The following is a 66,818-nucleotide window of genomic DNA, read 5'->3' as shown; positions in this document are numbered from 1 at the left end:
AACAGATACTTTACAGTGACAGAAGCGGTTATCCTATTCTAAGATTACATTTTTTTTTGTAAAAATATGCGCTTAGTGCAGATTTAATTCAATGCGTGTATTTGTTCCTCCTTCATTTGGGAAAATTCAACATTATAAGCGCTAACACGGTAAACATGCCATTAATTATTAGGGAAGCCATGTTACCACTAGCCAGATTGATAGTTGATGTTGATAGTAGTTTTAACCAAATTGACTGGCCAAACAATCCTTTGCACGGTCGGAATTTAAAGTTAATGATGATGTGAGTTTTTAGCGACCTTGAAAGGCTTTATAGCCCTCGCACGGTCGGTTGATGGTGGGAGTTTTAAGGACCCTGAATGACTTTAAAGTCTTTGCACGGTTGGTCATTATAGGGACTTTGTAACGACTTTGACTGACTTTGCGGCCCTCGACCGGTCTGTCGGACTCTGCGATAATAGGGTTTTAAATTATCTTCACTGGCCATTAACGATGAAACGGTCTTTAAAGGGGGCAGCTGTCGTTAGGGATGATGATGATAAAAGTGTCAACTGGCTTTATCGCCATATGATACAAGAAACATATAATGTTATTGTTTTAAAAAGTTTTTTTTTTTTTAATTTTATTTTATGCTATATAGTAAATCTGTTCATATAATATGGGTATTTCGAAATTAAAAATGTTAAAAGAACTAATAAAGATAGTCAATAGTGTCGCAGTAATAAGTTATCGCTTTCCGAAGCTGAGTTTGTTTACTGAACGAAGTCAGACTGGCTGACATGTCAAAGCTATATAAGTTTACAGATATAAAGGTTGAGGATGAACACGGATGTGGCCACTTTCATTTTTGACAAAAAACATCTGAAAAGTGATTTTTTTGGGCATATTTGATAGATTTTTGTCGAGCCTTCGACTTTAGTCGAAAAGGCGAGAATAAGCGATCCTACATTCCGTCGTCGTCGGTGTCGTCGTCGGCGGCGTCCACAAATATTCACTCTGTGGTTAAAGTTTTTGAAATTTTAATAACTTTCTTAAACTATACTGGATTTCTACCAAACTTGGACCGAAGCTTGTTTATGATCATAAAATAGTATCCAGATGTAAATTTTGTAAAAATAAAATTCCATTTTTTCCATATTTTACTTATAAATGGACTTAGTTTTTTTCTGCGGGGAAACATTACATTCACTCTGTGGTTAATTAAAGTTTTTAAAGTTTTAATAACATTCTTAAACTATCCTTGGTTTGTACCAAACTTGGACAGAAGCTTATTTATGATCATAAAAAAGTATCCAGAAGTAAATTTTGTAAAAAGATAACCCCATTTTTTTCTGTATTTTACTTTTAAATGGACTTAGATTTTCTTCCAGTTAACATTACATACAGTCTGCAGTTAAAGTTTTCAAAACATTTATTAGATTCATTAACTATCCTAAATTTTTACCAAACTTGGACAGAAGCTTCTTACAATCATAAGATAGTATCAAGAGGAATATTTTTATTGATTTTTTTCCTCATTTTTGTTGAGCATGCGATTTACAGAAAAAGTAGTCGAGACACTGGGTTCCGCGGAACCCTTACAAATTTTTCATATTTAAGCTTGAATTGGAGCGTTTTTAATGACTAAATCAGTTAAAATCTTTCACTTAAACCTATTGAATCAACTGAAATAGACACTTATGTGTTTAAAAAGTGTCCAAAATATTTCGTCAGACGAACCTGAAATTTGAGGCCAAAATCGGCCCTTACCGGACCTACTCCTTTGTTTGATGTGTACCGATTAATATTTTAATCTAATAAACATGGTTTCAGTAGCTTGTAGTAGCTGCGAGTACTTGAGGTCCAATTATTACTGTATTTCTATTATTATTTTGTGTGCTAAGTGTTGTGTTGTTACACAACTGTACCACCATTAAAGGAGGAAAGAGGAGGAATGTGGAGCGCAAAAAAAAACATGTTTATCCCTATCACGAGTGCCGAAAACCAGTGGTTGTCGATGGTTGCTATCTGTCATATTTGTGATTGTTTAAAGATTTATTTTAAATCAGGCCGAAGGACTTCATTTTTTTTAATCGTATACATCTTTATAGCTAGTATTCCTTAAGGTTTTTGCTTGAAATTGAAGATCATTCTTTGACTAGCAATTGTCCACATCTTGTTCCATTCTAGTCATGTATGTAAAACAAGTCTAGATCGGTTTTTTTTATCAGGTCGAAATGTATTTAAGACAGTGTATATATTAAGATATTAAGGAAGGAGTTAGATCATCTAATCTCGAATATATATAACTGAAATAACCAGTCAAATGTTTATTGTCGTTATAAACGGCGCTTTACCATAAGCACCTTTTAAAACTGTTTTAGTAAGCATATTATATAGAGAATCATCAATTTAAGGGCATCTTGAATAAGACTATTTTAATTAATTTTTGAATGAGCTGTTGTTTATGATTGAGAATATAAAAGGTTTTTGCAAAATTTATAAATGAACAACTAACGGTAATTAAAGTCATAAGAAACCTCAAATTAAAAAAAATAATGCATATGTTTTTTCTAACTCAATGGATAGTTTTCATTATAAAACTTATGTACATATACCTTTTCATGACCCTCGTAAATCGGTTAGTTTTGTTTGTTTTATTAAACTGTTTTTATTTTCGAAAATAATATTTGTACAAGGTGTTGTTAATAACTGTAATGGACATTAAATATATATGCCATGCCTTCTCACACGACGTCGTACTTTTTATTTTCTCTTCCTGTGCAATATGATATTAAACTCATTATGCAGAGCAATTTTTATGACTACTTGCATAATTGTTAAATCGTATTAAACATGTTAAATTCTGTATCAGATTTATATTATTATTAAAGTTACATATATCTTGAATATTGAAAACGGATTCAAATTATTTACTGGCTTTCATATTGATTTAAACATATTTGGTTTGTCGTTTTTTTTGGGTTTTTTTCCATTGTAGATGTGAGAAAAAAGCAGGTCTGTTTCTCTTAAAATTGTCACATGGTGTCTTATGTCGTCTGAATACATAATGTATGTTATTGATCCGTAATAATTATCTTTTCAAAATGTTTATTTGGCACGCCATACTCGATAGAAGTGCGGACGTGAAAGAAAGCACTCTTCAAGTAAACGTCAACGAAGATTTCATTTTATCTTTAAAAAAAATACAAAATATAGATCTAAATAAAGAAATATAAAAAAATATATATACATATTCATAAGGAGATACGGGTAAATAACTCAAGTATTTCAAGATCTTTCTCTTATAATATCTATTAGGTTCTATATTTCTTATAATAACACAAATTATTTGCCGACTTTATATTCTGTGACTTTTTGTCAAGACTGTGGTTACAGTAGTCCAAATAATTATGACGTCTTGAAAGGCTATTATAATTTTTTTCTTTGACGCCTTACTTCGACGAAGTAAGGCGTCAAAGAAAAAAATTATAAGACGAAGTAAGGCGTCAAAGAAAAAAATTATAATAGCCTTTCAAAGTAAGGCGTCAAAGAAAAAAATTATAATAGCCTTTCAAGACGTCATAATTATTTGGACTATGGTTACAGATGCTTACTAAATGCTACTTGTCATCTTATCTATCATAGATTCTTTTTATGTTTTACATTATTTCTTAAGAGATAAAACTGCGTTTTAGAGAAGTTTGGTATACGAGGAGGGCAAGGGGTTTAACTGTTATGCTGTTATGGGGCAATTTAATTCTTTGTTATCTGTCATTTTGAAAATATATTTGCTGTTAGCTGTTATTGTCTTATTCTTTGTTAGCTGTTATTGGGCTTTTAGTTTTTTTTGTTATCTGTTATTGTGATAATGTATTTGCTGTTAACTGTTATTAAAAATTGAAATGTTAGCCTTTTTGTTTTTGACTGTCAATATTCGGTATAAATTGAAGATCATTGGACATTGGGGTCTACCACTTCTAATATGTTTGTCTCGTATTCAGAGAAGGATTCCATTAACATATACCCATCTCAGAAGTGAGGTCCAGGACAATTCAAGTATATCTTATGATTATCCTTTGTAATAAATTCCTTTTTTTAATGAATGTGTATTTAGAATTATCTTAATTTTTTGTATGAGAATAATGTTCCTTGTTTCCCGTACGAGCATATTAAATTAAAACAATTCTTAATATGACAAATAAGAAAACATATGGCCAGGAATATCTGACAAGGATCTCAATTAAGGACTAGTTCCTAACAACCACTTAATCTTTTATATAACATGGTACATAGACTCAGCTCTGTGATTCTTTTCAAAGCAGAACCAAATGCATTGTACAATGAAAGTTCCAACCATGTACTTGGGTCCGAAGCTGCACATAACTCATTACAAACAAAGATTTTTTTCGTTTCAAGCAATTGTTTCCCTACTAAACTATGTATTCTACTTACTAGTACACTTGGTACAATCAAAAACCTCAGCTGATAAAAAATTGTTCAAATAAGGCCTTTAAAAATAGTGGAATAAATTGCTTTTGGAGTGTCAAAATTCATTCGAAGTACTTGATAAATTGCATGCTTATAATTGGTGCTTTTGATTTTTCTACCCTATATACCACTTTGCCTCACAGTCTTATTAAGAAAAGTTCACACACCTCATTAAATGGTCATTTAGAAAAAGGTCAGAATATTCAAACTCTTTTAGGTCATTTTTTTTATTAGCAACAAAGGGAGCTTCAGTCAATATATATAAACAATACACCAACGTTTCATGCATGAGCAATGCTGAAAGCATTTTTGAGTTATTTTTGAAAACTACAAAATACCACCTTTTTCTAATGAATAAAATCCCTTAACCCAATAACATAAAATCTAAAATTAATAAAAATCGAAAGGGAGTTTACAACAATAGATATAAACATTTTAGCAAAGTTTCATGAGAACTGCTGAAAACATTTTTTGTGTTAATGTCTGAAAACTGGAAAATCCCCCCTTTTACGCGCGTTGGCGTATAAAATTATAATCCTGGTACTTTTGATAACTATTTAATTACTATAACCCGTTAACTCGGAAACGTAAAATCTAAAATTTATAAAAATTGAAAGTGACCTCCTGTTAATAGATACAAGCAATTCACCAAAATTCCTTGCTTTGTGAAAGCATTTTTGAGATATTATCAAAAGAAGTAGAAAGCTTAGGATCCTATTTTAAACAGGCATTAGAACTGAGGACAGGGGACTCTTGATTTTTTTATAAAATATATTTATATATCATATAGATAGATTGTTTTGCTTTTTTGCTTTCTTTGTTTTCATGGTTTTGTTTGTTAAATGTATTTTGTGTATGTTTATATTATTTGTCACAAACTTATTGTTCAAAGTTTACATGACAATAAATATTTGAATTATAATTGAATTGAATTATTATAAAGGATTATATCCGTAATAAGAAATACTGATTTGTCAAAGACCGAATTATTTTAATATTTCATTTACTGTTATCTGTTTTTGTCCATTTTAATTCCTTGTTATCTGTTATGAGCCAAATCAATTTACTGTTTTGCTGTTATTGGGACCCCCCTTGCCCCCCCCTCGTATACGTTAAATAGTTTTCAAACAACTATTTTACCACTTACGTCACTGAGAAAAAAATACTCAGCTGAAAAAAATTCTCAGCTGAGAATATTCTCAACGTTGAGAATATTTTTTTATGGCGGATAAAAAAGTTCTCATTCTTAGCTGAGTAAAATAATTTTACTCAGCAAAAAAAAGTTTTATGGCGCCGGGGCCCGGTCTCAATTTTTTAATTAATTTTTCATCTAACATTGGACGGAAGATGTTGCCCTTTCATATAATATATTTAAGTTACGATTATTTGAAAACGCTTATTAAACAGCTAAAGGAATGCAAAGAGTAATGATAGGTCTCAAATCTGATTGAATACAATTATCTTCCTAATTTTATTGATTCTATTACGGTTGTATCAAATATGAAAAAAATCACCAGCACCAGCACCGTATCAGGACCAACTAGCACAATGATAGGACCCGACATCACCGTATCAGGACCAACTAGCACAATGACAGGACCCACCAGCACAGAATCAAGAATGTCTAAACTGATAAAATGCACAGGTTTTTCACAAAACAATTTTGTCGTGTGGATCTGGGTATATAGCTAAGGAGCATTTTGTTTTATTTTTTTCAGATCTAGATTGTCTAAAAATGAGCACTTTTGTCATACGCTTACTGAAACAGTCATATGTTTAATTGTTTGCCTATGACCCACAAGAAACTAACTTAAAAACTGTTTCCTTCCATTTTTTATGCGAAAAAACGTTTCAATGATCACCAGCACCACTCAAGACCGATTCACCAGCACATAACGTTCTCTCGCGGGACTATCTTACCCACTGTGATATTGGTAAAAACTTTTTGTTTTCATTTGAGTTACACATATTACATCATTACAGTTATCGTTCCTTTATATGCTCATTTCTAAAATTTCGAAATATTCAAATCTAAAGTATGACAAATAATAAACATAAAATGAAAGCAAACTAATAAAGATTTCTTTAAAAAAAAAGTTTAAATGCAAGATATATTTTTTCCAAATACCAATACGTACATTATTTCCATTGATATACAAGATTTCTATTTAGATAGATATAGATTGTACCCTAACCTAATGAAGTTTACTGAAGGTGAGGGTGCCGGCCTTTCCAAGGTATTGGTAGGCAGTATTGTTCTCCCCGACGGACTATGGTAATTCATAGCCATACCGGAGTAGAACCAGTACTGCCTTAGCCTATCACTATATTAATAGTGCATTTTCTGTTGGGTTTGAAATAGCCCAGAAGAATTTATTTTGGAAAGGTAAAATGCTCTTTCTCTCTCTTTCGTCTTTCTTTCTTTTTTTCTGTCTGTCTTTCAGATTATTTCTGTCTCTTTTTTTTTCTTTTTCTTTCTTTCTTTCTTTCTCTTTCTTTCTCTTTCTTTCTCTTTCTTTCTATCTCTTTTCTTTTTGTTTCTCTGTTTCTCTGTCTCTCTGTATCTCCCTCACTCTCGCCCTCTCTCCCTCTCTCTATCTCTCATAGCTCTCATAGCTCTCATAGCTCAACTCTCTCTCTCTCTCTCTCTCTCTCTCTCTCTCTCCCTACCTCTGTTTCTCACTCGCTCTCGCGAAAAAGTGCGAGTGAGAGAAAGAGACAACCAGGGAGAGGAAGAGGAGAGAAAGAAAGTGAGCACCAGGGAGAGAAAGAGAGAATCAGGGAGAGAAAGAGAGAATCAGGGAGAGAAAGAGAGAATCAGGGAGAAGGAGCCAGGGAGGAGCCAGGGAGAAAGAGAGCACCAGGGAGAAGGAGAGAACCAGGGAGAGGAAGAGAACCAGGGAGAAGGAGAGAACTAGGCAGAGGAAGAGAAAGAGAGAACGAGGGAGAGAGCAAGAGAAGAAAGTGAGAAAAGAGTGAGAGAAGAGACAACGTGTGAAAGTGAGGCGGTGAGAGAGCGAGAGAGTGTGAGTGAGTGCGCGAGAGTGAGTGTAGTGCTCGAGAGTGAACGAGTGGTCGCGTGAGAGTAAGTGTGCGGGACTGAGGGAGAGAGAGAGAACGTGTGCGGCAGAGTGAGAGACAGGGAAGTGAAAGAGAGAGGGAGAGTGAGAAACAGTGAAGTGAAAGAGAGAGGGAGAGTGAGAAACAGTGAAGTAGAGTGAGAAACAGTGAAGTAGAGTGAGAAACAGTGAAGGAGAGGGAGAAAGAAAGAGAGTGCGTGAGTGAAAGTACAGTTAGAGGTGAGCTGGGAGAGAGCAAAAATGTGAGAGTGACAAAAAAACCGGAACTAGCAAAAACCTTTTATATTCTCAATCATAAACAACAGCTCATTCAAAAATTAATACAAATACAAATTTTCTTATCCTTCGCTACGTTGGTTTACATCATATTTGGATGACAGATATTAGTTGGTATCTATCTCAAATACACTTTCAGACGTACCAAAACAAAAAAACGGGTGTACCTCAAAAAACCAGTGGTTTTTAATTTTTATAAATGACCTTCCTTTGTCTAATCCGTATCATAACACCGATGTATTTGCCGATGATAGCACCACATCAGTCAAGTTGCAATCAGTCAAAAACTTAATACGGGTTACAAGATATTTTTCGCTTGTGTCATGACAATGAAATGGCCGTAAATGTATCTAAAACGAAAGCTATATGTATTGGCTCTAAACAGAAGCTTTCAGTTACATCTTTGTATAACATTGACACCTAACATCCACGTATTCCAACATCAATCCGAATTCCGATAGCAGAAGACTCCGTATGCATACTATAAATATTTTATTGTACAATGTAATTATATTACAAAATATTGATCACATGATGCTAGTATTACTAGACTTGCAATTGCTTTACATCAATCCGACATTAATTTAATGTTTCGGCGGTTTTCGGATTGATGTAAAGCAATTACAAGTCTAGTTATACTAGCATCCTGTGATCAATATTTTGTAATATAATTACAATAAAATACTTATAGTATGTATACGGAGTAATCTGCTATCGGAATTCGGATTGATGTTGGAATACATGGATGTTAGGTGTCACTTTTATACAAATCTTGCTATAAATGGACAACAAATGAAAGAAAGTACAATGTGAAAAGGTTCTAGGTATTTTATTGATGCATCTCTATCTTGGTCTTTTCATATTGATTATATATATTAAAAAAAGTTAACTCTTACTCTTAGCTTTTCTAAAAAGGTTAAAGAAATATTTAAATCACAAAGCTAGACAAATGTTCTATAACGCTTATGTTTTACCTGACTTAGATTATTGTTGTTCAATATGGGTAAACTGTAATAACTTTCTATTAGATAGTTTACTAAAACTGCAAAAGAGGGCAGCAAGAATAATTTTAGACGAACCTGATAACACCAAACCTTCAAGCGAATTATTTCACGAATGTAACATTGTGCCAATTACACAAAGAATACATGATCATAAATCATAACTGATTTATAAGGCAAAACATGACTTAGCTCCAGAATATATGTCCAGTCTTATTTTATCAGCTTAAGTCTGCAAACCAAAAATACAATACAAGATTTACGCCCTCAGATAATTTTATATTTCCAAAATCAGAAACAGAGTTGTATAAATCTAGTTTCTCGTACAAAGGACCAAAAGTATGCAATGCTTCCTAATTAAATTAAAAAATCAAATACAGTATTAGAATTTAAACATAACTACAAATCAATGTACTTTTAACATTACCATGATATGTGTACTGTAATGCCATATAATAATTGTTTATTGTATTTAAATTGTACTATATTTTGTTAATGCAATTATTATTGTATTAAGGGAGCCTTATTGAAAAGTGGTGTAATTCAAATGTTACTCTCTTTAAATAAAGATATTGTTATTATTATTATTATTATCGTTATTATTATTATTATTATTATTATTATTATTATTATTATTATTATTATTATTATTATTATTATTATTATTATTATTATTATAATAATTATTATTATTATTGTTATTATTTTTATTATTATTATTATTATTATTATTATTATTATTATTATTATTATTATTATTATTATTATTATTATTATTATTATTATTATTATTATTATTATTATCAGAGAGTGAGAGCAGACCACTGTGTCTAAACCACACCGGCAAAATTTGTTCGGACTCGATGGTATCTAACATCCGGCACAATGACGGAACATTAATAAACAGAAGAAAGCTAGGTTTCTCCTTATTTTCTTATTTTTTTTTATGATATCGAAGAATATAAATACACATACAACTATTTTCTATTGTGATATGCAATATTTTCTACAGCCGTTCTATATTAATGGAAAAATAAGTAAAAATGCACGTCAAAATGACGAATTGAGTGAACCTTGCCTCGAAATTGTTTAATTTCTCTTTAAATTGTTCACATTGTACGGAAAGAAAGGTACGGGAAGATAGATATTGACACGGAGATTGCAAATTTAGTTATTATGAGCATCTCAATAATTGTAACTCTGTGTATGGAACGAAAGAAATGGGTCATGTCAAAATTGAACTGGCCGGTTTCGTCAATGTATACAACCCGGTTTCGTCGTAGATTTCAAAATGCATAACCCGGTTTGGTCAAATAAAAAAAATCATAATCGCATTACATTATAATTGATTATTTAACTTCAGCGTTCAAAATGAGTTTTGTGGGTCGTTCGAAAACAAGTTCGTTCACCGGACAGCGGCTTATTATTTATATGAGTCTCAGATTCAAATAAATAATAGGCAAATTCCTACTCTTATAGAACACAAATATTTTAATTTTACTTTGCATTCCGAACTTTTTTAACAGCATATTGAGATTAAAGCTCTCTAAATATGCGTTTTCTATATGAGTTATGGGAAAATATGTTGAACATGTTTAAACTTGAAATTAAAGTTTACGGTCTTAAAAATCGAAACACACAATTGATATGTGATTTTCTCGCACAAAAGAATGGACACCTTTATAAGTAATCTAATCATTCCATGTATGTAATCTTTTCTACCATCGTTAAAAATAAATCTTCTTAAGGATAAACGTTGATAATAAGACAAATGTATATGCATGCATAATCGACATAGAAAATGAATGTAGGATTACAACTACCATGCATTAAAATAAAATTTATTTATCACTAATTGTAACTATACTGCTATGTACAAATTAGTATAATAGTCTCAGGTCATCGATAACATTCAATAATAATTATTTTGTTAACATTATTAAAAAAACCGAGTCTGTACTGTCGCCATTGTGTTATGATGATCGTACACTGACGTTGGTCAATATATTTTGACAATATATACGGACAGACGGATTCAGCTTATTTCAAAGTTGGCGTATTTCGAACAACCTTTACATACCGCCGAGCGTAGCGAGTCGAACAATATTTTGATTATTTTTTGCTTTACAAAATCGTTAAATACAGGAATCAATATAGTTTTGGCAACCGAAGGTGGGGTCGGGGCGTGCAACCTATACGTCATCTAGATTCGCCACTTATCTTATAAAGTGTATACCGAATTAAAATATTGTAAGAAATGAGAAAACTGGGACACCCGGGAAATCGGATTATGTGAGTTGGATTATGTTTATTATAATAAATGCCGAATATCAAGTTCTTTTTATCGATTTCTATACATTTTTCTCAAATATATATAAAAGTTATATAGGAAAATGATAAGGCAGACAAATATACAAATAAATCGACTTGGCCGATATCCTAATAAAACTTATTGACCTTTAATTACGATTTTTTTTTTCATTTCTTTGCGTTTTTACACGCCCGTCCCAATTTTGACAGGACGTTTTATTGTATACACCCGTCTGTCCGTCCGTCCTTCCATCCGTCCGTTCCTCCATCTATCAGTCATTCGGTCCGTCCGTCTAGCTATCCGTCTATCTTTATGTCCAGCGTAAACATGTCGCACCGTAACTTGAGCTTATCTAGTTTTCATGAAACTTAACAAAGTTATTTCTTGAAATGGTCAAACGATTTGTAAACCTTTTAGTGAAAATCAAATTAAATCTTTTTGAGTTACAGAACTTTGTAAGTAAAACAGGAGTGTGTTTTTTGTTAACATGTCGCGCCATATCTCAAAATGATTTATCATTATTGCATCAAACTTTACACACTTCTTAGTAATATAAATCTTAACTTCTGCATACTTTATGGTGATGTTTTAAATTTTGTTTTTTAAGCGTTAATTAGGTTTTCTTTGTAAAAAAAAAAGGGGGTCACATACTGCGATGTATCTCAAAACCTATATAAAAAAAATATCATAATGTTAATGTTAAAAAAATAATTAGATATCAGTGTTTGCTATTGAGTATTTATATTCCATTTAAAATTAGTTTGAAGATCAGTGAAATAACGGATACGACTTTCATTAGGAAAATGTGTAGTACTATAATTACCTATGTAAATAAATGTAAACACGCCAAGTTTACTTTATAATACATATATATTTAATTTCTTTCGAAAGACAATGTTCAGATCCGTGTTAACGTTGATTTTCATTAATTGTTGGTTTTATAAAAATATAAAAAACCGGGTGATATATATAGACGAAACCGGGTGTTGTGTAGTAAACAACAATGACGAAACCGGTGTATTTTTATTTGACATGACCTATTTCTTTCGTTCCATACACATAAATACAAGTATTGAGATGCTCATAATGACTAGTTTTGCAATCTCTGTGTCAGTATCTATCTTCCCGTACCTTTCTTTCCGTACAATGTGAACAATTTAAAGAGAAATTAAACAATTTCGAGGCAAGGTTCACTCAATTCGTCATTTTGACATGCATTTTGACTTATTTCTCCGTTAATATAGAACGGTTGTAGAAAATATTGCATATCACAATAGAAAATAGTTGTTTATGTATATATATTCTTCGATATCATTAAAAAAATAAGAAAATAAGGAGAAACCTATCTTTCTTCTGTCTATTCATGTTCCGTCAATGTGCCGGATGTTAGATACCATCGAGTCCGATCAAATTCTGCCGGTGTGGTTTAGACACAGTGACTTGGGAGAGAGAGCAACAATGTGAAAGCGACAGCTAGGAGGGAGTTTGAGAACTGAGCTATGAGTCAGAAAGAGTGAGAACTGAGCTAGGAGAGAGAGAGAGAGAGAGAGAGAGAGAGAGAGAGAGAGAGAGAGAGAGAGAGAGAGAGAGAGAGAGAGAGTTGAGCTATGAGAGCTATGAGAGATAGAGAGAGAGTGAGAGGTAAGCTAGGAGAGTGTGTGAGAGAGAATAATAGCTGTTAGAGAGAGAAGTGAAAGTATGAATGAGAAAGTGAGACATGGAGAAGGTGAGTGAAGGAGAGTAAGAAAGAAAGAAGAGAGAAAAATGCAATCGATAGCGAAAGCTGCCTTCGAAAAGAGATTTAGAGATCAGAACGCGAGACAACATCGAGAGGGGGGATTGAGCAAAGGGTCAGAGTGATAATGTGAGAGATGAAAGGAGAGAGGGAGAGACAAGATGGAATAAGCAAGTGAGAGAGAGATAGGGGGAGTGTGTGGATTAAAAATGAATAATCAAAGGTGTCCCATGAAGAACTGAAAAAAAACAAGCAAACTTTGCATGATATTCAATTCCAGCACGATTGAATAAACACTAGAAAAAAAACCACGCGAGCGCGGGTTCAAGAATACTCAAAATTTTATGGTGATACACAGCTCAGGTTCGTGTTTCTCATACTATTTTTATGAACTGATGCAATATGTTGATAGTTTTAATCAGTTTGTCAGTTCTTCCTCCACTGGAGTTTGAATGTCCAACTAGTATCTTCTGTCTCGGTGTTACACAGGTGCTCTTAGAACGGAGGAAGAGAAAGAGAAGACAACATAGAACACTAATGATAAATGCATTTCTCAGTGGAGCTAGTTTATAGTATTTCTTTTTTCGAAAGGTGCGAGTTTCTGTGGGGTACGGGTGCTTCAAGAACGGAGGAAATAAATAAGAGATGACAATAAAGAACTCTCTGATGATTTAAAAAAATTCTTCATTGGTTTGAGTACTAGTTTAGAATAGTTTTTTTCGGAGAAATGCGTTCTGTCTCTGTGTGAAACCGGTGCTCCGAGAAAGGAGTAATTTACTAAGAGAGACGAAAACAATCTTTTGATTAAAGAGGGTTGTAATGGGGGGTATCTTTATGACGACTAACAGTGAACGTTCTTGTCACGAAAATAAAATCGACTAATTTTGACGAATCACGTTGATTTTTTTCCAAACTCTCTGATGATTTAAAAATCATAATAGGGATAGGCTGATGAATCACGGTAAAAGTTTTATAAGTTGACGCAAACGGTAGCCGAAAATTACCGTTGGACGCGAGACGGTAAAGGCCTGTATATTAGAAAATTTGATTATTTGATGATGTTAAATTTAGATTATACTAGTTTAACTCCGCCTTTTTATATTGTTTTCAGGCACCAATAATAATTGCAATGATTGTGCAAACATTAATACAAACAAAGCAATCAATCAAACTAAACCTCTACCTTACTAGCATTAGGATAACAGCTGTAAACATACATACACTATTTCTATTGTATCAATTAACTGACAAAAGGAAAACAAAGTTCTTTATCATTAAAACTTTTAAATCAATAGCAACATTACTTGAAATAAAAAAAATGTTAAAAATGTAAAAATGAGACTTAGTAAATGATTAGGAGATAAAAAAATAATAAATGTAAACATCGTTTATAACATTAACAGGAATATGGAGTATCTATGTTGACAACCTATCAATGTTGAAGAAGGGAATGGTCCTAATGATCGATTATGTATCGATTCCGATCCACTGTCTTGAAATAAAGGTATTCTTCAGGGCATAGGATAGACTTTCTTTTACTGAAAATTAATTTAAATAACGTAGTCGTGATGTTATTGTCATTGATGCATGGGCACCTCCACTGGATAACGAAAACAACTGTTATATCTTGATAGTTGCTATGATTGAATCACATGTAAGAGCAAAGTAGGAGCTGGTATGTCAAGTTGCCATATTTTATAACATTTTTTTAAAAATATTTTACACTTCTGTATATGAAGTGGTGCACTTCTACACGATATAAGAATGCAGCTTTACATATCAGTCGGATTTTTCTGAATTTTCAACAAACAAAAAGTTGCAAGAACCTGACATGAAGGCACTGAATCATATAATCTCTGTGGACATGCTTATACATTCACTTACATACTAAATATCATTTACTGACAATTAAAGATCCAACCATACACATTAACATATCAACTATGGAAAGTTTTAAAGTACTAGTAATATTAAGACCATGACTGGGGTATAGAAAGTCCCTGCTAGGGTTGCGGGGCAAAATAACGTCTAACGGAATCATATCTGCAAAAGCTTATACAGATGCATACCAAATTTCTTTTGACTTACCATTAGTGGTCCCCCTTAACCTGACAGAATAACAAACTTGACCAACTATTGAAGCCAATAGAAATAGCCAACCTGTCTCACCTCCACTACATCATGGTGGTCAAATAAGCCATCATAGTTACAACCCATCAGTGTCAAGGTGACCAAATATGAAACCATTTTGCTCAGTAGTATTTGAGAAAAAATTGATGAAAATGTTCAATATAGAATAAGGAGATGTGATATGATGGCAACCATTGAAACGTGAAAACCAATGGTCTATTCTGTATAATAAATGAGAAACGAGAAGCACTTACAAACCACATCAATAAACGACAACTATTGAACATCAGGTTATTACTTATGTGACCAATCTTTTAACCATATGCATAAAGAGATCGTGATTAGTTCATTCATTATATTGAAACTTTTAAATATCAGCAAACAGGAAGCAGGTGTCTGAAATATCTCATACTTTAATTATTCACTTACAATTTGATAACTAAAAGGGAAGAGATTTTATTCAGCAGTTTCTTGCAAAAGTCTGAATTGACGAACTAAGGGATAAGGTAATTGCAATATATAGCCCCACTATTAAGGTCAGATGAACCATGTCCAGACAGACACTTACACCTTACAATCAATCTATGCATTTGAATTATTGCTTATAGTATCAAATAAATACACTAAGCCATGAAAATTTAACATTGACCAATGAACCATGCTAAGGTCAAGGTCAGATGATACCGACCAGACAGACATATACACCTTACAATCATGCAGTGCCCCAAATATAGATGACCTATTGCTCATAGTTTAAGAAATAAAGACCAAAACACAAAATTTAACACTCGGCAATGAATCGTGAAAATGAGGTCAAGGTCAAATAGAACCAAATAGACTGAAATATACATTGTAAAATATTTTCATACACCTAATATTGTTGAACTGTTGCATATAGTATTTCAATGAAAATGGTGTCAAGGTCAAATAACACCTGTCAGTTGTGCATATACATCTGACAAATATTCCATACAACATGTATAGTAGACATATAGCTTATTTATGAAAGATTGAATGCATTCAACAAAGTTTGTTCACAGTATGGTCTTTGGCAACAACAACAAAAAGAAAATGGAAATTTTGCAAGTTCTTTTAAGGTAGGGATATATATATATATATATAAAAATCAGGGTAAATTATATATGGCATTCCAAATACCGTTTCGATCCCTAACATCACTGAAGAGACATTTATTGTCGAAATCCGGATCTGGTGTACAAACAAAAATTAAACCTTATGTTTGTGATATAACATCTTAGCCACTAGTTAATTGTTTTCTGTTAAGTATTAAAGTTATATTAAGATCCATTTTGTTACATTTTGTGATCAATTTTATTTGGCAATCGCCAATGGCAGTCAGCAGGATTAAAGAACATCAGTTGTTCGACCTGTTATAGTCAAATGCATTTTGTTTAAATATACTTGCCAAATAAAATTGATCACAAGATGTAACAAAATGGATCTTAATATAAATGAAATACTAAACCGAATATTTTTTTACTTGTGGCCACGATATTATGCCGTACATAACGTAGTTTTCAATTTAGACTCGTTTATATATATATATATATAATTTTTTTCTGTGACTGTATATTACATTAATATGTAGGATCCTTTACTATAGATAATTTAGCTGATCTGTAACAATAACATCTTCATGCCTTATATATCATGTACTGCAGTACGCCGCTAGATTAAAACTGACGTGGAAAGGTAACACACGGCCAGCAAAAGCTCTTATAATGAGAGCCCAGGTGGTCGTGTGGTCTAGCGGGACGGCTGCAGTGCAGGCGATTTGGTGTCACGATATCACAGTAGCATGGGTTCGAATCCCGGCGAGGGAAGAACCAAAAATTTGCGAAAGCAAATTTACAAATCTAACATTGTTGGGTTGATGTTTAGACGAGTTGTATATATATATAAGTCTATAAAAAAGACCAACCAGCAAATTTACTATGTACCAGATCGTCTAAAATAGGCGATACTATGCAGATAAGGAAAAAATTATATCAGTCTAAAGATTTGCACAACGGTACTGATATAAGATGTAATAATACGAAAATGTTGTTAATAAATCGTGTTGACAAATATTTCGGCTCAACAAATGGCCTTCTTCAAGTGTCACAAGTTTTAACTATATCTTATAACAGTACCGTTGTGCAAATCTTTAGACTGATATATATATATATATATTACCACCCCCCCTTTTTTTTTGCTTTCTTACAAATTAAGCCTACTGTTTGTGTCATGTATGCGCATATGTATGTAATTAGTATTTCCCATAGATCTGATACACATTAGTTGAATGGTTCAATATATTTCTATTTGGTGTATCCATGGCAATAACCTGCTTGTTTTTACTAATAATATGTCACAAAGATGTCACATATTTTCCTAATATTTGTCCAAACATCGAATTTCAATCCCCTGGAGGTTACCTTTCCTGAAAATGTTTACGTATATCTATCACGAATTTAAATGAAATGCGTCAAAAACCGTATGAAAAAGTGTTTGTAAGCATTCTACCGTACGGTGACATATACATTGTAGTTGTTAATTTCTGTGTCATTTGGTCTCCTATGGAGAATCTCTTTGGCAATTATACCACATCTTCTTATTTTCATACTACAATAATTTCTGGATATACGGAAAATACTCTCTGTCAAACAATAATAGCCTATTAAACAGGTCAAATATAATATGGTTGGATGTTCTTTTAAAAACTAACTTTGAAGGCCAAATTAGTCATCAGCTGTCAAATAATGAATTTTAATGCAGAATTACTTTCATATTTGAAAAATCCTGAGATCATCCCGGGTTTTTATTGGGTTTTTCGTTGCTAACTTTTTAGTGCTCTATGTTGTGTTTTGTAGACTGCTGTTCGTGTCTTCTCGTCGGCTTTCGTTTTTTTCCCGCTATGGCTGTGTCGGTTTGTTTTCGACCTTTGAGTTGGATTGTTCCTTTGGTATCTGTTGTATCTCTTTTAAAATTTTACACCTCCTTGCAAAATGACGGACGCTTACTGTACATGTAGGAATGTGTGTATTGTTAAAAAAAAAATAGTTAGATAGATAGTTTATTCTCATAAAACCATGCAAGTACAAAGGTTACAGAGAAGTTAAAAAATAATATACATAAAGATAAGAAATGCATTAGAAATGCATAGAATTCAAAATTTCGGATGAGATAACAAATAAAAGAATATATATATAGACTTATATAGTCAAATGTAAAAGTTAAAATTGTATAAAGAAATACCTTCTATAAGTATAAATATGCCAATCCTAGTGACAATATAGTTTTGCAGATGCTATGTTATAAGAGTTAATCAGAGCTGCACACATTTTTAGAGAATCGTGTATGGCCGAGTAGAGATCGAAGGGTGGTCGATTGTGGTCGCGTAGAGATCGGGTATTGGTCAATTTAGTCTGCGATGGAAAAAATATAGAAGTCGCAGTAATTATGAAGCGATCGGGCATTGGTCGAGTTAATCTGTGCCACATATCGAACAGGTTGGCGTTGATCGGTAAATGATCGGATAAAAGTGAGCAAAGATCTCAAGGATCGAGTACTGATCGGTAAACTATTTGTATTCCGACCAAACTCGGTCTCTACACAACCCTTTACCGATCAATTCGACCGCTATTCGACAAAATCTCGATCTTTTCTCGAGTGACTGGCTTCTCGACCCTTACGCGAATGTTTTTTTACGTGTCAAAAAATCTCGGGTATAAAGTCAGACCGAAGACGACCAAGGTTGACCACCCGAACATTCTTGTCGATTGAGTAAGACCAGTCTCCCGATCGCTTAATTTGTCTTGATCGGGATTGATCGAGTTGGTCTGATCAGCAGTGTGAACTTAGATTCCCGATTCACCCGATTTCGCTATTCCGTTTGAATTTCGAGCTATGTCATACTATATGGCCTGTAGTTGTTTACCTCCTTGTCATGTTCTTTGAAGGACAATTTTCTTTTTAAGAAAATATTTTTATAATATATAACGTTAAAAAACAGTTTGACACAGAATTATTAAGTTGAGGAAAGTGTGGAGTTTAACAGTTTATTGACAACCATACCACATTTTTTTTATATTTGAAAAGGAGATTTTCCGTAATGCTAATTTTTTTAACATTTCAAATAATGTGCCAAATTTATGGTAATTGAAAATGCGTATAGCTGTTTACATGAACACAACAAAAACGACCGAGAGTTTCTGTTTCTTGATCGAATTATTGTCTAATGACCAGTTATCTCATACTTTTGATTTTTTGTTTTTATGGTTTAAATCTTCATTGTCACCATTACATATATTTCAAGCTTATGCTTAAAATAGAATAAATGTCAACAAATTTATACTAAAGACTAAAGTACTATATTAAATTAGTTATGTTAATTATTGTAGTTGTTATCAAACGAGAGAACAATTTACTTATTCCGAATAAACAAAGTTAAAAGATAATATCAAAGTAAAAGTTAGTTATTCGCCGGTTGTCATGTTCATCGTGAATGAAAAAAAAAAGTTAAATATTATTCAATATATAATTTCAAGACCTTCGAAGGAATACACTACTAAAACAAGTGCCGTGCTACACTTTAGATGTAGCATATGTTTTTCTCCTAATTTGTCCTGAAATTCGTTTGTTCAATCCAGCTCTCATTTTGTGGTGATTATCTATATATCGTTGATTCGTGACCTACGACTAACTAAATGATCATCACAAAACTTATTTCAAATAAACCCCTCTTTATTTGCGTTTTTTTTCTTTCTGTATTGAACATTTTGTACAGGTTTCTTTTAGATCCACCGAGCACGGTCATGATTTCTTGTGATATGAGGTTAACTCATGTCACAGTTAGGTACAGCCAACTATATTAGAGTATACTACAGCTTGGAAATATATTGGGAGGCATTAGGCATTTGAGTTGGCTTTCTGCTGGGAACAGTATGTCAATATATATGTTCCTGCTTTCTGTAACTGCTAGCAAGTCAGGAAACCGACATTTCATTGGTTGTCTAATGTGATACCTTCCCGTATTTTGTTATTTTTATAGCTTGAGATAGTAAGGCATATAATTAACATTATTATGATGAAATAACATTAAACAGCAACTATTTTTTTTTTCTTGTTCAAATTGTAAAAACCTCGACAGCTTCAAGGGGGGGGGGGGGGGGGGGGGGCTGCACCCCCTGACCCACTGCCTCGTATAATCAGAAGGCAAGCTACGCCACTGGATATACATGATTTTATTTAAAATGAACAATTATAACGCATTTTGCATAATTCATCAAAGTGTAACCATAACCGCTCATATGTTTCGAAGGTGAAGTTACAATGGAAATATATTTTAATGAACAATGTCTTCATTTGAATGATACAATGGGTATATATAAAAAAATCTTTGACGAAATCTATTCAAATAGGCGACATTATTCCATCATAGGTACGATACACTGATTGCAGATTCTTTTTTTTACTATTAATAATGATGATACTTATAATGGATTCTTTTCAGTCACAATGCTAATGCAATTTAAGTAATGAGAATATGGCATAAAAAGGAATTTTGGTCCTCTGACTCTTCAACTTCGTACTTTATTTGGCCTTTTTAACTTTTTTTGGATTCGAGCGTCACTGATGAGTCTTTTGTAGACGAAACGCGCGTCTGGCGTATATACTTAATTTAGTCCTGGTATCTATGATAAGTTTATTGTATACATGCATTAATAAATTCGGACAAAATAAAGTAAATAAATCATTGGTAATTGATGATAGGTCAAAGATTATTCATTAGAATGAAGCAACATGGATGAAATGTGCATCTTAGTTTAAGATATATATATATATATATATATATATGGCTACTTTTGCGTTTTATGCTGACCATGAATGCTTATTCATTGTTAAGCTGGTACAAAATACCTTGACAAAAAAAAAATTGACTCGATTAATTTTCATAAAAGTTGGACATAATATTAACTTTGAAACTTTGACAAAAATATAAAAATTAAAAAAAAAAACTTGAACCTCACACTTTATTGGGAAAACTTCATTGTATATATATATAGCAGTTGATCATTGGTATTTCCTCAACAACAATAGAACAGTGTTAAAACGTTCGGTTGCTTTTTACAGAGTTATCTCCCTGTAGTGTTATGTACCATCTGAATAGTCGATATTTGAATGCTTGTAAGATCTAAATTAATCCCAGTTTGTTAGCTGTTATGCACTCTCAGCACATTAAAGTTCCATTCCTGAAACAACATAAAAACGTCAAGTATTTCATTCATACCGTTTTTAATTCAGTCCTTTCAGTCGCCTATACATGGCCCTCAAGGCATTGAATAAATTTCCAATATCCGTACCAAGTATAAATACCAAACTGAAAATTAGAATAACAGTACCGGATATACCAATCACACGCGAACTTAATCGTTTGTCTTCCGCACTGGTGAGCGTCCGTTTGTAATGTGAAGTTGATTTTTTGTCTACTTTAATATCACTGACAATTTTATCAATGGATTGTTGCATTTCTTCAGTTGATATGTTGGAACTGATTGTTTTATTTCGAGAATTACACAAGGAACAATCACACGATTTTGCAAAATCTGTAAAACAGTTAGAAAATAGAATATACAATCATGACAGGATTATAATGATGGGTACCGTATAACATAAACTCAAGGAATTAAATAAAATAAAAAAAAAAAATAAAAAAAAATTTCAACTTCTTTCACAGGAATGAAAAATGACATCCACTCTTACCTTTTCAAACGAATTTAAGATGTTTGCCTCTCAATTCATGGTCAAATATTCGGAATGTTCTCGTTTTATCCAGACAAGTAGTTCCAATAAATATTTCGCCTAATCCCTTTTTTTCTTTTTATAATTTTATAACATATAGTTTCAAGGCCATTTTTTTAAATATTAAAACATCTTTTTTTTTAATTTTTTTTAACAGTTTTTAAGAGAGAAAAAGGAGCTCGTGTTGAATACATGAAAAGTATAGAAAGAATCATTTCCAGCCAAATTTCAAAACGATTCTATCTTAAAACCAAGGACCCGCGACCTATAATTTGTTTCCGCTTTTCAAGTATCGTTATTTATAAACTCTAAATTTATAATCGTCTTTTAAAAAGCTTTTTATTTTAAAATAGAGGAGCAAACATCATTAAAATAGCCTCGTAGTATTACAAACTTGTCAATACAATAGTTGGTGTACAAATTATGTTAGAGTAAGTACCGGGCGTTGATACTTCACCTTTTGTTGAAGGTAAAAGTGATGTTTTTTCTGTGTTGACAAGAAATTAATCTGTTCCAGTCATGTTAAAATATATATGACTGTGTTTGTAAATAAGTGTTTTTGTATTACTAAATTTTTCATTGTTATAATTATAGATTATCATTGATCATCTCAGCGAGATTAATTTTCTCGCATGAGCTTGTACGGCGAAATTGAGAAAAGCAATCGAGTTGAGATGACCCATGATAATCTATTTATCTCTATTTAAGATCATGTAATCTATAAAGAGTGTCGTCAAATCCATGTTAATTTTATTGACAACGCCACGTGTCCCCTTAGTTTCTAGCGATAATTTTTCATGTTACTCGACTCCGATAAGAAAGGAAATTATCATTCAGCAAGATCAAGGAAATTTGGTAAATTAGCGATAATATGCAATAACGATATAAAACTAGAAATAAAAAATCACTCACGTTAAATAAAAAAAAATATATGATTGTTTACAAACCTGTTGATACATCTGTCGTTAATACGTCAATATTTGTAGAAGGGAAACCTGATGTTGCGTCTGTAAATTGCAATGTTGTTGTTTCTTCGACTAAAATTATTAATCAAATGTATGAGTACCATATAACATGTTCGAAACAATAAAATTCCTTTCATACATTATAATTTGATTTAAAAAATAAAAAAAATGATTCACGGAAATGGTGTTATGATGTTTATCACCAAAGAAAAGAGGTAAAAAGATCAATGAATTTCATTCCGATGATTTTCCATTTTCTGAATTTAAAAAAGAAACAAAAAGCATTTTGGGATTTACCTTCATCAAGAAACGCCAACTAAAATATATAAAAGCCAAAGATTTATAAGACTGAACCCATAAACAGTTTAATGAGCAAAAATTGAAAAACAACCAAATATATCTAATGACTTTTTTGTCTGAGGGTAATGGAACATAATTTTAATCACAATTTCTGAATTTACCAACGGAGGACTTCAGAAAAGTTTGTGATTAATCTTGACAGTACCAAAACAATGACTAATGGGCTGATGATACACTCGGGGACTAATAAATCATGACAGTACCAAAACAATGACTGATGATACACTCGGGGACTAATAAATCATGACAGTACCAAAACAATGACTGATGATACACACGGGGACTAATAAATCATGACAGTACCAAAACAATGACTGATGATACATTCGGTGACTAATAAATCATGACAGTACCAAAACAATGACTGATGATACACACGGGGACTAATAAATCATGACAGTACCAAAACAATGACTGATGATACATTCGGTGACTAATAAATCATGATAGTACCAAAACAATGACTGATGATACACACGGGGACTAATAAATCATGACAGTACCAAAACAATGACTGATGATACACACGGGGACTAATAAATCATGACAGTACCAAAACAATGACTGATGATACACACGGGGACTAATAAATCATGACAGTACCAAAACAATGACTGATGATACACTCGGGGACTAATAAATCATGACAGTACCAAAACAATGACTGATGATACACTCGGGGACTAACAAATCATGACAGTACCAAAACAATGACTGATGATACACACGGGGACTAATAAATCATGACAGTGCCAAAACAATGACTGATGATACACTCGGGGACTAATAAATCATGACAGTACCAAAACAATGACTGATGATACACTCGGGGACTAATAAATCATGACAGTACCAAAACAATGACTGATGATACACTCGGGGACTAATAAATCATGACAGTACCAAAACAATGACTGATGATACACACGGGGACTAATAAATCATGACAGTACCAAAACAATGACTGATGATACATTCGGTGACTAATAAATCATGATAGTACCAAAACAATGACTGATGATACACACGGGGACTAATAAATCATGACAGTACCAAAACAATGACTGATGATACACACGGGGACTAATAAATCATGACAGTACCAAAACAATGACTGATGATACACACGGGGACTAATAAATCATGACAGTACCAAAACAATGACTGATGATACACTCGGGGACTAATAAATCATGACAGTACCAAAACAATGACTGATGATACACTCGGGGACTAACAAATCATGACAGTACCAAAACAATGACTGATGATACACACGGGGACTAATAAATCATGACAGTGCCAAAACAATGACTGATGATACACACGGGGACTAATAAATCATGACAGTACCAAAACAATGACTGATGATACACTCGGGGACTAATAAATCATGACAGTACCAAAACAATGACTGATGATACACTCGGGGACTAATAAATCATGACAGTACCAAAACAATGACTGATGATACACACGGGGACTAATAAATCATGACAGTACCAAAACAATGACTGATGATACACTCGGGGACTAATAAATCATGACAGTACCAAAACAATGACTGATGATACACTCGGGGACTAATAAATCTTGACAGTACCAAAACAATGACTGATGATACACTCGGGGACTAATAAATCATGACAGGACCAAAACAATGACTGATGATACATTCGGGGACTAATAAATCATGACAGTACCAAAACAATGACTGATGATACACACGGGGACTAATAAATCATGACAGTACCAAAACAATGACTGATGATACACTCGGGGACTAATAAATCATGACAGTACCAAAACAATGACTGATGATACACTCAGTGACTAATAAATCATGACAGTACCAAAACAATGACTAATGGGCTGATGATACACTCGGGGACTAATAAATCTTGACAGTACCAAAACAATGACTGACGATACACTCGGGGACTAATAAATCATGACAGTACCAAAACAATGACTGATGATACACTCTGGGACTAATAAATCATGACAGTACCAAAACAATGACTGATGATACACTCAGTGACTAATAAATCATGACAGTACCAAAACAATGACTAATGGGCTGATGATACACTCGGGGACTAATAAATCTTGACAGTACCAAAACAATGACTGATGATACACTCGGGGACTAATAAATCATGACAGTACCAAAACAATGACTGATGATACATTCGGGGACCAAAAAATCATGACAGTACCAAAACAATGACTGATGATACACTCGGGGACTAATAAATCATGACAGTACCAAAACAATGACTGATGATACACTCGGGGACTAACAAATCATGACAGTACCAAAACAATGACTGATGATACACACGGGGACTAATAAATCATGACAGTGCCAAAACAATGACTGATGATACACACGGGGACTAATAAATCATGACAGTACCAAAACAATGACTGATGATACACTCGGGGACTAATAAATCATGACAGTACCAAAACAATGACTGATGATACACTCGGGGACTAATAAATCATGACAGTACCAAAACAATGACTGATGATACACACGGGGACTAATAAATCATGACAGTACCAAAACAATGACTGATGATACACTCGGGGACTAATAAATCATGACAGTACCAAAACAATGACTGATGATACACTCGGGGACTAATAAATCTTGACAGTACCAAAACAATGACTGATGATACACTCGGGGACTAATAAATCATGACAGGACCAAAACAATGACTGATGATACATTCGGGGACTAATAAATCATGACAGTACCAAAACAATGACTGATGATACACACGGGGACTAATAAATCATGACAGTACCAAAACAATGACTGATGATACACTCGGGGACTAATAAATCATGACAGTACCAAAACAATGACTGATGATACACTCAGTGACTAATAAATCATGACAGTACCAAAACAATGACTAATGGGCTGATGATACACTCGGGGACTAATAAATCTTGACAGTACCAAAACAATGACTGATGATACACTCGGGGACTAATAAATCATGACAGTACCAAAACAATGACTGATGATACACTCTGGGACTAATAAATCATGACAGTACCAAAACAATGACTGATGATACACTCGGGGACTAATAAATCATGACAGTACCAAAACAATGACTGATGATACATTCGGGGACCAATAAATCATGACAGTACCAAAACAATGACTGATGATACACTCGGGGACTAATAAATCATGACAGTACCAAAACAATGACTGATGATACACTCAGTGACTAATAAATCATGACAGTACCAAAACAATGACTAATGGGCTGATGATACACTCGGGGACTAATAAATCTTGACAGTACCAAAACAATGACTGATGATACACTCGGGGACTAATAATTCTTGACAGTACCAAAACAATGACTGATGATACACACGGGGACTAATAAATCATGACAGTACCAAAACAATGACTGATGGTACACTCGGGGACTAATAAATCATGACAGTACCAAAACAATGACTGATGATACACTCGGGGACTAATAAATCTTGACAGTACCAAAACAATGACTGATGATACACTCAGTGACTAATAAATCATGACAGTACCAAAACAATGACTGATGATACACTCAGTGACTAATAAATCATGACAGTACCAAAACAATGACTAATGAGCTGATGATACACCCGGGGACTAATAAATCATGACAGTACCAAAACAATGACTGATGATACACCCGGGGACTAATAAATCATGACAGTACCAAAACAATGACTGATGATACACTCGGGGACTAATAAATCTTGACAGTACCAAAAAAATTACTGATGATACACTCGGGGACTAATAAATCATGACAGTACCAAAACAATGACTGATGATACATTCGGGGACTAATAAATCATGACAGTACCAAAACAATGACTGATGATACACACGGGGACTAATAAATCATGACAGTACCAAAACAATGACTAATGGGCTGATGATACACTCGGGGACTAATAAATCATGACAGTACCAAAACAATGACTGATGATACATTCGGGGACTAATAAATCTTGACAGCACCAAAACAATGACTGATGATACACACGGGGACTAATGAATCATGACAGTACCAAAACAATGACTGATGATACACTCGGGGACTTATAAATCTTGACAGTACCAAAACAATGACTGATGATACACTCGGGGACTAATAAATCTTGACAGTACCAGAACAATGACTGATGATACACACGGGGACTCATAAATCTTGACAGTACCAAATCAATGACTGATGATACACTCGGGGACTAATAAATCATGATAGTACCAAAACAATGACTGATGATACATTCGGGGACTAATAAATCATGACAGTACCAAAACAATGACTGATGATACACTCGGGGGACTAATAAATCAATACAGTACCAAAACAATGACTGATGATACACTCGGGGACTAATAAATCATGACAGTACCAAAACAATGACTGATGATACACTCGGGGACTAATAAATCATGACAGTACCAAAACAATGACTGATGATACACTCAGTGACTAATAAATCATGACAGTACCAAAACAATGACTAATGGGCTGATGATACACTCGCGGACTAATAAATCTTGACAGTACCAAAACAATGACTGATGATACACTCGGGGACTAATAAATCATGACAGTACCAAAACAATGACTGATGATACACTCGGGGACTAATAAATCATGACAGTACCAAAACAATGACTGATGATACACTCAGTGACTAATAAATCATGACAGTACCAAAACAATGACTGATGATACACTCAGTGACTAATAAATCATGACAGTACCAAAACAATGATTGATGATACACTCGGGGACTAATAAATCATGACAGTACCAAAACAATGACTAATGGGCTGATGATACACTCGGGGACTAATAAATCTTGACAGTACCAAAACAATGACTGATGATACACTCTGGGACTAATAAATCATGACAGCACCAAAACAATGACTGATGATACACTCGGGGACTAATAAATCATGACAGTACCAAAACAATGACTGATGATATACACGGGGACTAATAAATCATGACAGTACCAAAACAATGACTGATGATACACTCGGGGACTAATAAATCAACATTGATGGTATCTTTCATTTATAATATTCAAATCGAGTTTACTCAATATATGTTAATTTAATTTCTCTAAGCATAAAAATGTTCCAGAAGGAATTTGAAAAAAAAATTATATTGATAAATGAAATGCAAGGTTATGTTATTCTGCCAATGTACTTTTTGTCTTTGTATTGCTAAGCCTGTTATAACTTATTATATGCAAAAATGTAAGAAAAATTTATCAACAAATACACATCATCAGTTAGGTTCTATACAAAGTTAGATTTTGTCGTCACCTTAAACAAAACATTTGTGTCTACAGTTTATGTTTTTTTATTTTTTTTTTATAAAAATGCACTAGAGGATAAGAAGATATATTCGAGCTTTCAATTAATAGCGAAAAAAGATATATAGAGTTATCGCCAAAATGAAGTAAATGTTTTAAACGTTTTTTTCTAATTAATTAATTTATACTTTTAAAAGTCGTTTAAACTTTTCTTCAAAAAGCATTATAAAATTTGTATACCTGTTGTTATGATTTTTGTTGTCAATGTCTGCATTTCCCCTATAAGGAAAAGATCATTGTGTAATATAATCATATATCTACAGAAAAAAAACAACAACAAAAAACATCCGGAAAATAAACCACAAAAGGAAACCGAGAAAAAAATATTTGTGTAAAAATAACTTGACTTGTCCATATCACTGTTTATGGAAATAATCAAATTGTGTGCTTCCAAATAAAAGCCTATTTTCTAGATTCACAATCTCAAGTGACGGTTTGGATATTCATAATCACGTATCATTTACATTTCTTTTAGATGTGTTATATCTTCAAAGACATTTGATTTGTTTAGCAATTTGTATAGAATATTAGATTCATATCCGAAGTATTGAAATAAAAAATACGTTGATTAAAACCCGAAAGATTAAATTTTCCCCTCTTTCTGCGAGTATTATTTAACATATTTCACATTTGTTGACAACAAAGTTATATTAAGGCATGTAAGCTTCATTAAATGCTCATTCGTGAACAAAGTCCTGACACTTTCGTTTATTGCCTTACGTAGACTTTTAGTTGTTTAATCCTCGTTCTCTTTTCTCTGACAGATTCTTTTTTAAGGAGCTCACACAGCATCGCCTGATTAGTATGAGTAAACCCCGCCTCTTTCTGTTTTACCTGTATCTTGTCAGGAGACATATAAGATAGTGGTTGTTCTTCGTTGCTTTTCTTATCAATTGTAGCTCCCGTCTGTCTGTTTTTTTAATCACCTGAACATTGGGTTGGGTTGTTTTATTTGCTTTTTTTCACGGTTGTCTTGTTGACGGAGCCTATTAAATCTTTTCTTGCGACTGGTTTTGTTCATTGTTAAAGGCATTAGGATAATATATTCAAGCTATCATCCAGGTCTGGTTAATAATCGTATCATTGATAATCGTCTCTAATCGTCTCATTGATAATCGTCTCTAATCGTCTCGTTGATAATCGTCTCTAATCGTCTCATTGATTATCGTCTCATTGATAATAGACTCATTGGCAATCGTTCCATTGATAATCGTCTCATTGATAATCGTCTCATTGATAATAGACTCATTGGCAATCGTTCCATTGATAATTGTCTCATTGAGAATCGTCTATTTGATAATCGTTTCATTGAGAATCGTCCCATTGATGATTGTCTCAGTGATAATCGTCTCATTGAGAATCGTCCCATTGATAATTGTCTCATTGATAATCGTCTCATTGATAATAGTTTCCTTGAGAATCGTCTTATTGATTATCTTCTCATTGAGAATCGTCTATTTGATAATCGTCTCATTGGAAATTGTATAGCAGCTTCTTATTTTATCTGCTTTAATATTTCCAGTGTTAGTGCTGCAAGTTTATTTATATTGAAACTGTTTGGTAGTTTTTATAATGCAAATATAACATAATATATAAAAGTTAAGTTTGATAAATTCGGCGGTTCTCGCAATACACTTGTTACATGCTTATTGCAAATGATGCAATGCAAACGCACCCAAGTAATGGACACTTACCTTCAAAACATATTTTGATGAACAATGTCACACCAACATAATTATCCTCATTTTTTAAACAATAATCTGTATCTTTGCTGTTAAACAACCAACAATCGTCACAGGAACATCCGGGGAGATAAGCAGCCGCCCAGCATTCCACATCATTTGTGTTGACTGAATCGAGACATTTTGTCTTACATGTTGATTGGCTTATTTCAAAACTGGCAAGATAGTCAGGTGACGCTATGGGTGCAGAATTACATCCCTTACCAGCAGGTCTCTGGTCAAACGTACATTGACCTGTGAATGACAAAGTGTATTATATAAGACACAATTTATCTGAGATAAGAGGGGGAACGAAGGGAAATTAAAAATATACATTTTGTCCTGGTTACATCCGAAAATATATAACCTTGCTCATGAATAGATCAGAAATGAATATTCTGCGACATAAAATGTAGGAAGTAACTATGTACTTAGATTGAAATAAGTGCACGTGGTAGAGGGTTAAGATATAAAGTTGATTGACAATAATCCTCCTGTCCCTTCACTTGAGGAATATCAAATGGTCGTCACCTGGTTAATATTTTGAAATGAGGTTTCCACCCGAGAGAGTCAGAACTTCTGTATTGAAATAATTTATTATTGACATGGTCACACTTATAAATCAGCTGTTTGCCAAACTTCGAAATTTTGGAAAATATTAATGATTTTCTATCACAGAAATAGAGTACCGTTGCTGTATTCAGACATAAACCATCTGGAATTTTTGGTCACCAATGCTCCCTTACTATGTAGTTTATTTGGCTTTCTTATCTTTTTTGATTTAAGGCGTCACTGATTAGTGTTTTCAAGGCGTAGCACGCATCATAATTTAAAGCATGGTATTTGTGATGAGTTCAACACATATTTTATCAGTTATTATCCCTGAGGTCGACTTATGGTGTCGACGTATTGAAGCCACTTGTCTTAATTATTTATTGTATAAAAATGAAGTAAGTGCAAGAAAGAAAACATCTCAACAGACACGCTTCATTTACTTGACAAATATTAGCACTTTTAATTGTTCAGAAAACACGCCCAGTTTACACTATTTATAGATACCATGCAATGCATCAATTGTTTAATGAAAGTGAAACATTATGTTTTATTGTTAGACAAATTTATATAGATAGCATTAAGTATTATTGATTATAAAAGCTGCACGCATACAAACAAGAGACTTGAATACTTCATTAATCCGACATTTGAAGTCAATACTTGATTGTTTTTATTACTGCTCTTTATTTCAAAAATAGTTTGAGAACACTTTTAGTTATACGGTCTTTAATTTTCTACGCTGTGTTTTGTTCATTGTGACATGTTTCTTGTGCTATAAGTTTGTCATCTACATTTACGTATACGTTCCTTTTATATCTTCCCCCTTTCGCTTTCAGAACAATATATATAAAAGCGTTGTTCACCTGTAATACTCTACATTCCTTGACGATTCGACGAATTTATAAGGGTTTTAGTATCATTATATATACCGCTTATAGCGTTGTTCACATGTTATATTATTCATTTCTTGTAAGTGTTCCCTTTGTTAACCATATGGAGTAATTAATACAATTATTATGAATATCATACAAATACCTTCTTGTTTGTCTTTTGGTCTTTTGTTTGCCATGACGGTGATTTTGTCATCGACTTATTATTTGGAAAATTTTATTTGTGTCTTTCACAATTTGACATACCTACGTCCATTTCACATACAAACATGTGTTTTTGAGAACAACTATGCTCCAACCAGTCACCATTTGGTGGATTTAGTGCGAAACAAAATGACCCAGATGTTGTTGTAGGGTTTCCTATAGCATAGTTTGTCCATGCTGGTGCTGCATTATCCGTCCACTTTTCATTTCCGGTTGAATCTCGGCGTAAACCTGTCCATATAAAATCGTCTCTGAAAATATTTTCAAAAAATGTTATGTTTTAATAGAGTTTAAAGTTGGAAACAATAAGATATAAACGATTTGGGAGTATTGCAAATGAGAAACAATCAACAAGAAACATAATGATTTAGGTGTAAGCAAATATAGATATAAAGAGAAATTAAACAACCTGAATAATGTATAAAAAATAATTCATCAACACATATGAAAGGCAACAACCTATAAATATCTTTGTTGATATGCCATTGCGTTTTCGATCATTAGATAAATTGCGTTTTGCGTTTCAAACAGTAGCATTCCAATATATGGAATCATATTACTTATTTTACTACATACTTGCATTGCTTAATAGTCTCGCTCTTTATATCAGTTCTATTTTATCGTGTTTTACCTCTTTTTTAAATATTGGATTAAGACAGAAGAAGAAAACAACTTTAATAGTTTATCGACAACATTCACTTATGTGATTACTAAAAGGACCAGAATGTTATCATGAAAGTTTAAAAAGACAAACAATATTTGGATTAACTCCAGAACCTTTTGAAATCGTTTCATAGCGTTTATATTTTATATATGACAAACTGTAGTGTCTAAATTTGTACTATAGCTTGTGTTTCGAATCATGATTTATTTGTGATTACTTTTTTATGTAATCAATTGTTGTATGTTGCCACAGGTATCAAAAATGCATATCCTTATCCAGTCTTGTATAGAAGTGTATTATTATTCCCTTGATGGTTTAAACACTGTTGTGTTGTGTTGCATATTGGTAGTCTCATGTGACTTTTTTAATATCATATAGTAAACGAGTTTACTAGTGGAACAGAAAATGATTAGTTATTGTTAGATAACCGAATCAACAATAAGTAAAACCCATACCGCAAAGGATATAAAACATTGAAAATACCTACAGTGATCCAAGTCCAAGTTCAGCCTTGATCAAATTAACGACAAAATCATTTTCTTGTAAAGTATCTATTTTCAACATTCTCATTTTCGAATCTTCACATATAACTTTCGCTTCTGTCCATGCTCTTTCTACATTGTTAAATATAAAATGTTGTTTTATGCTAGTCCCATGAACTACAAAACATAAATTAACAATAATATATATATATATATAGTCTATAAGAATCTACCAACAAGTAAACTTACTAGGTATTTGCTCATCAAATATAGGGAAGAACAAAAAATTTGCGAAAGCAAATTGACCGATCTAACATTGTCGGGTTGATGTTTAAGACAAGTTGTATATACATAATGTACACAGCCATGTATCACCATCATTGCTGGTGATCCGATGGATAAATCTGTTGTAGAGTTGTCACTGACTCAGATGTACTTATTAATATAATTATTTTCTGTGACTGTATCTTGCATTAATTTGTAGGATCCTTTACTATAGATAATTGAGCTGATCTGTAACAATAACATCTCCATGGCGCTAGATTTTAAACTGACGAGGAAAGGTAACACACGGCCACCGAAAGCTTTATTATTGTGAAGCCCAGGTGGTCGTGTGGTCTAGCGGGACGGCTACAGTGCAGGCGATTTGGTGTCACGATACCTCAGTAGCATGAGTTCCAATCCCGGCGTGGGAAGAACAAAAAATTTGCGTAAGCAAATTTATAGATCTAACATTGTTGGGTTGATGTTTAAGACGAGTTGTATATACATAATGTACACAGCCATGTATCACCATCATCGCTGGTGGTCCGATGGATAAATCTGTTGTAGAGTTGTCACTGACTCAGACGTACATATATATATACCACTCAGACGTACTTATTTATATAATTATTTTCTGTGACTGTATCTTGCATCAATTTGTAGGATCCTTTACTATAGATAATTGAGCTGATCTGTAACAATAACATCTCCATGCCTTATATATATAAGGCATGGAGATATTATTGTTACATATCAGCTCAAAACACACGGCCACTGAAAGCTTTATTTTTTAGAAGCCCAGGTGGTCGTGTGGTCTAGTGGGACGGCTGCAGTGCAGGCGATTTGGTGTCACGATATCTCAGTAGCATGGGTTCGAATCCCGGCGAGGGAAGAACAAAAAATTTGCGAAAGCAAATTTACAGATCTAACATTGTTGATGTTTAAGACGAGTTATATATATATATATATATAAGTGCCTATAAATAGCAGCACATGACATACAAATCTATGGGAGTGTGGATTAATCAGTACAGAGATTAATTCAATTACACAAATAAAATTATAGATTGCCTAACAATGTAATTTTAACACACTATTTAGTATGTAAATATAAGAATGTTTAAAATATTTACAAAATGATGAAAATAAACGCAATATTTCGCTAGACCAACTAGCTTTATCAAGCGTGCATCTATCCAGGTGAAATCGGATGTAGATGATAAGAAACTTTTGCAGCTCAACGTCTGTACATGTGTTGCACTGAACTGCCTTCAAAATAAGAAAATTTTGCAGCTCAATGTATATGACCTCTTGCATTTAGCTGCTTTGAAAATAAGAAAATTTTGCAGCTTAATGTACATGTTTCACTTGGATTTAGCTACTTTAAAAATACATAATTGGTAGTTGAAGTTAGCAACGTCCATTGGCCAATACTACGGGATAAAAAGGACGATGCTTTGTTTTAAATTATTCTTTATCTTTCCTGTATCTTTTTTCGTCTTTTTCGTTAAGACCATCAGGTTCTAAAGTGTGGAGTTGGTGGATCCAAAAGTTTTCTCTTCTCCTTCTCGCCGTGGTGTCCCATTCGGTGTTGACTTCTATAATTTGGAAAGTGACATTATCAAAAGGATGTTTCGTTGAACGAAGATGTCTTGTGAGAGGACAGTTTTTGTTGGTTTTGTACGATGAACGATGGTTATTGAGCCGAATATTAAATTTGTCCATTGTTTCTCCCACATACTGAATGCCACAAGTGTCACATGTTTATATATAAATTGAGTTCTCCGTTTTACAGTTGGAATTAGAGTAGATGGTATAATTTTGTTTAGTAACGGAGCTGATGAAAGAACTGCTTGTATTGGCAGCTTTACAACACAAACAATTCCTTCGACCACATTGTTTGTAGCAACCGGGCGATGGATTAGGCTGCTTGGTTAATACAGATGTCACTAATTTGTCACGGATGTTTTTAGGTCTTCTGAAGGCCATGACTGGTGGTGAAGAAAATACTTTTTTTAGATTTAAATCATTTTCTATAATTTTCCAATGCTTCTGAACAATGGATGACACATTTTTAAAATCAGGATGGTAAGTGAGTACAAGGGGTGTTCTGTTAGCTGCTTTATTCTTATCTTTGTACTCAAGAAGTTCTTGGCGACTAGTTTTGTTTGCTCTTTCGAAAGCGCTATCAATAATGTTGTTATTGTATCCTCGAACAACTAGATGTTTACGAAGTTGTCCAAGTCTAGCATTTTTCGTATTTTCAGTAGAGCATATTCTCTTGATTCGCAATGCCTGGCTGAATGGGATACCACGGGAGCAGTGTTTAGGATGGCAACTTTTAGGAGAAAGGAATTGATGTTTGTCCGTTTGTTTGGTATGAAGGTCCGTTATAATGGTTCCGTTCTTGATGTAACTCGTAGTATCGAGGAAGTTTATTTTCTCCATAGATGATTCATATGTTAATTTTATTGAATGGTGGAAAGAGTTGCAGTGTTCTAGAAATTCATTAAGATGTTCTTGTGAATCTGTCCATTTGAAATCAATATCGTCAATGAATCGGAACCATGATAAGGGCTGATATGGAGCACTAGCCAAGAGGCGTTTTTCAAGTTGGCCCATAAATATGTTGGCATATGACGGGGCCATTTTTGTGCCCATACTAGTACCGTCTATCTGGAGATAGTGTTTTTCATTGAAAGAGAAGTTGTTATTCTCCAGTACTAGTTTCAGAAGTGTAACAAGGCACTCAGTAGGAGGATTTTTTTCACTACGAGTGTTCCATGCCTCTTCACAGGCTGCTATTCCTTCGTCTTGTGGAATGTTGGTATATAAAGAAGACACGTCCATGGATGCAAGTATAGTATTGCTTGGTAAAGGATTGAGGCTTTCCATTTTCTTGAGATAATCAGTTGTATCTTGAATGAATGATGGTAGTTCTTTCACATGAGGTCTTAGATGATGGTCTACAAATTCTGATATCTTTTCAGTTGGATGACTATTCGCTGACACAATTGGTCGACCTGGATTGCCCGTTTTATGTATTTTAGGCAACATATAGAATCGTCCGGCCTTTGCTTCGTTCACAAGAGGTCGGAGATAATCAAAGGTGTCATTGTCTATATGCTTTTTGTCGAACATCTCTTGAAGGATGGTGTTGATCCTTCGAATAGTATTAAGCGTTGGATCTGTGGTTAATTGTTTATAAAAAATGGAGTTAGAAAGTTGTCGATTCCCCTCTGCTATATAATCTGTTTTATCCATGACAACCACAGCGCCCCCTTTGTCGGCAGGTTTTATTACAATATCCTCTTGATCTTTTAACGCTTTCAAAGCTATACTTTCTGACTTGGATAAATTATAATTTCTTGTATTTGTTATACAGGACTTTATATCAGACCTCACGTAGTTAATGAATGACTCCAAGTTATCATTTTTGCTCTTTGGTGGTTTCCATGAACTTTTTTTCTTAAATTTTGGGATGGGCGTGACTTCTTCATTGGTGTCAGTATCTGAATCTGTTAATCCGGCTTCTTCAAGGTTTTTCTTGCCCCTATTGTAGAAAAAATCTTTCAAGCGTAAACGTCTAGCGAATTGGTCTAGGTCTTCGTCTAGCTGAAAGTTATTTACAGTTGATGGGATAGGACAGAAGTTTAAACCTTTACTTAAAAGAGATTCCTCAGCACGTGTAAGTTCTTTAGATGACAAATTTACAACAATGCTTTCAGTTTTTTGTTTCCGTCTTTTAAATTTTCTTTTTCTAGGGATCTTATGGTTTGTTATATTAATATCATTCATATGCTGATTTAAATGGACATTATGAATTTTATCTCTTTGAAATTTATTCCTTTGTTTTTCTTTATGTTTTGATAGTTCAATTTGTTCAATATCTGCGAGGCGACGTTTAATTATTGCTAAATCGTCACGAGAGATGTTACTATTGTTGATGATATCTGATATTTCATTTACAATTTGTTTGTAATTTGTAGTTGTAAAAGAAAGTAACAGTTGAAGAAGCTGGATTGAACAGTTAAACAGAATTTCATTCCAACGGCTCATGAATCTTTTGGATTTATGTCCCGGTGCCTGGGGACTCACTTTGATGTTTAAACCTTTTGGTACAGTTTTACCTTGAATATAATTTTGTAAGTTAGATAAATGATGTTCAATTTGTAGTTTCTTTTTAGTTAAAGATCTTAATTTTTTGAAATGCTGTGAGCTATCCATGTTGTAAAGATAGCGATAGATTTGAATGGATTACACAAACATTTGTGTAATGCGTGCTACTGGAGATAATAATATAAGTGCCTATAAATAGCAGCACATGACATACAAATCTATGGGAGTGTGGATTAATCAGTACAGAGATTAATTCAATTACACAAATAAAATTATAGATTGCCTAACAATGTAATTTTAACACACTATTTAGTATGTAAATGTAGTTTCTTTAACTAAAAAGAAACTAAATGTAAACACAAGACATCTTCGTTCAACGAAACATCCTTTTGATAATGTCACTTTCCAAATTATAGAAGTCAACACCGAATGGGACACCACGGCGAGAAGGAGAAGAGAAAACTTTTGGATCCACCAACTCCACACTTTAGAACCTGATGGTCTTAACGAAAAAGACGAAAAAAGATACAGGAAAGATAAAGAATAATTTAAAACAAAGCATCGTCCTTTTTATCCCGTAATATTGGCCAATGGACGTTGCTAACTTCAACTACCAATTATGTATTTTTAAAGTAGCTAAATCCAAGTGCAACATGTACATTAAGCTGCAAAATTTTCTTATTTTCAAAGCAGCTAAATGCAAGAGGTCATATACATTGAGCTGCAAAATTTTCTTATTTTGAAGGCAGTTCAGTGCAACACAGACGTTGAGCTGCAAAAGTTTCTTATCATCTACATCCGATTTCACCTGGATAGATGCACGCTTGATAAAGCTAGTTGGTCTAGCGAAATATTGCGTTTATTTTCATCATTTTGTAAATATTTTAAACATTCTTATATTTACATACTAAATAGTGTGTTAAAATTACATTGTTAGGCAATCTATAATTTTATTTGTGTAATTGAATTAATCTCTGTACTGATTAATCCACACTCCCATAGATTTGTATGTCATGTGCTGCTATTTATAGGCACTTATATTATTATCTCCAGTAGCACGCATTACACAAATGTTTGTGTAATCCATTCAAATCTATCGCTATCTTTACAACATGGATAGCTCACAGCATTTCAAGAAATTAAGATCTTTAACTAAAAAGAAACTACAAACTGAACATCATTTATCTAACTTACAAAATTATATTCAAAGTAAAACTGTACCAAAAGGTTTAAACATCAAAGTGAGTCCCCAGGCACTGGGACATAAATCCAAAAGATTCATGAGCCGTTGGAATGAAATTCTGTTTAACTGTTCAATCCAGCTTCTTCAACTGTTACTTTCTTTTACAACTACAAATTACAAACAAATTGTAAATGAAATATCAGATATCATCAACAATAGTAACATCTCTCGTGACGATTTAGCAATAATTAAACGTCGCCTCGCAGATATTGAACAAATTGAACTATCAAAACATAAAGAAAAACAAAGGAATAAATTTCAAAGAGATAAAATTCATACTGTCCATTTAAATCAGCATATGAATGATATTAATATAACAAACCATAAGATCCCTAGAAAAAGAAAATTTAAAAGACGGAAACAAAAAACTGAAAGCATTGTTGTAAATTTGTCATCTAAAGAACTTACACGTGCTGAGGAATCTCTTTTAAGTAAAGGTTTAAACTTCTGTCCTATCCCATCAACTGTAAATAACTTTCAGCTAGACGAAGACCTAGACCAATTCGCTAGACGTTTACGCTTGAAAGATTTTTTCTACAATAGGGGCAAGAAAAACCTTGAAGAAGCCGGATTAACAGATTCAGATACTGACACCAATGAAGAAGTCACGCCCATCCCAAAATTTAAGAAAAAAAGTTCATGGAAACCACCAAAGAGCAAAAATGATAACTTGGAGTCATTCATTAACTACGTGAGGTCTGATATAAAGTCCTGTATAACAAATACAAGAAATTATAATTTATCCAAGTCAGAAAGTATAGCTTTGAAAGCGTTAAAAGATCAAGAGGATATTGTAATAAAACCTGCCGACAAAGGGGGCGCTGTGGTTGTCATGGATAAAACAGATTATATAGCAGAGGGGAATCGACAACTTTCTAACTCCATTTTTTATAAACAATTAACCACAGATCCAACGCTTAATACTATTCGAAGGATCAACACCATCCTTCAAGAGATGTTCGACAAAAAGCATATAGACAATGACACCTTTGATTATCTCCGACCTCTTGTGAACGAAGTAAAGGCCGGACGATTCTATATGTTGCCTAAAATACATAAAACGGGCAATCCAGGTCGACCAATTGTGTCAGCGAATAGTCATCCAACTGAAAAGATATCAGAATTTGTAGACCATCATCTAAGACCTCATGTGAAAGAACTACCATCATTCATTCAAGATACAACTGATTATCTCAAGAAAATGGAAAGCCTCAATCCTTTACCAAGCAATACGATACTTGCATCCATGGACGTGTCTTCTTTATATACCAACATTCCACAAGACGAAGGAATAGCAGCCTGTGAAGAGGCATGGAACACTCGTAGTGAAAAAAATCCTCCTACTGAGTGCCTTGTTACACTTCTGAAACTAGTACTGGAGAATAACAACTTCTCTTTCAATGAAAAACACTATCTCCAGATAGACGGTACTAGTATGGGCACAAAAATGGCCCCGTCATATGCCAACATATTTATGGGCCAACTTGAAAAACGCCTCTTGGCTAGTGCTCCATATCAGCCCTTATCATGGTTCCGATTCATTGACGATATTGATTTCAAATGGACAGATTCACAAGAACATCTTAATGAATTTCTAGAACACTGCAACTCTTTCCACCATTCAATAAAATTTACATATGAATCATCTATGGAGAAAATAAACTTCCTCGATACTACGAGTTACATCAAGAACGGAACCATTATAACGGACCTTCATACCAAACAAACGGACAAACATCAATTCCTTTCTCCTAAAAGTTGCCATCCTAAACACTGCTCCCGTGGTATCCCATTCAGCCAGGCATTGCGAATCAAGAGAATATGCTCTACTGAAAATACGAAAAATGCTAGACTTGGACAACTTCGTAAACATCTAGTTGTTCGAGGATACAATAACAACATTATTGATAGCGCTTTCGAAAGAGCAAACAAAACTAGTCGCCAAGAACTTCTTGAGTACAAAGATAAGAATAAAGCAGCTAACAGAACACCCCTTGTACTCACTTACCATCCTGATTTTAAAAATGTGTCATCCATTGTTCAGAAGCATTGGAAAATTATAGAAAATGATTTAAATCTAAAAAAAGTATTTTCTTCACCACCAGTCATGGCCTTCAGAAGACCTAAAAACATCCGTGACAAATTAGTGACATCTATATTAACCAAGCAGCCTAATCCATCGCCCGGTTGCTACAAACAATGTGGTCGAAGGAATTGTTTGTGTTGTAAAGCTGCCAATACAAGCAGTTCTTTCATCAGCTCCGTTACTAAACAAAATTATACCATCTACTCTAATTCCAACTGTAAAACGGAGAACTCAATTTATATATTAACATGTGACACTTGTGGCATTCAGTATGTGGGAGAAACAATGGACAAATTTAATATTCGGCTCAATAACCATCGTTCATCGTACAAAACCAACAAAAACTGTCCTCTCACAAGACATCTTCGTTCAACGAAACATCCTTTTGATAATGTCACTTTCCAAATTATAAAAGTCAACACCGAATGGGACACCACGGCGAGAAGGAGAAGAGAAAAATTTTGGATCCACCAACTCCACACTTTAGAACCTGATGGTCTTAACGAAAAAGACGAAAAAAGATACAGGAAAGATAAAGAATAATTTAAAACAAAGCATCGTCCTTTTTATCCCGTAATATTGGCCAATGGACGTTGCTAACTTCAACTACCAATTATGTATTTTTAAAGTAGCTAAATCCAAGTGCAACATGTACATTAAGCTGCAAAATTTTCTTATTTTCAAAGCAGCTAAATGCAAGAGGTCATATACATTGAGCTGCAAAATTTTCTTATTTTGAAGGCAGTTCAGTGCAACACAGACGTTGAGCTGCAAAAGTTTCTTATCATCTACATCCGATTTCACCTGGATAGATGCACGCTTGATAAAGCTAGTTGGTCTAGCGAAATATTGCGTTTATTTTCATCATTTTGTAAATATTTTAAACATTCTTATATTTACATACTAAATAGTGTGTTAAAATTACATTGTTAGGCAATCTATATATATATATATATATATCATTATAAGGGGAGAAATTACAATAGCAGCAATCAAATCATAGGTCAAAGAAAAGTAGACATCACCATGACAAATGTATATCAATAAAAATCAACACTAAAACTAGGGAAGAATAAGAATTATGCGTCTTTGTTTGTTCTTCTGAATTATACAAGGATGAAATCAATTTCTGCATGTAAAGACACCGTATAAGACACCATATGTTTAATAACATATTGGCATTTTTACGGGACAAATTTACGAGCGATCGGTATGGACACTATTTTGATCCTTTTAAACTTTACATTACCTTTTCTTATTTCAAAGGACATATATTTTCTTAGTGTAAGGTTGTCATTTCTAATTTCAAACTTGATAACTCTGACTTTCAATTTGACATTTAATATTGCAAGATTCACGTTGCTGACCTCACAATTGGAACTGAGAGATGTGAAGTAAGATATGAAAAAAATAAGGTCTTAGATCTTCTAGATACTATAATATTAGTCAGCTGATCTGTAGTTTTAGCGATTGTTTACTATTCCAGATTGTGACGTTGTGGAAAAAAGTAAAATATCATAAATACTTAACTCCGAGGAAAGTCTCTTATCATAAGGTAAAATCAAAAGCTCAAACACACCAAACGAATGGATAACAACTGTCATATTCCTGACTTGGTACAGGCATTTTCTTATGTATAAAATGGTGGATTAAACAAGGTTGAAAGCTAGCTAAACTCCTACTTGTATGACAGTCGCATCAAATTCCATTATATTAACAATGTGTGAACAAAACCAACAGACATAATAGGTAAAAATGGCACATATAGGGGTACATCAGTCAACATTGTGTTATGATCGTAATCACTATAGGTTGCATTTCTGTAAATATTGACAATGCAATTTCCCATAGAAACTCCTTTTACGGCTAAAACTGTACCACTTTTACTAGGAAGTTTTGAAAAAAATCTTATCCTAGATTTGAAAGTTCATATACACTACAATTTTTTTCAAAGGTCAAAATATAGGGTTGTGCGGCATATTATCAACGTTTATATGCCCTTAACTTTTCAGAGTTTAAACTAACACTAATTTTCTTAACTACTCCTACCTCGAATGAAGGGTTACTCCAGATTTCAATGTAAATAATATGCACATGTATATTTACTGGTAACATTCCCATGCAAGTTATGACTCTATGATATGAGAGCATAACTGGGAACCAGTATGTAAACAAAATTAATTTTTTCTATGAATATTCTAAATCTCCTAAAAAGAGGCGTGGTTTGAGAAACAGCTGTATTTACAAAGTGCAACCTATAAATACAAACAAATATGTAACAAAGAAGCACAAAAAGGCATATAGACAGCACAAATAACTTAAAGAAAAAAAAGACAAATTTACAATAGCACAATAACACAATGACGGGATGTAAAAGTACAGAACAACCCCACGTCATATTTATCAAAGAAACACAACAAGGCATATAGACACATCACATTAGCAAAAATGAAAGACAAGAATACAAAAAATATAGAACAATAACACAATGACGGGATGTGTAAGTACATAACTCAAATGAATATCATCTGAAACAGACTTAACAGTGAAAGTAATATTCATAAAGACAAATAAAAGCATAACACGTTCTTAAAATGATAAACAGCGTCAGTACCTAGAATCTATTCATTAAGACCATCGTGTATTGTTAGTGAAGTTGATACAGAATATTTATCAACAAGGTCTTGGTACCTTCCGTTGGACTTTTTGTTTTAGAAAAAAACGACGAGACGTTCTTTGACATACTCCTGGTTAATCTACTTTCTACTCAGACACTGGTGACGTTTTACAAAGTCTGAGTATGAGCTGCAAGCTCTTGAATACCGAATAAGTAAAAGTGTTACGTTACCAAGTAATTTATCCCAAGCTGAATCAATTAAGAACACATTCTTTCTGGTAAATTTAACAAATGTTACTGTTTATTTTGTTCTTTAATAAAAAAAAAAAGGGAGCAATAGTTTACCAATGATTTATACATCCGAACCACTATCCCTGAAATTAAACAGAAACAAATATATTTTCAACAAAAGATTAAACACAACTAATAGCTGTTTACATACTAGATAATAAATACAGATATTGAAATTGTTCGTCAATAAGTGAACATCACTTGTTATCTGTAATTGCGGTATGCTATCACGTAATATATCTAAAGCTTAATACATACAAAACACACCCTTTAAGATATATCAAACCTATGTAACTATTCATACTTTTTATATGAGTTCAGGGAACAAATAAATTCATCATAGATACCAGGATTGAAATTTTATATTTACGCCAGACGCGCATTTTGTCTACAAAACACTCATCAGTGACTCTCGAATAAAAAAATGTTAAAAAGGCCATATAAAGTACGAAGTTAAAGGGCATTGAGGACCATAAATTCCTAAAAGTGTTGCTAAATACTGATAAGGTAATCTATTTCTAAGCCTTAGTATTTCAAAAACTTCAAATCAAAGTTTTGTTAACAGTTGATGTATAATTATGAACATATCAATGATAACTCAAGTCAACACAGAAGTGCTATCTACTGGGCTGGTGATACCCTAGATTTTACAATATATTTGTTCATCAGTACCGCTTTCCTTCAAACTTATGTTACTATTTATTTGGTAAAAAAAACACCTAGAGAACAATAGTTTAGGGATAATAATTATACATCATTATCCAAAACTCCTCAAATTAAACGGAAATAAATATATTTTCAGAAATGAGACTTAACACAACGAAAACATGGAATAGTTGTGTACGTACTGCCTAAGAAATTAAATTCAGTACAATGTATTGAAATTTTTTTTCGTTTAGTCTAAACATATTTATTAATAATGGATTGGGAAACAAGTTAATGCAACTTATATTAATCCTTTTCCACTTTGATTGATATTATTTATTTTAAATGGAGAAATTTAAAGTTATATTTTATTGTTTTATATTACTGTGTAGCTTATACCATTTTAATCAAGAAATAGCATATCCAACTAGATCAATATGAAAATATTAGTAAAATAATTTTTTCAATAATAAAATTTTGAGAACATGTTACAGCGAACATACTTAAATCAAACCCTGTGAGTCAGATATCCTTTCTCCTAGGGCTATATAAGAGAGGTAGAACGTCATTATTAGAAAATTATAAACATGATAAATTTCGAGATTCAATGAAATACGTATTTGTGAAGAAGAGAAGAACACTTTCCTTGGTTTCTTTTTTGCGGACGCCGAACTATACATCATATATAAGTTTTGAAGAAGTTTTACTTTATCGTTTGAAGTGAAATTGAATCTACATTTTAAATTGATACAAAATTTTTTTTTTTCCTTTCATAAATGAATTCTGAAATATATTCATAATAAATGCACTGTATCAAATGCATATAAGAGAACACCTACTTATAAACTGTTACGCGTCGCATACTATGTATAGAGACATGCATAATAAATCTAAATTAAAAAAAAAGACATTCTTAAAGCTTACTTAGACAAATTTTTAACTAACTTCATTTCAACATGTTTAAATTACATGTTCTTAAAAAGAGCTACAGACAAACAAAAATGCTCTGCTTCAAAGATTTTCTTTCATAAATGAAGTCTGAAATATATCCATAATAAATGCACCTTATCAAGTGTATATATGAGAACACCTACTTATAAACTGTTACGCGTCGCATACTGACATGAATAATACATCTAAATTAAAAAAAGGAATTCTTGAAGCTTACGTTGACAAATTTTGAACAAACTTCATTTCAACAAGTTTAAATTACATGTTCTAAAATAGAGCTAAGAATTGTTTGTATTGTAGTAAATTTAAGTCTTTGAAATTTTATTCAAATACGCTATTGACCATCACTAAGAGCCAATAGATACAATAAATTGGTATTTTATAAACTAGTGCCTTCAATAAATAAAAGTCGTCATAGAACAGTCTCATTTTCATACTGGTATTCGAAATGACTCGTTTCATTGCTGTCATAATACCATAACAGAGAGTTTTGTTTCGGAATATTCTAGGTAAATATACAAAAAGCAAATTTTAGACAATATACCCTCCTAAGCCTGGAAGTTGGTTGTCACATATAGTTAACGGCGTTTTTCTCACAATGACGTTCTACCTCCATAAGCCTGGATATGTCGTGGCTGGTCATTCACATTCGTAAGTCGACGGATTTCTAAAATCTGAGCGACGTGAATCCCACAAAATGCTGGCTGTGATATCATGTGCTAGTGATGGTATACATGATCCTGCTCAACATGTGGCACCCGTCATGTTGCTAATATTGGTGCAAACCCGATGATAAGTAATGCGTTACGAGAGTTGGACATATCGGCTGTCATCTGTGTAACGAATATTTTAAACGGTTAATTAACTCGTGATTGCGTGCATACAATTTACGAAAGGATAATTTCAACTCTACAACTTTTAGTCAGCTGTTTTAAAAATTTTCAATGTTATTTATTTAAAACTTTTACCTTGAGCTCTAAACTGTATAATTAAAACAAATATTGAAATTGTTGCTAACAATTTAAAATGTCGGTCAGAGAAAAGTGCTAGCTATAAATTATTGGTTTATGTTCACACATTAACACAAATAATAATCAATATTGATCGTAATAATGCATATAATTGCAAAAAACATTGTTTCATACAATAATTTTAACCCTTTCACAAAAGTGAATACCAGAATCTCAAAATAAATCTTAGGTCATCTTTCATTATACCATTCCGATCTAGAATCTTTATTTTGAAATCTAACATTGTTACATTTAATTTAACTGGCACTGTCAATGGATTAACCGTACATGGATTGCGACACATTATTGGATTCAAACATGTAAATAACCATCACATTTTAAGAACATGGAACTGAATTTAATTTAAATGGAAAAAATTCTCAAAAATGAACGGATTTTAATTCGATTCAAATGATTTTCTTCTGCATACAATCTAAAACATAGAAATTGAAAACCTGATAATCATGTAGCTATTGAAATAATTTATAAGTTTACAACATTGGTAAAGTCCTGTTGACTCGGGTTTTACAATACAATAAACTATAAGTATCTCAGAAATTGTTGTACCTTGGTGGTTTTTTCTATTGTATAAACAATTTGTATGTAAAGATCACGTTTGGCTCCTCGGGAACGCAAAAGTTCTTCAAACAAAATATGTGCACACGATCAACGCTTTTAAAACAAAATACCTTTAAAGCAATAAAAAAAATCAGACAATTATGTATATTCAGGCCTTCTACTTTTTCGTGGAAAGACCTATTGCTTTTCTTCTAATTTTGTTTTTCTTCCGCCTAATTTATTTCCTTCGCTGTTTTGATGTTTGGCAAGATGTCACTTAGATGTTTAGAATATGATATTGTACAGTGTTTACGCCTTTGAAACTAACATTGCGTAACCGACTATGTTAGAGTAATCCTCCGAACACTCTTTTTTTGTAATTTGTGCAACCGTATAAAAAACTGACAACATTTTTCAAAATTGCTCGTTATATCTTCAGGATGTTTCGTTTAATTTTGACCGAAGTCATATAAAGATTCCATATGTGAGTCATTTCCCCTTATTATTTGGTATTAGTGAAATGTATTTGTAACTGGAAATCCATGAGTGATAGAGGCTTAGGGTCTTTTAATTTGAGGTCCTTGGTCCAAAAAATTGAAAAGTAGGTCAAGGTCATGTTCAAAATCTTGATTTTAGCTTGTTATCACTCATTTTCAGAAATCGGATAAGGTATCGACAAAATATTTCACAGAACTGTCAGTATCGACATTTCGTAACACACACATTTTAGTATTATAATTCATTAAAAAATATATAGTAGAGGCCTAGACTCGTTTGCTTTGAGACCCTTGTTCCATGACCTCGAAGTTGTGGGCAAGATCAAAGCTTGAATTGACGTTCTAGATTTTGGCCTTCGCTTTAACTTTTAATGTATGCATAATAAACCTATGGGACTTTGTGCATTAGTTTGCAAGTCATAATATGACCTTGAAGAAATCAACTGGAAATGACCTTTTGGAAACCGGAAGTATCCTTTTTGTACTTATTTATTGTAAAAGAACATAGAACCATATACGTGTATTTTGAAATCAGTGTCAGGTAAACTATCAAATGAGACCGAAATTGACATTTTGCAAACCGGAAGTAACAATTTATCTCCCTTATGTCAAACAAAATATGTGTAGACCATATATTTTTAAATTCAACGTTCAATAAGTTATCATTTGGCACTAAAAATTACATTTCTAACCAAGTTTACATTTCTAACCGAGTTTTATTATTTTTAACATCAAAATATATCGTATCAGGTGGAAACCCTCCAAATAGTTTCTGAACAATTGGTTTTTAATTGTCATTTATAATTTTTAGAACTATAAAAAATGAAAGACTTAAATGATCTTGTCGTGTTTTCATAAGCATCAAATGAAAAACAAAGGCACACCAGACACGCATTATTTTGCTAAATACTAGTTATACAGAACCTCTCATATCAAAGCACTAGGTCAAAACAAAATAAATTACGAATAGTTAGTATACATGGTATATATAAAAGTGCTTCCTGTTAGAGGTTTAAATGCATCGGTGTTTGAATGGCTACAATAGTTCACAAAAAAATGTTCAAAGAAAAATATTTCGTCTTTGGGCGTGTAAAACCTATCTTACAGTTCGTGAGGCATAGGCCCAGAAGTTGTAAACACGAATAAATATATTCCAGGCTTATAATTAGTAATATCAGAATCGAGTTTAGTATATAGTCGACTCGTCAGCAATTTAGACAGTTGGAAAAGCAATGCAAATGTCAATGTGATGACCAAAGTTCAAAAACTAATTACTTAGTCAAAAATGGTTTATACCAGCTCAACTTGCTTACAGCTTTTTATAGACAACAACATAAAAGATCTATTTGTTATAGAAAAAAAGAGGCAAAAATTGATTCTTTTATAATGCATTGTTTAGAAATCACTGTATATTCATTATATTTTTTCTAAAAATGTTGACACTGAAATCGCTAAAATTATATGCTTAATATCATAAAAGATTTTATAAACTAAAAGGTCTTTTAAAGTTTAAAAGAGTTCCACCTTTAAATGACTGGAGTGTTAAAAATTTGGTGAAATCAATCTTCAAAGCATTTATTTGCAAAAGAAAAGATCCATTAGATTCAGTAAATAATTACACTTGTTAATGACATGATGCTTTGACAAACAGATTTCAAAAGTTTTTTTTACATATATACTTAATTGTAACCGTTCTTATTGAACTTGTCAATAAAAGGAAGTTCGGATTTTGAGACATTGTTTGACTATCCAATACAATTAACTTGACTCATTTAGTGGTAAAAGTACACACGATATTTCAAGGTCGAGTAAAACATAATCGGGAAAGGAAAGGGTTATTTTGTGTCACGGAATAGAATTAGTTGCACGTATATTGATGGTGTGATAAGTAAGTAATTTATTAATATATGTAAAATTGATGTAAATAAAAATTAAAAAAAAGTTTCCAACTCAAATCTCCTACAGCGGAATAGAAATAGACAAATCAAGGTTAATAAGGAAACGTTTTTGTTTTTGTTTTGAATGGATGCCTGTTACACTATTCATACTGAATCCATCAAACGTATGATATTCATAGTCAATATTTATCATAGTTTACCAGGATAAAAATTTAATACGCCAGACTCGCGTTTCGTCTACACATGACTCATCAGTGACGCTCAGATCAAAATAGTTATAAAACCAAACAAGAACAAAGTTGAAGAGCAAGTTCGTATATATCAGACATAAGCATACATAAAGAAAAAAATATATTTATTTGTCAAAAAGAATATTTAAGAAATATTTTCTGAAGATTTATAGAAGTCAAACAGACTATGTCACAACTGAAGCTGTCTTTTTTCCCACGTAAAAACTCATTAACAGAATATTGTCTTATTAAATGTCAAACAAATCAGATTTCGTTGATTAACGATGCGGGAAAATATTTCTCAACATATTAGTTACCAGTTTCTTATACAGACATATTTGTCTAGCAGCTAAATATATCAAAGAAGCTCGTTAGGGAAGAACATTATCCTTTCATTCCTATTCCTGATTAGACTACCTTTTTCTGTTGCTCTTAATTACATATTTTCAAAGAGTAACTCTTTGATGCAGATTTAATTTTAAAAAAGATTTTGTTATTCCGTTTAACTACTTTAAAAAAAATTGACTTAATATAACAGCAAAACAATGACTAATGAATTACATGCTCTTGACTTAGGACAAGTGACTTAGGAATGTTTGTTAAATAATAAAGGCAACAGTAGGATACCGCTGTTTGAAAGTCAGAAATCGATTGAAACAAAAACAAATCCGGGTTACAACCTAGTAATGCTAGCCAATCTTCGCACTTTAACGACAATGTTAAATATAACACTAAAATTGTACCATTACATGACAGGAATACTATAAAAATAAATGCACGAACAAGTACACAAATAAACAATATAATAGTACATGCTAAACTCAGAATAAAAACAAACACGTAAATAAACAAGACAACAACAGTGTACCGCTTTATAAAAGTCGATCAGAAAGAGGCCAATATATGACTAAAAAACAAAATCCTAGGGAATCGTGTGTACTGCAAAATGAGCGAGGTTGGATGTTTCAATTATGTAAATAGTAAAATAGTATAACAAACTTAACGAACTCCGGGGAATTTCAAAACGGAAAGTGCCTAATCAAATGACAAAATCAAAAGTTGAAATGGATAACAACTGTCATATTCCTGACTTGATGTAAATTGTGATTAAATCATTATAATGACAACAATGTGTGAACAAAAACACAGACATAAAAGGTAAAAATGTCAATAATAGGGGTATAGCAGTCAACATGGTGTTATAATCTAAATCCCTATACAAAACAAACAAATATGTTAAAAAAACCCCGAAAGACAAGAATACAAAAAAATACTATAGCACAATAACACAATGACAGTATGTAAAAGTACATTGTACCGAGTAACATCAAATGAATATTACCAAACATAGATTAAACAGTAAATGTAATTAGACAAATACCAAAAACACTATTTACAAAACACGTAATTAAGAATACAAACAACATCAGTACCTATAATCTATACTTTAAGACCATCGTGAATTATTTGTGATTTTGATACAGAATATTTTTCAACAAGGTCCTTGTATCTTCCGATTAACTAAATTTTTGTTTTGACATAACCCTGGTTCATTAAACTTCTGTTTAGATAGTAGTGACATTTAACAAAGTCTGAGTAGCATTTGCAATGAGTTGAGATATATATATCCCATATGCAGGTGAAATTGGAATATTGCTACTAAGTTAGGGGGAAATTGATAATTTCAAAATTTAAATCGTCTTATTTGTGTAAAAGATTCTACAACGGAGACGACATTTTATTTCAAATTTGAGATTATAAGTCTAAAAATGAGGCAGAGGAAGCTGTGACTGTTGTTTCTCCAATTTCTAATTGTGAATTAATAAAGGCTACAGTACTGACGTTGCGCACGATGTTGGAACTATCTAGCGTTTCACGACGTTCCTCAAAATAAGGCGGGTTCGACGTTGAAGCGTAACATTGATGAGGTAAATTTACTGTTGTGAATTTCGTAACCGATTTCGATTTGTTTGAGAAAATGCATAGTTTTATAAGTAAACCTCAAAGTGGTCGTATAGATATTGTTTTAAATGAATATTCATTGACAGGAGTTGTCAGTCTTTCCAGGCCATAATTGATAAGTTTCCTCTCGGCAGCAGTTCGTATAACTGAATCCGATACATTAATTTCCAAATTTACACAGATTTATTTTGATATAAATTAGATATTGAATTCCTATTCTACTATCTGATGCATATTTATACATTTGTCTTTTGTTGCATTTCTTCCCGTTTCCGTTTCCTTTCTATATTTTATCATTTCCCGATGCTTTCTTCGTCGCAAAATATTTAGGAAGTCAAATAGTTATCAAAGGTACCAGTATTATAATTTAGTACGCCAGACGCGCGTTTCGTCTACATAAGACTCAACAGTGACGCTCATATCAAAATATTTATAAAGCCAAACAATTACAAAGTTGAAGAGCATTGAGGATCCGAAATTCCAAAAAGTTGTGCCAAATACGGCTAAGGAAATCTATGCCTGGAATAAGAAAATCCTTAGTTTTTCGAAAAATTTAAACTTTTGTTAACAGGAAATTTATAAAAAAAAATGACCAAATTATTGATATTCATGACAACACCGAAGTGTTGACTACTGGGCTGGTGATACCCTCGGGGACCGTCCACCAGCAGTGGCATTGACCCAGTGGTGTAAATAGTTATCAAAGGTACCAGGATTATAATTTAATACGCCAGACGCGCGTTTCGTCTACATAAGACTCATCAGTGACGCTCATATCAAAATATTTATAAAGCCAAACAATTACAAAGTTGAAGAGCATTGAGGATCCAAAATTCCAAAAAGTTGTGCCATTCGGGATCCATTTTTTTATTTTCTCATTTCTATATTTTTGTGGCATATCCTGTGTTTGTTATAATTGACAGAAATGGGTTTTCTCTATTTTATTGTTTTTACCAAATAAATATATACATGTATGAAAAGTAAAATCACAAAAATACTGATTTTTGAGGAAAATCAAATTAAAAGGTCCATAATCACATGGCAATTTCACATAATAAAACGCATCAAAAACGAATGGACAAGAACTGTCATATTCCTGACTTGGTACAGGCATTTTCAAATGTAGAAAATGGTGGATTCAATGTTACTTTTTACGAGTTAAAACTTGCAAAAAGACAATGTTCCTTATATAAAACAAATATGCTATTAAAGACGTAAGATCCCGATATTTTTGTTACATCAATCTCATTTGGTCAACATTTGAATTTAAACTTAAAATATTCCTTTCTCATCATACATTAATTAAAACTTAGAAAGGTGAATGTGTCAAAGCGACAACAACCCGACCATAGAGCAGACAACAGCCGAAGGCCTCCAATGGGTCGTCAATGTAGCGAGAAGCTCCCTCACCCGAAGGCGTCCTTCAGCTAGCCCTTAAAAAATATGTATACTAGTTCAGTGATAATGGCCGTCATACTAAACTCCGATTTAAACACAATTGTATTGTTATTGACATGTATTTTTATTTTCATTCAAACTAAACTAAAAACAAACAATTACGATATAAAATAAAAAAACCAGAGCATGACATCAATTACGTTTTTCGAACGTTGGGACAAAACGGCTATACTTTTTTAAACGATCTAAAACATTGTTTCCTACGAAAATAATATTAAAACCTTTTTTGTTTAAAAAGAAAAACAGAATAACCTTTATCGCCTAGTGTTATTTTATATGATCGAACTATGCATATTTGACAGACAGCTGGTTAAAACCTCAATTTTAAAGAAAATACAGTGTTTTCGGTTGGGACAAGATGTCTTTACTTTCTGAAATCATTGCAATAGAAACTATACGCATGGTTTCCAGCAAAAAAAATATTATGAACCAGGATAAAAGTACAAAATCTTCAAAATATAATAAATATTTTCCTCTCAGCTTTTTCAATTTCACGGTATAAATGCGCAAACCCGAAAATACTTACCTTGCATATGCTTTGATATTTTTCAGACCATTTACAAAAATAACATTTTCCATATTACGATATATATCAGTGATATAGATTTTGCTTTAAAGGGCACAAGCTACGAGATATATAAAAAAATCTAAAGTTTTATTTTTTTTGTTCAATCAATAATGAAAGTGAAATAGTGATATAACAATTCGCAATTTTGCAGTTAAACAAGGTCAATTTTGTCTTAAAGAAAAAGAATGTCAACAATGAAAGTGAAACTACGGTAAATCATTTGATTACTAATTCGATGCACATAAACACATTCTTATACACTTAAAAGCAATGAGAAACATCTTTTTTTAATCTATAAAATCAAATCAAACAGACCTATAAAAAACCAATTGCACGTGTTGGTTTAATCTATTCATATAAATAAAGGCAACAGTAGTATACCGCTGTTCAAAACTCATAAATCTATGGACAAAAACAAAATCGGGGTTAACAAACTAAAGCTGAGGGAAACGCATTAAATATTAGAGGAGAACAACGACACAACATTAAAATGTAACACACAGCAACGGACTAAGCATTAGACAACATCCGATGAGAATAACCAATATAACATCAAAACCAAATACATGAATTAGGGATAAAAAAGTACCGTGACACGTCTTATAGTATGTGAATTCACACTCAAAAATAGGAGAAAACAAACGACACAACGGAAACACAACGTAAAAATGTTACACACACAGAAACGAACTATGACATAACAATGGCCATTTTCCTGACTTGGTACAGAACATTTTTAAAGAAAAAAATGGTGGGTTGAACCTGGTTTTGTGGCATGCCAAACCTCGCACTTTGAAGGCATTGTTAAATATAACATTAAAATGACAACATAATAATACAGGACTACAATACAAATAAATAAATAGCAGAACGTATTAGGCATAGAAACACATGAATAATAGATAACAAAAGGCATCAGGTTTAAAATTCATTACGTCAAAAACGCGCCTCGTCCAAACAAGACTTACCAGTGACGCCCAGATATAAAAGTTCGAAAGTAAAAAAAAAGGGGGACAAAGTTGTACAACTCTGAGGATCAAAGTTGAAAAAGTTTGTGCCAAATACGGCTAAGGTTTTTTGCTTGTGATAAGAACATCCTTATCATATAGAACAATTTATGCTATTGCAAACAGTAAATTTTATCAAATGAATATAAAAGATTTACATGATCAAACTGACGTTAACTAATTACAGAAAACAAAACAGTAATACATAATGCATTGAAGACCAACACAGAAAATAGACACACCCGACTCAGTGACAAACCAGGCCTGAACGCAAAATGTCATAACCATGACGTCACATACGAAGTGTTGAAAAGGTACAATATTACGTCATGCAGACATTTGAATTTCTGAAACAGCACAAATATGACGTCATATTTGAAAAATTATTTCTAAAAAACTAACAGAGAAATAGGATTGAATTAAGATTATAATAGTACTAAATACTGATATTACATTTAAACACAATGCACATTGCAATACTAATCAATAGCAATTTACTATGTTATATATATGTCCGGTTTGTTTTGAATCTAACTTCAAACATAAAAATCGTACAGATTACGTTGAACAAAATCAAAACTAATAAATGAAGGCGGTGATTAATTTTCTTTACCATAACACATGAATTTAATAGAAAAGACGTCAACCAATTTGACAAAATCTGATGAAAATTACAAATATAACATCAAACTAAATACATGAATTTGGGATAGATAAGTACCGTAACACGTCTTATAGTAATGCGAATTCACACTCAGCAAAACAGTCACAATCGGGAATAAGAAGTCACGTTCCGTAATTAAAAGATTAGACGACGTAATGACAAACCATAATCTACCATGTGGTAAAAATGTCCTTAGCTAGTTTGGTCAAAGACACATCATATGGATCAACTAATTCGTGATGGTGTCCATAAAATTTACGAAGTGGCACACTTCTGTATATGAAGTCCGTATAGTGTGAACATATCTTTATTTATGTTTACATCGCTTATATGGTCATCTGAGTTCAAATCGATAGTTAATTAGTCTGGACTAAAATACACACGAAACGAACCTATATATTATCTACCCCATGCTCTGTAAACTGTTTATTTTAGACTTTTGATAGTTTGGATAAATGTTTTACATTGTTATAAATCAAATATAAGAATTTGAGTTAAATCGGTGACCATGAATTTGACAGCTAGTGCCCCTTTAACACGCGAATAACTATAACAATAGCAATATCCTTGAGAAGTTTACGATGATCGGAGAAAAAATACCGTGGGAAAGAAACAGAACTCTGATCTTTTGCACACAAAATGATACGTTGAACATTACGTTTTTGTGTAAAAATGGGATAATTGAGTGTTATAATTTCATGTATTTTATATTTCGGTCCCTTTTTTCTTTTATTTCAAGTTTTCTTTTATTTCAAGTCTGATGTAATGAATTTAATCAGAAATCACTATATCTTTATCGAACTGACCAGTCTACGTATTTATTCTTATGCTAATTTATAGCAAAACGGAATTGGTATCAACATCGCAACATCAGTATACCGCTGTTCAAAATTCATAAATCGATAGAGAAAAAAAAATCAAATCCGGGTTACAAAGTAAAATTAGGGAAACACATCAAATATAATAGAGAACTACGACATAACAGAAACAAAACACTAAAATGTAACACACACATAAACGAACTATAATATAACAATTACAATTTTCCTGACTTGGTACAGGACATTTTAAGAAAAAATGGTGGGTTGAACCTGGCTTTGTGTCTAGCCAAACCTTAATGATATGTTGAATAAATCGTCTTTTGCTACACATGCACCACCCCTCTTACTAGTTTAAATTAAACATGGGACAGTAGTAGTTTAATCGCACAACATAATAATAAAAAAATATATGTTGTCCTAACTTTATTCCATTTTTTTTAAGTTACATTAACATACTAAATCTTCTTTCACGACTAAAGGGAAGGTTATTAAAAATTTAAACCTATCAAATTTGCACTGTATCATACGCAAACAATAAGAACATCAAGAGAACCGTGCTAAGCATTACAGTTACTATTGTGGGTATTAAATAGCAAATGTTTGAAATATAAATTTAAATGTCACTTCACAGTGTAAATCCGGCTTTAATATGATTTAACTGTTGTGACTAGAAAATGCACATAAAACTACAATAAGTATAATAATGATGAAACTAATACTCATAAAAATTATATTATCTATTATAACTGAACTACTACTTTCCGACAACTATGTATTATATTACTTAACGAAATTAAAAAACTTAATATGTAAAATAAAGACAAAATTCAACTCAATTAGTATATAAACTCACCAAATATAGCTTTCAATATTATAATGAAACAGTTGTAATTCCACATAATTTTACAGAAGCTTTTACATCAGTATACTTTACTGCTTATAGGTAAAAATCAACGGTATATCTTAATGGCAGAGTTTCCTCGACAGATGAATGCTTTATTGTTTAAATTATCATATCGATTCTATGATATCATATAGATTTCAAAACATACAAATGAAATTGCTTTTATTAAATATATGTTTATCATCCTATTGCAGTGTAGTTTTCATTTGCATACTAATTTTCTTGTTTCGTAAGACGAATGTAAGGAAACGGTAAAAGAAACAATTAGTTCATTTGAATCTCAACCGTACACAAGTGTATTTACCTGTCAAAGCATTGTCTTTATAAAACATGTTTTGGGGATTCTATTTTACCTAAAATATTGGAAAAATTATCCATTTACAAGAGGTTTAGGGACGATATGAAAAGATCGATGTAGGATAAAAAACTTAAATCAAATACTTTGGAGGTGTCGGGGGGGGGGGGGTGTTTGGGGGGAGGGGGGGGTCAACATTGCTGCAAGTTTTGTTAATCCAAAATCGATTTTACCTACATCCATGTAGGTAAATCAATTTTTCCCAAATTAAGTTAAGAGGGGGAGTGGGGAGGGGGGGGAGGGGCAATGAAAAAACTATATGAATTAAGTTTTTTATTCTACATTGAACTCTTGAAGTTGTCCCTTACCCTGCATAGAATGTAAAGAAAATACACATCCTTTTAAATGTATAAGCATGCATAGAAGGCTAAGATTCATGGTTTGTTATTGAACTGAAATTGGGAATTAAACAGGCTTTCAGTAACTTCGAGCGTACCTGAATCGGTTGGCTCTCTCTTTCTCTCTCTGTGGACAACGCATTCGTATGTTCACGTCCCAAGTCAAGAGTTTGTAATTGTGACTGGTTTCGTTGGTAAAGCCCTGTCATAATAGTTTTTGATTGAAGATTTAAGCACAAATCAAGGCGTTATTAACATTTTCGTCTTCTGGTCTTTTATTGAAAGTTTTCTCATTGACAATCCTACCAAATTATTTTGTTAATTTTAAACGTTTTTGACACATATTTAGTCATCGTTTATATCAGGATTCAAATAAAGTACCCAGACGCACGTGACTCTTCAGTGTATTTGGCTATCCATAGTCAGTAGTCCGTTATTCACTAGGTATTTGTCGATCGCTCTCTTTCACTATTGTTGTTATCGTAAAATAGCAGATTTTAAATTTCTTTTAATGAAAAGTTCTACAGGACCTTTTATGGCTTTCTATGAAGAATGGGGTTTGTTTAGTGTTGAAAGCCGTCGGTGAACTTCCTAAATCTAAACGGATCATTATCATCTTGTTTTGGAAATTGTATATTCAATTGTGTTCAAGGTAGTTTCAATTGGCGCCGAAGTAACATTTGTCAAATATTCAAGATTCACGATAAGCGCTATAATAAACAAAATTGAACATCAAATCAATAAAGAATTTTTGAAAGTTGTTCCCCCCTGCCAAATTGACTTTACGTTAGTTAGCTTACCGGAAATACCGCTTTTAAGATATCGCATGCCACGAGGAATAAAATTTTACCCAGCAGTGGTATCAACCAAGACGTTGCAAAGTTTGTCGAAATGTTACAGAATCCCAAGGACAATTATCAAATGTATGGAGCACCATATCAACCCGAGCTCTAACAAGTATTGACAACATAAATCACCGGATACATATCTTCTGACAGTACTACGTTGTTTCTGTCCTGTTTCAACCTATACATAATTAGAAACAAAGAAGGAAGAACAAAACCATGAAATAAGTTGAATGGACAGCCACAAATAAAAAAAAAAACCCACACTACAACAGATAGAAAAGAAAACCGAGCATTTCAAACCGTACCAAAACTCAAGTCTTTCGAAATGGTATAAGCAGTTCCTGCTCCACTATTACTTAAAGTTTTTAACTTAGTGTGGTTGAAAAAAATACTATATAAGTTATATAATTCCAAGTTGTCTTTTAGATATTGATTATTATTTTTTTCAAATAATACAACATCATCAACTTCATCTTGTCAGAAACAGCAAATGTTTCAGGTTATGTCTAACCAGAGTTTTGGAGAAAAAAAATTCCATTAAAATAGAGCCTTTTTTCTTGTTTCTTGGTCCTAATTAGTTTTCTCGAACCTGTTAATCATGAGAGGTTATATTTTGAGAAATTGAGCAGTATTTTTATCCCTTAAAAAACGAGTACTTACAATGCATTGCTTAGTGATCACTACAACTAATTCATGTGATTGCAGGAGTTATTTCATTCATTTTTGATTTGTACACTCTTTTAACACTTTTTTGTATGGTATTGTCGATTTTTTTTACTATGGTCTTAATACTCCCTAATCATCTTAACTGTCTTTTTAAAAATGTTAATATTTCATAAGTTTGATGAATTTTAATTATCTTTTTTTAAAAATCATTTTGTTTGAATTTGAAAAAAAAACCAACAACATATGAACATATGTTTTTTTTTAAATCATTTTTGTTTTCCAGTTTCCAATGTTGAATACGCACATACAAATTATTTGGTTTCCAACTAAAAATTGAAAGCCGATCGATTGCCTATTACTGTTTACTTCCACGTCTTATAAATCCGATGGATAGATGTCTCAATGACAACCATACCACATCTCCTCAGTTTTATTTCAGAAAATCAGACGATTTCAATGATTCCTGCTATAGTTTTTAGACATGGAATACTCATTGTATATAGTACGAATGGAATACATTATATATTTTTAAGTACAAGAGGAATCCGTTTGATTATCACTAAAACATAATCCTTCTTGTTTTTTTTTTATATAAAAATGGTACATTTGCTTACATTAGTTATTCATCAGCTGTTCTTTTACTTCATATGCATTAAACATGGTGCTCAGTAAGTTTTTTTTTAAATAACATAAATATCAAACACTTCTTTGGGTCCAGATACCCCTTTGCAGTTTAAAATATTGTCATATTAATGACGTGGGTGTAGTTATTGAATTTTAGAAGGCGAATATCACTTTTGATTCCTGAAAGTTTCAAAGACTTTAAACATATTCATTAAACATGTTAAAAGCTTCCCATTACGTGGAATTCAAATTCTAACATTTTGATTAATCTGTTATGTCTTCATCATTAGGAAAATGGAAACTGAAAAAAAACATGCTAGCTTTAGTTTTGCTGGCAAAACTTGACTTTGAATAATTTAGAATTCGGTCCACTAAATGTTCACAAGAAATAAGAACAAACATAAGGTAATGCTTACTTCTTTTTTAAATACTTTTTAATTTGACAAACGCACATGCACAATTGTGCTTTAAATAAATTAGAGTCTAATCTACTAAGTGTTCAAGAGAAATAATATCGACTTTTATTTGTATCCTTTTTTAATTTTCCAACGATGATACTGTTAGATATTAATTTCGTGTTTTTGAATCATATAACCGAATAACTTCTATACCGTCATCGATAAACACTAACATTGATACAAAAAGGGATAATAAAAGACATTTGTTCACCAGAATAAAAATACCTAAGTCCAAAAATGATAAAAAAAAGTCCAAAAACAAACGCTCTAGGCTTTTCTACCTCAGGCTTAGATTACCTTAGCTGTATTTGGCAACACTTTTAGGAATTTTGGTCCTCAATGCTCTTTAACTTCGTACTTTATTTTGCCTTTTTACCTTTTTAGGATTCGAGCGTCACTGATGAGTCTTTTGTAGACGAAACGCGCGTCTGGCGTATATACTAAATTTAGTCCTGGTATCTATGATGAGTTTATTCGACTGTGTACAAAACACATGTTTTATATTTCGATACACATTTCGTCTACACAAGGCGCACTATTGAAGTTATAATGAACCAGCTCGAAAGCAAAATCAATTTCGAAGTTCAGGAGCATTCAATACCAAAAAAATAAAAAATAAATAAAAAAGTAATGCCAAACCATCCTAACACCAGCTGCACGTGCATGTTACAAAACATTTTGGTTACGATGTGTAGACTTTGCATAAATTTCAAGTAAGTATGTTTGTCATTATAACTTTAATTGGATGCTTTTATATCTTATGATTGTCTAAGTTTATAGCAGTTTTAAGAATGTTATTTTGATAGATCTGTTTGAATCAAATTAGGAGTAATGTCAATTTTGATGTTAATCATCCCCAATAGCGTCCTTTTAGGTGTCATACCACCAATTACTCCCTCAAATTTAGAACGTATGTGAAAGTAGGCCTACTCGGACAAAAAATAGTGCATTTGATGTCATTGTTCACCTAAACTAACCAACAAATTTGCAGAAATGAAAGTTTCGTTGAAAGAGAAATATATTAAGACCATTTTAAGCCAAAATTTACCTGTTTATGAGTTTGCATTAAAAATTGAGGATTAATGCGCTCCATAGTTTACTAATTTACGATTTCCAGAAAACCAGGGGTTATTTTTAGTGGTACCTCCTTTCGGAAGCTCTCTTCTTTCTTATATGATTTTGAAAGTATGTTGAAAATTGGCATGCAGAAAGGTGACACCTGAACGATTCAGGATATACCTTGTTTCTATGAAGTTAAAGTTAAGGTAAAATATTTAGAAAGCTGTGAAAATTGCAAAATTTGGTTGAACAGATAGGGACTTTTAATTGGTGGTATGACACCTATAGTAAAATAAGGACTTCCGTTTTGTAGCAATTGCATTGAATGTGCATGTTTATTTTGTAACAAGTTTTACTTTTTCATCAATTGACCATTTTTTGCGATTTCATATCCCAGATAGTGGGTGTGTGCCTTGTTTACATTTGACAATATAAAGAGAAGGTACTTATAATAATGGATTTCATTATTATTTTTAACTTACTTGTCAGAGGATTGTGATCTCACTTTCTAGCAGCAATGAATAAAACAGGTAACACGACAGTCCTCTTTAATGTAGAAATTATCTTTTTATTGACTTGAAAGTTCTTTTTTAATGTGATTTAATATGCAAATAGATTTGTCACTCAAAGGTATTCGCCAAAGATTGAGTCATTTTAAGGATGTTCGCTACTCAGTTTAAAAATAATAAGCGTTTTAAAAGACTGTTATAAATTGAAAGTATATAGATAAAGAAACAAAAAAAGCAGAAAAAAATGGAGGGTCCGTGTGCTTGTTTTTCGAGATAAAAGCCGTTGAAAATTTGGCGGGAAATAATTCTCTCTAGAATTTCTTTCACTTAACATTGGCACCTTTTTTGTTTTAAAAAACTTTGAAAAAATAACAAGGATTTCATAAGATTTTGAAATATGGCTTTTTAAATAATATGTAATAAAAATATGAAAAGAAAATTAGGTGTTAGTGGGCAATTTTTTATTATGTTAATACATGGATAAAACCAGAGGATTCCGAAAATCTGGCAAAAAATCAAAATGTTGAGGAGCAAACATCCTTAAGCAAAAAGTGAACTAATAAATTATTGGTGTCGATGTTTTCGCAGGAACGTCACACCTTTCCGGAGCTTTTGTGTGCGATTTGTTTATAGGTAAATGATATATTGCTTAATGTTTTCATTATTGTTTTTTTTCTGTACGTCATTTTATAAGAATAATGAAATATGGAACGATTACTAATTAGACTACGTTCCAAAAAAAAGGAGATAAAATATGCTGATGAGAACGGATATATGTCATTATACAGCTTTGAACAATTGGTAGAACCGAATCTTGAAGAAGGTATTTTTTTACAAAAAAGCATCGCTTTGCCAAACAGTGAAACAATGCAAATAGAAAACTAATGGCATAAATTTTATAATGAAACTATAAACGAAAGACCAAAAAATGGCCAACAAATTATGCCACAAATACACAGTTCCATAATTAATGGTAACCTTATCACAACTTCCCTGTCATCACTTAATAACACAAAGGTTTCCATAACAAGTTGACGTCACAGTAGAAAATGTCTGTCACCACAAAATAAACGTGATTGATAATGTCAGTAGTACAAGTATCAACTGTCGCTGATAAATGAATAGCGATAAAGTACATCCTGGTCAAATGTAAAAATGGATAAAACAAATGCATGTAAAAGCGAAGAATTATCATGCAGTCTGTCTAATATACCAAATATTGAATAAATACAGGAAATTTGCTTGCTATAAAAATGATGTCAATTCAGCTTAAAAATTTAATTTCTTATCACTGTCTTGTATACTCTTTAAAAGTATGTTGATGGAAAATATCAAAGGAATTTAATAAGTTTTAACGATTTCTTTGTCAATTTCAGAAATTTTTTATTTGAAAGTCCTTGAAAATGTATTGTATTACAAATATTCTGAATGAATACTTGCATGAAGTTTCAATTTTGTTGGATTATTTCATGCCTCATTTAATGTTTGCTAATGATATCAATTATAGGGAAAATAATAATATACTATACTATACTAAAGGAGATTAAGTGTAAAATTAGTAAACAAGTCGAAACAACAATAGTCATAACTTGTTGATATATTTCATGATTCACAAGAACGGATTTAGACCGCTTTATTTCCTACTATGCATGCATCAACCACGATGAAAACTCAAAATTAAAGTCAACAGCATGATAGGGATAATGGCACAATAGGTAAATATACAGATACGATTTATTTTTTATACTTTCAGATCCAAGATAATGCAAAGAGTAAATTATAAAAATACTGAACTCCGAGTCGCTTCTTCTTGACACGATAAATACAGAAACGTTGTATCTGTTGACTAATTATTGTGTAAGGAGCACACCCTATTACTGTGTTAGTTGGGCTTTAAAGATGAAATCATACTTTTGTCGTTAAGTTTTGTTCTATACTCAATCTCCTAGTCATTTTCTAGATATAAGATAAGTACCGATTATCAGATTGTCTGTAAATTGATATATTATTTGAGTAAATAATCAATATAAGGTTTTATGTACAAAAAATGAACGAAAAACAAAAATGTAATTCAGCAACAAACAATAACAACTGAACTACATCTGATTGTTAGCCTTGTTTCAACTTTTTTTAGTTGCTTTTACTTGACCGACCACAAGATTATCCTTCTGCAGCGTATATAAACTTTCATAAAATAATATACTCCGGAGTCAAAACTCGATAGCATGAAAAAGGTAATTTCTAGAGGAAGTTATTTTCAACACTACAAATATTGTGGGTTATTAAATAAATAGTAATTAATCATTAATATATGATAAAATTAAAAACAAAACCCTAAAATAGTTCCCAAAGTACTTACCAAAAATAACCCTGATCAGAAGCATAAAGATTTTAAACTCCAACATTACAAAATACGTCCTCATTCTTCGCAAGTAAAATTAGGAATCAATAGGTAAGCTTGTTAAAAAGCTGACAGCTCAATTGATGATGCTTCAATCGGTCGTATGTTTTTATCTTAACAGATATATTATTTTATTAACGTTAATGCTAAAATGGGATCCATACGTTTCAAGGCTTATTCAACAATTTATTATATCAGTGATAATAAGCTAATTGATAAACTAATCGAAATTGTGGCTTCTTTTAATCTGGACTTTATCATTTTTCTATGCTTATCATTGTTCAATCAGCATAGAAAATGAAATGTTCTATCAATATATCAAGGGATTCTTTAGTAAATTAGGTTTTAGGCCAACGTCTAAAAATTTAAAGGAAATAAGTTTAAGATTTTTTTTTCACCTTTGCTACATAACAAACTTGGTTGATAAAATTTATGAAATATGCGAAAAGCTATGTTAAAAATCGCAAGAACTCAAAACAAAAAATACTGAACTCAGAGGGATATCAAAACTTAAAGTCCCTAATTAAATGACAAAATCAAAAGCAGAAACGCATGAAAAGAATGAACAACAACTGTCATATTATTGACTTGGTACTGGCATTACTATGTAGAAAATGGTGGATGAAACCTTGTTGTAAAGCTAGCTAAACCTCTATCTTGTATGACAGTAGCATCAAATTTCTGACAACGAAGTGTGAATGTCTGTTTTATCAAAGTAATGTCAAGCTAAATATAGAAACATTAAAATTATCAGGTTTATCAGAGTTTCAGTATCATGAAAAAAAGCAATCACGATCAAATAAGACGTTGTTTTAAGTGATTCATTAAATTACACATGTGTTTACAAATATAAAAAGTTGAAATAACAATTAAATGGAAATGCGGAATGTATCAAATATTCAACAACCCAAACAAAGAGCACAAACAGCCAAATACCACCAATAGGTCTTCAACACATATATATCTGTTTGATAACAAGATCACAATAAATCTGTATATATCAATAGATTAATCACAGGGTCATATCTTGAAAAGGACATACAATAAATATAACAGTATTGAGCGCTTCGGACTCACGAAATTCATCAAGCGTTATTGTTTTATTATACATGTATTGTATAAACTCTTTAATGATAAAAATTATAGGGATCTGAGGATATAGAATACTTGGTAGTCAGGCAGCACTTTTTGGAATTTTGGATCCTCAATGCTCATCAACTTTGTACTTGTTTGGCTTTATAAATATTTGGATATGAGCGTCACTGATGAGTCTTATGTAGACGAAACGCGCGTCTGGCGTACAAAATTATAATCCTGGTACCTTTGATAACTATATTCAGTAATTTAAAGATTTATAGCACATTTTCGTCAATTCATCGTTGACTAATTTCGAAACCTTTTAAGAAACTATGATACTTTCATCGCATAGTTTCCCATATATGTATAGTACCTTTTGGCCATATAGGTATTTACATATTTTTACATATTTGATTTTCAAATTTGGTTTTTATGAGCGCATCTTATAAAGGTAAACAAAAAACTGTTTAGATGCGCATATCATATCAATTTTGTTTTCATTGACCATGTTTTAGGTCTTTATATCAAAACCGTTTCAAACCAAGGATGATAAATTTGACTGTGCTTATTAGCCTTCAAACCTAAATAAGAAGAATACATAATGTAGAACTTATAAAAAAAAAATATAGGCGAAATATTGCAAGGGGACAATTTAAAATTATAATTTACACCTGAAAAGAAAATACAAATATTTGGGAAGAAATTACCATCATGAGAATAGTTGGCCATGAGTTAACGGACGTTTCTTCAGGGTTATTTCTTTCTAAATTTAGCTGCATGATCTCATTACATTTATTTTCAATCTAATACAATAGATTAGATTCATTTCTGGAATGCAACAGTTAAAAGCTGCAATGATTCTAAAGACTTGAAATCCAAGTCTAACTTGGTCCGAGTACACAGTTATCGTCCCTTGATTTCGTTTTGATTTCGTTGTTCACGAATATAGTCCCTAGTGTGGACAGTGTGTTACTTGTCATTTTTTTTTTATACTCCTTCCAAATTTATTCATTTATGTTTTATGCCTCAAGTAGCAAGAAGGGGGATAAAACTACACTGTAAAAAAACTTGATTCATGAATTATAATGTTAAGTAGTGATTTGGTCCAGTTGAAAAAGGACAAAAATTAGCATTTCAGAAGCTGTCAAAAGATTTCAAGACCCACTTCACATAAAATTGTCCATATGTTGAGTTAGAGCTGATGAAGTTTTCTATAATTTTGATATAATTTGTCCCAAAAGTAGTACAGCACACTGTAAAAATATAATGGAGAAAGCGCAGGTGGGATTTTTTTTTATTTCTATTTATTGTCTAAAAGAAATGCACTACGAAATAACTGTGTACTCGACCGAATATTATTATGCGTTTAATGTTTTGATGGAAAGAAATATAACAGGAAATTTCCGGTTGAATATAATTATGATTTGAAGACGGATTACAATACAGAATGGTCTTCTCATTATGAGATGACATCGAATGAACTTAAAAAAAAAAATCATAATTGTAGATGTGTTATGATATATTAAAAAGAATGAAAATTACAACATGGGGTAAAAGAGGGGCGAAAGATACCAGAGGGACATTCGTTCCTTCAGACGTTTATTTCAAA

At 32.4% G+C, this 66,818-nt stretch overlaps 1 protein-coding gene across 1 annotated transcript; it reads right to left on the bottom strand.

Moving 5' to 3' along the window:
- Positions 1–20,404: 20,404 nt before the first annotated feature.
- On the bottom strand, positions 20,405–64,199 carry LOC139501341 (uncharacterized). The gene is made up of 7 exons (XM_071290386.1): positions 64,091–64,199; positions 33,087–33,258; positions 31,978–32,186; positions 30,260–30,541; positions 28,746–28,784; positions 22,755–22,844; positions 20,405–21,611 (listed from the first exon to the last, which is right to left on the bottom strand). The coding sequence occupies exons 1-7, from the start codon at positions 64,152–64,154 to the stop codon at positions 21,301–21,303; spliced, it is 1,167 nt and encodes a 388-aa protein (XP_071146487.1). The 5' UTR covers positions 64,155–64,199; the 3' UTR covers positions 20,405–21,300.
- Positions 64,200–66,818: the final 2,619 nt, after the last annotated feature.

The sequence above is a fragment of the Mytilus edulis genome, chromosome 13 (assembly GCF_963676685.1).
Source record: "Mytilus edulis chromosome 13, xbMytEdul2.2, whole genome shotgun sequence".
NCBI classification, from domain to species: domain Eukaryota; kingdom Metazoa; phylum Mollusca; class Bivalvia; order Mytilida; family Mytilidae; genus Mytilus; species Mytilus edulis.
The sequence above is the reverse complement of the archived record's forward strand: the minus strand, read 5'-3'. Positions and strand labels throughout refer to the sequence as shown.

Excerpts from the sequence above, each read along its gene's own strand:
- LOC139501341 (XM_071290386.1), bottom strand. The coding sequence starts at position 64,154 with ATGAGGACGTATTTTGTAATGTTGGAGTTTAAAATCTTTATGCTTCTG. Across the intron at positions 30,542-31,977 it reads TGTATGTGAAATGGACGTAG|GTCAATGTACGTTTGACCAG; the intron begins GTATGTCAAATT and ends TGTCATTCACAG. Across the intron at positions 22,845-28,745 it reads AACAAAAATCATAACAACAG|TCGAAGAAACAACAACATTG; the intron begins GTATACAAATTT and ends TAATAATTTTAG.